Below are 72,089 nucleotides of genomic sequence, written 5' to 3' on the forward strand. Positions count from 1 at the left end.
GTAATGTAACGTAATAACATTATATGAATAATAAACTTGTTGAAGGACTGAACGACTAAATGTTTCAATTCTTGGATTGTAATATGGCGGTAGCCTATTGTACCTACTGTTGATGAAGAGCAATATGAGGTGACGAGGTAATGATTAAATGATGAGGCTCTATAAGGAGGACGACATTAGTGGCTGTCGAACCACAACGTACAGTGCCAGACTTGTTTTAAATATCGTGTACCCAAAGACTTTCTTCACCCTTAACAGAATATGGTAGAATCAATGAGGATGCTGCTTTACAACTGTACGTGGAACACGAAAACTGCACTGTGCAGAAGTGCGGCTTATTCATTAATAGGAGGGACGGATTTCTAGCAGCCTTCCCTGATTGACTACTTGGAACAAATGGCCTTGTTGACGTAAAGTGTCCCCGTTCCAAACGATTCCTGAAGCATACTTAAACCGCAAAGGAGTATGAGGCGAAAAATAAGAAAAAGGAGCCTGGTTTGGAAGGTCCAAATCACCACCATAGCTTCTACCATCAAATACAAGGGCAGTTACACAATACACAAAAAGAGTTTTGTGATTTAGTTATATTTACACTCAGGGGCATTGATATCCAACGTATTCAGAAAGATGACACCTTCTGGTCAACCAACATAGAGCCTTTTCTACTCAAGTTTTACATGGAAGGCCCGACTTCCGCCGAAAATCCTTACGTAGACGAGTTGTCCGACCGAATAAACTGAAATTACTCCCGATCTGGGTATCTCTCGATTTTCGTTTGTAAGCCATAGTATCATGAGACCGAGGAGTGTGGCTCTTCATCCGCCGAATATTGCTTCGACGGGTGTTTTTACCGTGCAAGATGAGACCGTTGGCGTGCTGCTGGAACAACAACCTGGCGATTCTTCACTGAACTGCTTCTTCCGTAAGCTTCAAAAGGGCGTTTTCTTTTTTGTTTCGCACACCATCTGTTCTGCATGCCCGTTAGTTGCAGGATGGTATGGTGCACTAATGTGGTGCCTGATGCCGGTTTTTTTTTTTTTCTTCACAAACTTGTTTATTTTGTTTGAAGCAAGATTTGGCGCGTTATCAGAGAAAAGTATTTTCGGTGGGGCAAAAGTAGGTAAAAGAGACCCTAGAACGTCAATGACGTGTTTGGACATCGTGGCAGGCACCGTGTAAACTTCCAGCCACTTAGAGTACGCATCGCCCGTGACTCCGCAGATGCGGATACGTTTCGCCACACACCGATTGAATAGTGGATCGTTTTCAGTTACTGTTTATAATGGCGTTGGACTCAAGGAATACTTGGAGTCTTTCCAGAAAGTTAGCCTAGGTGCCAGGACTTTTGTCGAAAGCGGTAAGTGTTCGAAACTTAGACAACGTCGGTAGCCACGTGTTGTGCTTGACACTGGACACTTACCATTCGCCGAGAAGAAACTTGCTTGTTCGCGAGCAAAGCCACGAGGGGAACGTGATGGTGCTCGAGCCATCCCACTGTGAACCAATGTTTCGGCCACCCCATGGGTGCGTGTCGCCATCTATTAGTTGAACTAACGCCTTGTTCAAGATGGCTGCCGTGGGACCGCAGCCTTAACATCTCCGCTGTAAAACAATCTCGTTCTTCCCTTCTAGTGTCCGCTTGGGGACGCGTCAGTAGGAGGGAGGTCAACGCGCCGTTGCTACCTTTTTTCCTGCTTTATTTTTTTTGCGTGACTAGTATGCATAAGTAAGCCTACAATAAAACCGATTCACGTGATGTGTCTGCGTTACACTACGATTATTTGCGCAGCCATCTTGATACCGTGAATTCAATGAAGCTTCGTAAGACGTGCATCGTGGGGCGTTCATCGTTTTCGTATGTTTGCCCCCAACGGCTCGACAAATTACACACAGAAGAATGATAACGCAAGAACGCAGAGTAGTAAAGGCAGAGTAGTAGGGGACCATTGGACAGTGGAATTTCAAAAACTAATAACTCTTTCTTGTTTAGATCACACATCTCAGAATATTTTTTTGTTTATGAAACTCCATTGGAATAGTATAAATGTATTGGCTCTAATTTACGCCGGAAAGCATAGCTTCGAGTGTAATCGAGTTTGAAATTGAGTTGGTCTGTGCACATTGGTAAAAGGATAATAGAGCGCAGAAAATACACAGGGAAAGAACACAAAGTACACAAGTATAGAGCGCCGACTCAGGGCTCTATTTTTTTTCTTCTTTAATGCCGTTATGTCTCGATGAAGAAAAAAAAAAGACGAAATCGTAAATTAGGGCAGTGTTTGTGTATTTTGAGTTATTGTCCCGCGTCTTTTTTGTGTTCTTTTCTCCCGTTTCGAGTGTTTATGGCTTAACGGCGAAACTGATTATTTGAGAGTTATACTTCGTCTCGCCCTACGATGGACTAAATGCAAAAGCTACGGACCGCCAGATCCAATCACGCTCCGCTTAGAAATTGTGCGGTATTTCGCTTCGATGCACGTATTGGTGCCCGTGTCTCGCTTCACTGATGAGGGGACGGGCGGACAGTATTTCAAAATGAAGAGAACTGAATGACTCAAATATTTTTAATCGCAGAGAAAGCCACGACAAATAGGCACTCTGCAGAGGGTCGGAGTTATAGAAATGATGCGGCGCTCTTGGATTTAAGCATTATTCGTCCACCCGTGATCAATGTTACGCGTGCAGCGTGGAACATGATTGGACCTGGCGGCCCGTGGCTTTAGCCTTTAGTCCATCGTAGGATGAGACAAAGTATAGAAAAACAGCAAAAACAAGAACAACAAAAACAAGACTTCAAGTCCTTCGAGCAGCCTGAAGCGTCGTCACCACGCAAGCGTAGAAGTTCGGCGCATGTGCAGTCCGACGTCCCAAGTTGCTCGGGCGACCCAAAGCGACGGAATCCCTTATTCTAAAACTCTTTGTTGAAGCTGCAACTGTATATACCATGACCCTCGCCATGTCCAATCGGAGCCGGCTGTATATACCTATGCCACAGTCGCCTTCTGAGCGCTGCCATCTTTGTCTGCTCGGCTGTGCAAAGTCTTCTGAGCGCGCGCTGTTGCTCTGTATTACAGTTTACCAGACCCTGCGCGTGCGTCCACACCTCAGTGACTCGACATTTTTTACCCGAAGGATGAGCGATGCAAAGGTCTATACGCACCGCTGGAGCGAATCAATTTGGGCCAAAAAGTGCATGCACCGTCTGCTTTTATTTAATCAGATGGTTGCAATCGGACCTCGGCGTTCTGAATTCACTTCAACAGTGACGTCAGAACTCCAACCTCCCATTAGCTCCGATTAAAAAGAGAGTGGGTAGACTTCGACGCCATCGCTAGCTCGAGGTCTACTCTACCCATATTCTACCCAATCGGAGCGGCAATGGGAGTCCGACGTTCTCACCTCACCGCTTCCCCTCCGCAATCATAGCGGGTGAACTTACTTTACGGATACGTTTATGTTCCAGGGGATAAAGATGCCCGCTGCGCGCAATTGATGACAAGGATGACATGCCACGAACCTAAACGCCACTACTGGCGCTTCGACGGAAAAGGATGCATACCAATGTGGGACAACAACATGTGTAATACAAAAAACGTTCACGATTCCAAGGCTGAATGCGAGAGAATCTGTATAACCGAACTTGGTGAACTCTGATTCAGGCGCACTTTGGAGTCCCATGACAACGAGGGAACGAAAGAGTACTGGGAATAAAAAAAACTTCGAATGATGTATCTGACTTTGCTTCATTTTTTTTTTTCAGCAGATATATTACGAACGATCCGCTCTGACCTCACGCCGAAGCGGTGGCGCTGTTATTCGTGTTCTGCGCATGCGTATAATTTTCGTGTCAATCTTGTTTCTGTGCACACGGGGCGCCCGTGCACGCCTGGTGGGGGAAAATGGCGTGAGCTTGCCAGTAAAATAAACAGCGTTTTTCGAACTTCACAGCGTTCCTGCCAAGTATAGCCCGTGCTGCGCTTATTGAGAATTCTCGATTACCTGGGCATAATTAAACCGCGCATGAATCAAAACATCAGTTGTCATCGTAATAAGTTTCGGCATCTCTCGCTAAAAATAACATGCTTGCTGAGAGCGTTCGGGTCGCCATTTCCAGAGCCTTGCGCGGATAAGAGTTTGATTATCCGCAGCCAATCGGCTTCCGCAGTCTTTGTGTCCGCACCCAAAACGTAGGCGCAAAATATAATAATAATAATAATAATGCCTTTATTTCCCATCCGGGCGATGTGGGAGGTAGGGGAAAAAAAGCTGAATAAATCAGCTTGACGAGCTCCCTCCTCCCCAGACATTTATACATGTAGAAGACAAACACGATAAGGCAGACAGTACAGCACACCACGCAGAAACTCTCTGTATCAACCATACCAGCGAGCTATTTTTTATGAGATTCTTTTTAAACATTTTACAACCATAACACTGCGATACTCATAAATTCATACTCGTGTTAAAAAAGAAAAACTTCAAATCTTTTTATGATGCAGATTCTAGTTGTATGTCGCAATTATTACAGAAATTAAGCAACTCTGGGAGTTTGCGTTGCACCATTTGCTCCCCATAACTCGTTTTACACCCATAAATGTTCCAAATGTCAATGCTACGTGTGGGATATGTAATTGTTCTTTTGCATAAACAAGCTAACTGAATAAGAAAATTCATGTTCTTTTTTGCATTTTGTTTATAGGTTATACACAAACGAAATGCATACATGTAATGAATGTTCATTATGCCATGCTTTTTGAAAAAACGGTGCAAAAGGGTGATCATAAGGAACGTTATCGATATTTCTTAGCATTTTATTCTGCAGTAAATAAACCTTCTGCAAATTTTGGAGGGTTGTGTTTCCCCATACTAGATGACAGTAATTTATGTGCCAATAAAATAATGTGTTATGTACGAGAACTTTAACTCTAGTAGGTAAAATTTGGCGATGAATATAAGTTAAACCTATGATACTCGATAATTTTGATACGACGTAATTTGTGTGTTCTTCCCAAGGCAAGCGTTCCGTGAAGACTACGCCAAGGGTTTTGAAGGTGTTGAATAATTCTATTTTTGAATCAAACAAAATAATATCTTCATAAACGCGTATATTTTTGTTTTTGGGCGAAATAGGACAGCTTTAGTTTTACTTGTATTTATTTTTAGCGCGTTACTCCGAGTCCATCTTTCCAATTTTACAAGGGCAGCATTTGCTCGGGAAATTAGTTCAGAGGGACTTTTTTCGGAGAACAACAATGTCCTATCATCTGCAAACATAACAAATTTTTCCACGTTATCAATGTTTACTAGATCGTTCAAGTATATGTTAAATAAAAATGGACCCAAGGTGCTCCATTCTGGTACACCTGATAAAATTGGTTTTATATCGGAGGAGTGACCATCAAGTTGTACAAATTGCTTTCGACTACCTAGATACGATGTTAAGAGCGCTAAAGCGTTTCCACAAAAACCATAGATTTCCAGCTTTTTTAATAGCAAGTCATGATTCAAATAATCAAAGGCTTTTGTAAAATCGACAAAACTTGCAAGTGATGTTTTCTTTTCAAGACAATGTAGGATGAATTATTTCCGCTCTAAAAGAGCGAGTTCTGTTGACCGATGTTTTCTGAAACCGAATTGCGCGTCATTCAGTATAGAATGCTTATCGCAGAAATGAGACATTCTAGATAAAATAATCTTTTCTAGTCCTTTCGAAAAAACAGGCAATATTGATATAGGCCGATAGTTCCCCATGTAGTTTTTGTTCCCTTTTTTATACAAGCGGTGCTCTTGCTATTTACATTCGTTTAAGAAAGACGCCTCAAGTAGGCAAAGGTTAAAAATATAAGCTAGATATCGCGACACCAAATCTAAAGCATACTTTACGGGCTTAATTTTGATACCATCTGCATCGCAGCTTCCACTGTTATTTAATCCTAGAAATACAGATGTCACTTCAGTTTCTATTACCGGGCTTAGAAATAAAGACTTATTATTTGGTCATGTCATATAATTTAAAGCATCACTGTCAAAATTGCCTCTCTCGAGGTTGACCAAGAAATTATTAAATTCATTAGCTAAGCAGCTTCCACTCAATTCTTGATTCTTCAGACGAATTTTCGAGATTGGTTTTGGTTTAGAAGAGCGATTCAGTAGTGTGTTCAATTTTCTCCACGTTGCATCTGCCTTATTGGCGCACTTGGAAAAAATGTTACCAAAATAGTTTGATTTTGCACTTCTAATCTCTTTTGTTAGTTTGTTGCGATATTGTTTGAGCGTTTTAAGCACATCACGATCACGCGTTTTCAAGAACTTTTCATATAATCTATATTTTACTTGAATTTTGTCCAGTCACTCTGGAGGGATCCAAGGTTTCCGGAGTTTTTTTGACAACTGGAAAAGCCTATAGGGAAAACGTTCGCTATACAATTTTTGAAACTTGTCTAAAAATATATTATAGACACGATCTGCGTCTGTTTCTGGAGCCGAATCCGTCTCATAACACAGGCATTCACGGCATATCCTAAAATCAAGCGTGAATAAAATAAAAAAGACAAAGAGCACTTTCTAAGCTGTTCGCTTATCTTTGTACAACCATATCTTCGGGTGACAATACGCGGTGGATGTCATTTTAATGTTATCTGCTTCAACCTGTTAATAATAAAGCGATCAGCCTTCCCGAGACACTCCGCGTCGCTGGAAAAATGATCCCAGTTACGTGATCGTCCTAGGAATCCGCGACACTCTGCCCAAAAGAGCACACAAAAAATTGTATATAGGGTGGTTCAAGTCACCAGGCTCGATCTAAAATGTACCGTAAAAATCAATGCCTGCACGTAACAATCTTAACTTTTCGTCAAAGTTGCAATTCACAGGTCGGTTTTTTTCTTGTAAAATTACAAAGCGCAGCTCCCGTTCTCTAAAAAATAAGGCCGGAAACTTGAATCACCCTGTATATATATAAAAAGTCTAAAACAATTATACGTTTTTATTTACCGCAAAAATAAACTAGGCATCGCCGAACGCTCATTCTCCGCCCAAAGGTAGCGCGAGAGGTCACAACCAGATGCCAAAGTTTTAGCCTGGTCCGATACATTAACCAAAAGTTATAAGTGATTTTTGAAAATGTCAATGGGAAAATGGTGGCCCAGGGAGTTTTCGAATGCATCGGGTTCTATGGCGCCAGAAACCGAAAACGGGTGAAAATGGTCTTCATTTTCCTATTTTAATTATCAGAAAATCACTTACTACTTTTGACCGGAACGGAAGGACCGGAAAGTACCGGAACGGGCTGAAACTTTAGCATCTGGTTGTGACCTCTAGCGCTAACTTTGGGTGGAAAATGAGCATTCGGCGATGCCTAGTTTATTTTTACGGTAAAATAAATCCTATAATTTTTTGTGAAACAATATATATATATATATATATATATATATATATATATATATATATATATATATATATATTCGTTCAAATGGCCCCTTATCGACATCCGAAATTAGCGCCCTATCTGAATTTGATAAAAAGAAACACCATGACCTCGCAACAATCAAGCTACGTAAGCTACAGCGCGATAAGGTTCCTAACCCTGTTTTACCTCAGCTCACGACATCATTTAACTATAACGAACATACTCAACCGGCCATTAGCATAACAGACGATAGGTCAAGCACTAGTGCCCCTTGTGGCACTGCAATTGTTAATCTATCTGGCGTGACTATATCAACAGAAGAGGAAAGACTCCTTTCGAGGGGATTAAATTTCTGTCCCGCCACAGGTTTTGTTGACGAATTTCAATTACTACGCGACCTCGACAACTTTGCTCGAAATTTAAGATTGCGGGAATACTTCTTGGACAAAACTTCTAGCTCCAACACCTCTCAGCAGCGTGCAACGAGCGACTGGACGCCAAAAGCTAACCGTGATGATTGTCTTGACTTATATATAGCCGCAGTGCAAAAAGACATTATGCCGAATATCGCAGGCAGGCGGGAAGACGGGATAACCTCACTAAATCCGAACGGGCTAGCTTAAAAACCCTGAGCAATAGGACAGACATAACAATAAAACCAGCCGATAAAGGAGGAGCAATTGTGATTCTTAGCACTTCTGAATACATCCGAGAAGGAAACCATCAACTAAATGACTCAAAGTTTTATGAACCTCTCGCGGATGACCCTACGGTGCACCACACTCAGATTGTGACCTCGGTTCTTAAGGATCTCCTAGATGAGGGCAGAATAACTGCTAACGAACATAAATTAATGAAACCGGTACAGCCTTCTCCGGGCCGCTTCTACATGCTCCCTAAGATTCACAAACCTGGTAACCCAGGGCGTCCAATCATATCCGGAATAGGTACAGTAACCGAACCCATATCAGGATATGTAGACAGTTTAATTAAACATATACCTACAATTCTTGATTCGTACATTAAAGACACAACTCACTTCTTAAGAGAAATATCAAATTTATGCATACCAAAAGAATCGTATCTCGTTACACTCGATGTGTCATCGCTGTATACGAATATTCCACATGATGATGGAATACTCTCTTTAATTGACATGTACGAACTCCACAAACAACCGGATACCCCAGATGGACACGTCGTCGCTACTCTAGCGAGGCTTGTCTTAGAACTAAACACGTTCGAATTTAACAATAAATACTTTAGGCAGGTTAGCGGAACCGCGATGGGCACCAAAATGGCCCCGAACTATGCCAACATATTCATGGGAAAATTAGAATCTCAGTTCCTTTCTGAATGTCCCGTAAAGCCGCTAATATACAAAAGGTTTATAGATGATATATTTATTGTATGGTCGCACACTGAGGAGGAGCTGGTGGACTTCATAGGTCGATACAATGCTGCTCATCCGAGCATCCGCTTTACACATTCGTACTCTCAAACCGAAATAAACTTCCTAGACGTCAACGTTAAGGTAGACGAAAGTAAACTCGCCACGAGCCTGTACCGTAAGCCAACAGATCGGCAGCAATACCTTCATTATCAAAGCGACCACCCACACCATTGCAAGAACGGCATTCCCTATAGCCAAGCTCATCGTTTCAAACGAATTTGTTCAAAAGAGACAGATTTTGATGCGAGCAGTCAAAATTTAAAGTCAGTGCTAGAGAAACAAAAGTATCCACCCCGTATAATCGACGATGCAATCAGAAAAGCCAAACAACTGAACCGCGCAGACCTCATCAGCCCGCGCCCCACGCAAAGCGCCACACAACGCACAAATCTATGTCTAACGTATAGCATAAACCATCCTAATGTAAATAATGTCTTGAGACGACATTATAACATTCTCGAACAAAGCGAGCGCCTTAAACGCGCGTTTCCATCCGCCCCGGGGGTAGTCCACAGACGATCGCGTAACCTCAAAGACGCGCTAGTAAACTCTCGGATAAATTCATCGCCACCACCTAACGAATGTAGGCCTTGCAGGCACCCAGGATGTCTAATCTGTAAACAGATGCAGCACACAAACACGGCCAGCAGCACGCACTCGCAGTTCTCGATCAAAATTAAAGGGAACTTAACATGTGCCTCGTCGAATGTCATTTACTTATTCGAGTGTACGGTATGCAAAATGCAATACATAGGGCAGACTAGAACGGCATTTAGACTGCGCTTTAATAATCACAAATCTCACGCCAGAAATCTTCCGGCACTGCCTTTATCCAAACATCTCGCTTTCCCAAAACATTCTTTTGATAAATTGTCAGCGACGCTCCTAGAATCTGGATTTAAATCAAATCGCGAACGTGAACAGCGTGAATCCTACCTAATTTACCGATTTAACACTATTAAACAAGGAATAAATGAAAGCCCCGGTACTCTGGCATCGATTAAAATGCTAACAGACGGATAGCAACAACAATCCAAAAACATTTTTTTTTTGTAGATTTTGTTGTTAACAGTGGTACTGTGTTTGGGGCCGGAACTGGACCATCAACTTCTCTTTTATTTCCAGGTTCTGATATCCATTGTATTTCTTTTTACTTCTAGGTTTAACATTGTTCCCTTCCAGGTTTGACTCATGCATGCCTGCATGCACACAAGTGACCGTGCCGCCCTTTTTTTTTTTTTTTTTTTTTTTGAGACAGCACTTTAGTTTGCGCGTGTAACTTTCGTCTATTGTACGCTATCGTCTATATAGGTCACCGCTGCCGGCCCGGACACAGTCACCCTGCGCCCCCTCTCAAGAAGCTACAACCGTCATCCCGCCGTCCTTGAAACTTGGCACCGACCGTCAAGCTTCTTCACCCGGATAAGAACTGCCCTACGCTTCCCTCTCTCGAAAGCTTCAACCGTCACCCCTCCGAAATTTGAACTCGACCGTAGCATTGTATAAATACCACCCGCGTTCACCTGTAAAAGTTCTTCCTGACGAAGGCCGGACTCCGGCCGAAACGTCGAAGATTAAATCGTCCGTTGTTGCTGTTTTTCACTAAGGGTTTTTTTCTTCTCAGTTTTATATATATATATATATATATATATATATATCGGCATTTTTTTAAACACTCATTATAAGCAGACGCGTACTTTCCAAACATTAAAGTTAACAAAAGGGCATACCACGTTATGGCATTTTAGTTCGGTCAAACAATTTAGAAGTGAGAGAGTAAAGGCGATCACTCACCGCAACGCACCGCACACCCCGTTTCACTTGACGAGGTTCATCTGTAGGAACAGAAAACCGTCAACGATACACGGACTCAGGCTTCTTCGCCCCTCTTAAATTAAAATACCCGCCAATGTGAGGCTTATTTCGACTGGTGCACTCGTTGGCGGAATGACGTGCACGAACTGCGCCGCCAGAGTGAAGCAAGGAAATTCTCGTTGGCGCAGGTTCTTTCACTTCAGCAGATCGAATTAAGTCTCCTGGATCCACTAGAAGGTGATGAATCTGTCGACTTCGTCACTTGCCGTGTCTGCCACTTCGTCGTCGGTGTCCTCCGAATCAGACTGAGTGCCCCGTCGTCCGGATGTCTTCTTGTCTTCGAAGGGTGTCCTTAAGCCGAGACAGCCTCGGACAGCTTCGACTCGATCTTTCTTCATCACTCGACGATCTTTGGCAGCTGGGAACATCTTCTTTGCGTCATTTGTACGAAATGCCTTTCTGAGTCGCCGAGCACGGGAGAGATTTTTTAGTTTCGCGTGTAGAAACACGGCAACATTGTGCAAGCTGTGCAGTTCGGGGGGATTGGTGGCCGAGTGGGCTAGCGTGCACCAGCTCGAAGCACGTGGAGCAAAAGCTCGCGCTGCAGAACCCAGGGATCCTGGGTTCAATCCCCACCCCTGCCCATTTTGACCTGGACGAGCATCGCTTCCGGCGTGCGGTCGTGTACCACTACTGCGTGGTGCACATTAAAGACCCCAGGCTAGCGGCTGTACTGCACTGGCTACATTTATCATCCACAATTGGGAGACTCGTCGTCCATTGAGGCACAGCAAGTTCTAAACTTGAAATATACAGAAAAAGCATTATTTTTTGTTTTTGTTTTTTGCTGTGCAGTTTTAGTTTTTCTTGACGGAGCTGGGACCGCCTGCAGACGCTCAGAATCGTTACTTTCTCTTTCTAGGTACTTCATAAGTTTCGTTCGCCACTGAACCACAAAATAGAGGGTTTGCCTACATCATCACTCTAGGGCATCACTCGCTGACTTGAAGAGCCGAAAGAAATTTTACGAGACAGTGCAAAGTGCCCGACTATAATTCGTCAACGCGGCTTGTTTCGCCTTTCTCTGTCAGAACTTCAACAATTTGAGTCCATTGTTGAAAAATAGATGAGAACATCATAGCTTGCTTCTCCACCTAGTCTCGACGTCTCCTTTGAGCGGTAACTCTTAACGGCACTGCAGGCCAGGTCCGTTGAAAAACGTAGCGAAGGATCGACAGGCTCGGAGAAAATATAAAAGAACAATATCATCATCTCGTTGGCCAGAAACCAGTGTCGACTCAAGAAGAGTGTTGAGAATGTTGCATAATTAAGGCGCCACAGTGATCTCAGTGCCGAGATTACATTCGCGCCTCTGTTAGTAACAAGTACAACGTTTGTAAAACAGTCTTGAAGGTCAAACTTCCGCAGCGCTTGGAGTACTTCAGATCGCATGTTTTAGAGCACAGCTCTTAAGGCCCGTTCACACTCTTGCGACAGACTTCGAGCGAGTGCGCTAAAACATCTTGAAACCTCTCACAACCACTAGGACGACAGTTGCCATGGCAACCACTGTGTTTTGCTAAGACCAGCTAAGACATGCTGTTCACATCGTACGTAGTCGCGTCGTACGTAGTCACGTCAACAACCAATAGCAGAACGCTAAGAGGGCTCGGTTTCAGCCACCAGCAATCGACATAGTCAGCCAGCACTGGATGATGCGAAAGCGGCGGTGCTCGCTTCTCGTCCCAAGATGGCTGCTCCGGCAAGAACCTCACCCCTGGCCCCGATCCCGCCGGACTGGCCTGATTCCGGCAGCAATGATGTGCGGCTGACACTGTTCTAGCACTGTGTTGATGGATGCATAGCAGAAGCAGGGAACGACGTGGACTGGGCACTTGTGGCACGAGTGTCCGCAGCGATGCTCGTGCGTTCCCGACGGAGGGAGCCACGCGAGTGGATTCGGTCTCTGCTCCGGTTCCGGGCAACGCACGTGGAATTTCACCAGCTTGTCCGGGACATGCGCCTCGACGACGGAAGCGACTTCTTCCGATACTTCCGCATGACGCCGCAAAGGTGGGTACTTAACTCTCCTTAAACATAAACAGTCACAAAAAAATACTTTTGTATGTTCGATCGTCTCGGTGGCTCTGAGGCAAAGGACCGCCCTTTGCCTATGATTCGCCAGTTGGCGGGTTCGAATCCCGCCCGCGGTGCCCGCTGTGTAATCGAGATTTCGCTCGCATGTCAACAAAGTGGTCGAAATTGTCCGAGGACTGGGGCGTGCCATGTAATCTAATTCGTTGATCTGGTTCGCAAAACACTCAGAGTTTTTGCCTTTTCCGACCATGTGCAATTACTTCAGTATGGCTCGGTTGCGTTCATATAACCAGTTTTTCTTCGATCACTTGTGAAGAAAAGATTGAGAAAAAAAAACAAAAAACATTGGCAGGCAATTTTTGGTCACTTTCAGTAGACTCCTGTCAGCTGTGTTTGACAAATTCTAAAGTACAAAGTTTTAATGCACAAGTTTGCTCTGATTTCATTGTACCGAAGACAAGACCAGAATACAAAATAGTGTTTTACAGGTTGTTCCTGCGATTGTTAATTTCAGTGGCTCACTTCTTAGCAATAGCTACCCACAGTATTGAACGAATTGCTCTTGAGTACGAACATTAATAACAACTTTGTCTACAGATTTGACCACCTGCTCTCCTTGATTGGGTCTCTACTGCAGAAAGAGGCGACTCTCTCCAGGGAGCCCATAAGCCCTCCAGAAGGTTTGTCGTTTACAATCCAGTAAGGTGAAGAAATTCTCAAATAACCTTGCTATCCAACTTAAAAAAAATGAAAGCCGTTTACAACTCCCTGTAACGCCGAATTAGAGCGCAGCTCTTGAGGAGGAGGAGGGAAGGGTACTGGGGGGTGGGTCAAGTGACCTCGGGGGGCGGGGGGTCACGTGACCTTGGGGGTCACGTGACCTTGTGGGTCACGTGACCTTGTGGGAGTCACGTGACCTTGGGGCGTCACGTGACGTCGGGGGGTCACGTGACCTGGGGCCACGTGACGATACCGATGACGTCATCAGTAGCGTCACTGATGACGCCATCAGTGATGATGATGACGATGCGGATGCCGGTGACGTCATCAGTGACGTCACTAATGACGTCATCAGTGATTATGACGATGACGATGTGGATGCCGGTGACGTCATCAGTGACGTCACTGACGACGTCATCAGTGACGTCACTGACGACGTCATCAGTGCCTATGACGTCAACGGGGGGTCACGTGACCTCGGGGGGTATCCCCAGGTCACGTGACCCCAGGGGGGGTCACGACCTGGGTAACCATCGTGACCCTCGTGAGGGTAACCCTAGTAACCCTTGTGAGGGCAACTCTCGTGACCCTCGTGAGGGTAACTCTCGTGACCCTCGTAAGGGTAACTCTCATAACCCTCGTGACCCTCGTGAGGGTAACTAACCCTCGTAACCCTCGTGAGGGTTACGAGGGTGAGTAACCCTCGTGAGGGTAACTCTCATAACCCTCGTGACCCTCGTGAGGGTAACCCTCGTGAAGGTTACCCTCACGAGGGTTACTAACCCTCGTAACCCTCAAAAGGGTTACCTTCACGAGGGTTACCCTCACGAGGGTTACTAACCCTCCTAACCCTCGTGAGGGTTACAAGGGTAAGTAACCCTCGCGAGGGTTAGTTACCCTTGTAACCCTCACAAGGGTTACAAGGGTAACTAACCCTTGTAACCCTCGTAACCCTCGTAACCCTCGTGAGGGTTACGAGGGTTACGAGGGTTACGAGGGTTACCCTCGTAACCCTCGTAACCCTCACGAGGGTTACGAGGGTTAGTTACCCTCGTGGCCCTCGTGATCCTCGTGAGGGTAACCCTCATGAGATTAACCCTCGTAACCCTCGTAACCCTCACGAGGGTTACGAGGGTTGCGGTTACGCCGACGGCGACGGCGACGGCGACGGCGACGCCGACGCCGACGGCGACGCCGCTCAAGCCGGGAACGGGCCCCTAAGAGCTGCGCTCTAAAAAGTGTGCATATATGGGAATTCCGAGGCAGTCCCATTGAATTAGCCAAAGTAAAGCAGCTATAAAACATCATATATCTTTCCCAGCAATCCAGTCCATATAAGCGCTCTGGGTAGGCCTTCACGACATTCAGTTATCCACGGCCTGTGTACAGAAGTGACTAATCGCCGCCTCGCTGACTCCGAGGCAAAGCACCGGTCTACGGATACCCAGGTGACGGGTTCGTATCTTAGCTGAGGTGCCCGTAATCTGACAGAGGCTTATTGCGGAGAGGGCGCCGTGTAATTGAGCTTTCGGTTGCACGTCAAAAGATCGCTAGGCGGTTCAAATTAATCCTCGGTGCTCTGCTGGGGCGTGCCAGGTGCCCATCGTTGGTGTGGCACGCAAAAACCCCCAGACTGTTTTTTCTAAGTGACCAATGCCATGCAAAATGCCTGACAGAGAGAGCAAAGACAGTGCGCCAAGGAAGTGAGGGAGGGGAGAAGGCGAGGGCGCGCAGCGACTTAAAAACGCAGAGCTCTCATTGAAACGATTAGTGGGGAGACCGAAAGCTAGCAACCTTTGTCTGGACTGCACTCGTCGAACACGTTCGAACGCCGGCGTCTGGTGTTTGGCTTTTGCGTTCGAACGTGTTCGACGAGTGCAGTGGAGATGAAGGCGGCCTTTGAATCCGCTGCAGTCATCGAACGCGTGAAACCTTGGAATGCAGGCATCTGTTGTTTGGTTCTTGCATTCGAAGGCGCAGAGACAAGGGCAGCCTTTTTCCCCACTGCACTCGCCGAGCGCGTAAAAACACGGAACGAAGGCGTCTGGCATTTTTCTCTCGCATTCGAGCGGGTTCGATGAGTGCATTAAGACAAGGGCTGCTGGCTCTCGGCTACCCACTAATCCTTCCAATCGGAGCTCGGCGTTTTTACGTCCCCGCACTCTCTCGTCTCCTTCTCTTCCTCACTTTCTTTGCAACATTTTCTGTCGCAGATTATGAATATCACTACAAGCTCCTCCCATAAAGGCCTTCACTTTTTCCACTTTATTGGATCAAGGACTGCATAGGAAGGAAAGAACTGGACAATTGGTATCAGCAATCCTGGCAAGCGAAGAGCTTTGCAGGAAGGTTTTTTGTTTTGTTTTTTGCATTGTGGTGTTGCAACATAGTATAGGTTCAGCAACCCTAGACGCTTTACAAGGGGCCATTCAATGATATTGGGTAGGAATACTTCTCAATTTACAGAAGCTTACTGGCACTATCAGGACCTAAGTATACTTGCATAGAATGCTGGTTCTTCATTCCTACATAATTTCAAAGATATTAGTTGTTTTTTTTGCAGTTTTTTTTTGCAAAACTTGCGAATGAAGTTGTGGCAATTGCTTGACTTTACATGCAATGCCGAGGATTTTGTCATTACGCTATACGATCCCTGCGGTGAAAATATTTTAATGCGCTTCATACAGTTGACACAAGCCCTACGTGACCATTAAATTAAGGCTCGTGATTATCTATGCCTCGACATGTATTTGGGTAGTAGCTTGTACCCACCAATCGCTATGATTATGGGAAAAGCACAACACTAACAATGTATGGAACTCATTGCAAGCCCTCTGCTTCGGAAATATCAGCATGTGGCTATGATAAACGTTGGCCATGTATAATCTGTTCCAGATCATGTGGCCTCTCTCTAGCTGCAAGTTGAGGGATTGAACGCTGCTCATTTCTTCCAAATTTGTTTCTGCAACTGCTGTCGGGTGGAGAAAAAAACTAACTCATGTTTCACGAATGTCAAGGAATAAATCTATGCGGCATTTACTGAAAGTACAAATGTTTTAGCATTTCCTCTTTAATGTGCACTGGAAAGTTCCCAAATGTGAGGTCATCTTGACACTTTTTCATAGGGAGACTCCTAACGTGGGGGACCAGTGGCCGAATGCGTAAATGCTTTATGACTCCGAGCAGGTAGAGGAAAAGGTCCATGCTCAGGGATCCCAGGAGCCTGGCTAAAATCCCCACTCGTACCCGTTTTGATCTGAATGAGCATCGTATTGGTGTTTGCTCGTGTCATCACTGCACGGTGTACGTTACGGCTAGCATCCATACTACACTGGCTTAATTTATTTGCATTATAAAAAAGGTTCCATGTTTTCAGAGTTCTTTTTAAAATTGGGGGTGCATTTTTGGGGTTTATTTTTCCCACGGATCGGTTGTTTTTCAACGACAATGTTGAATAAATATGCACGCAACTCGAACACTTGAAAACTTCCAAGGACCAAAATAGAAGGAAATGGAATAAGGTCTGTGATTCCTAAGAGAGAAGCAGGCAGTTTTCTAATAGCCCTGTTCTGCATCAGCTCGAAATAAAGCTTCACAAAACAAGTTTGTTCCCGTGAAGCTTGGGCTTTTGTAATTCAAGGACAGCTCGAAATAAGTTTTTAAGTTTTTTTCCCGGTTTTGACAAAACTGACTCGGGTTTATTTTTCTAGGTTTTATTGTTATCTACTGAAAACATGGAACCCTGATTGTAACCTACTGTGATCAGAATTCAAAGGTAGAAATCGTTTAATTGTCTACATACAAGCATCTCATTTACATTATTTTGAGCCCCACTCATCTATTATGTCACTCTTTTTGTTCTCTGTTGCTCCAAGCATTTACTGTTTCTGTTGGTTGTTTATTAGCACATGTATCATTGTGACCCACAACTTTAACATTTTAGGTGCCTGGCTCATGCGTCTTCGCAGCAGCTCGCACCCAGGTGCTGCGGGATCGGGCGATCCACAGCCTGCGGTATCCTACGGGAGACGTGCTCGGCACTGCACCATGTACTAGACCCTTTCTACCGCCCGGCGACTATGTCCGTGTTGCTGTTATGTCCGGACCTAACGTCGCACAACGTTGGCTCATTCAGTTCAGTTTCCAGCCGAGGCGGGATGCTCGTCTATGTAGAACATAACCGCGCTTTGCTGATGAGTGTGCAGGCTGCTCCGAAGTGAACTTTCAAGTTCAAGAATCTGTTGTCAACTGATACGTCCACTGTAAATTTCCCCTATTGAAAAAGGCCAATATGAACTCGGCTTATTGGAAATATTGTATTCCAGTGAAGAGGATGGAAACCAATAAAAACTTATTGTTATCCGATTAACCCAATACGCACGATGGGAATTCATATCGGAGCACAATATCCCGATATAGTATGCGGTTATTGGTATACAACAGGATATTGGAGCACAATATCCTGATATAACTTGCGGTTATTGGTATACAACACGATATCGGACCACAATACCCCGATATAATACACGGTTATTGGTATAGAATACGACATCGCGTGCATATTGGTGACCGACATGGACATACTGTACGGCCACACGATATACAAATATTGGTCGTCGATCATGGGACCAAAGGAGAATACAATATGATATCGCGTGCATATATCTCAGAACGCGGGTACCAAGTTACCAACATGAATTACGTTGGCATATCCACACAGCAATACGCGAGACATATATTGGGTGTGGATACACACATAACATAAACGTTCTGCGTTGCGAACAGATTAACGTTGATCGACAGTGCAAGTATGCACAGCTGTTAGTACGGCACACAGTACACACAGCCTCGCGCGCTTGAAACTAGACAACCACCAAACCATTCAGAATAACTAGCCGGAGCACCCACCGCGACCTACCTTTTAGTGAGAAAGCCCAATAACGACGTGCTCATTGGAGTGATCGTTTTCCAACATATGTTTATTGCAGTTGTAAGGCAACAAAAGTTGATCGCCAAACGATAAACGCAACGTACCGGGATAAAATTCGATGTTGCAACACAACATCGCAATACAACAAGAAACTATCGACGGTGAGAAATACATGAAACACAATATACTATTCGAAGTTACCGGTGTTCTGTCCGAAATCGAAAGCGGTACGTGACAATGTCGGTTCGCACGATAAAATAATGAGGGTGAGTAGGTTTGACAGGTCACGTGCATGTAGTTGCTTCTTACGCGCACATTTATCGATATTGACCCACCTTTCTGGGTAATCCTACGTGGTACACAAAATCCACTACGACATGCCAGCACATTTCACCCAGCACTTTTCGTCGCCTGTTTCGCGAGATTCACACACTGTACAAAAAACGACGTGAAAAATACGTGCATTTGCGCCATCAAACGATACGTTACAGCCTCGTTCTTCGAGAAGATAATTTCCATCGCCAACCCGCGCGCGCGCGCGCAAGCTCGCGCTCCGGTAGCAGTTCGAACTTCGAACTGCACGAACGTGGTACGAACTTCGAAAAGAGCGAGCCCGGCCCGGCTGGCGCGGCGCGATGCCCGCGAGCGGCCGAGAGAGCCGCCAAGCTGAGCATGCGCAGTGCGCAGCGGGCGGGCGTCGGTTGCGCGACCCGGCCAGCCTGGCTGGCCTGGCCATCCAGCGTGGTTGGCGTTCGTTGCACTCTGTGCTCGTGGGCATCGAGCGAAACCTACGCACTTTCAATTGCTTCGAAAGGTACGTATACACGACTCTATTACTTGCAGCATTGAGTGCTTTGGTGTACGCGGATCAAAGTAAACACCGAAGGACAGAAAGGAGACGTGTTTTTAAATCGCGGCCTTTTTGAACGCCTGTGTCTCCTGTTGCAGGCGCCATTTCATAGCTGTGCTCATTTGCAGGCGTAATCTTCGACTGCGTGTGCTCCAATGTAACGTCAGTCACTGTTCACACTCGGCTAGCTTTGCCAGTTTGTTATCTCATGTGCGAAATAGACGTAGAAACCAGCGCCGCGTCTCTTTCGGATACTCAGCGACTCAGCCTCAAACCCCTTCCTTCCGGCGAGCTTTCTGCCGCGCCCGTTCGGCGCATTGGATTCGCGGGCTCGTCAGGCTCGTTCGAAGAGGCGTTGTTTGAAGCTGACGAGTCGCCGAAGTGTTACCGGAGCTTCTCTTTAGGAAAGTCGCAATCGGCGCTCGGCGGCTCGGCTCTGCGCTCGTACTTTTTTCTTCCCGGGTAGACCATGAGTGCCGATGAACGAATTTGAAAAAGCGCTAGCGAGTGACTTTGTGACGCCGCCCAACTGTCCTTCTATCAACGGCGCAGAGCAAATGATGTACAGAAAAAAAAAAAACGTTTTTTTTAATATTTTGTTGGCCATGTTTCACTTCAACGCAAAGTGAATCGCGGCTGTACGTCGGTTGACTCATTACTGTGCCTAGATTGTAATTGAACCTTTTTGGTGTGATCCTATTCTGATATCGTTATATCTCGCCTTTTCATCTTGGCTGCACACCTCTAGACGACATTCTACACATTGCACTCTTTGTCGACATGTCGCTGCTGCTTGAGACTAATTGGAAGTCACTGTTTGCTCACTCCTTGGTGCACACATTTTATGTTCCACATCGGGAGGCCCTCACTTGATCGAATGACGTTTTAGTGAACGCCCACGTTTCACCGAATGACACTTTAGCGAATACTCGGACGCCGCGAAGCGGCGTTTTCGGGTGGGCCAAATGGGTTCACATTTTTGTAATGAGCCGCCGCAGACTGTCGCCGCGAAGCGGCGTAAAACGCAGCACGGCGGATGGGTTAACGCGTGCCCCCGTTATTCGCTAAAACGACGATTCGCCCAAATGTCGCAGTTCGCTAAAATGTCATTCGCTCATGTGATATGGACCCCTCCATGGGTCATTTTGGATGTTGACAAATTTTCTTGTGAATAATGAGCGTTATGCACATATGTTTCTTCTACTTCTCAGACAGGTACTTCAGTTAGATAAACCCCAGCAAAGGCAGCAAGAGAGTCTCATAGGGTCACACCAAGGATAACGGCATTCCAGCTGGAGTCCCGGGCCTTCTCACCGAACTTCATTGAACATAATGGTACATTCCCTTTCCTTAACTTTGTGGGAGCCAAGGGTGAAAGACGAGGCAGAGGGCGCGTGACAGGCAGTTGGCGGAGAAGTCACGAGCTGGCACAAGGCAGTGCGTGCTGAGCGAGGCTGGAGCTGGGCAGGAACATCGGAGCCGGGCTGCCTGGCCTGGCCCATGCCAAACCCCGGAGCGGTCCACTAGCGAGGTTCGAAGTCCGGACCGGTAGAAACGGTGAGTCCTGGCCATCTAGCCTAGGCCACGACGATCCCCGTGGTGGTTCCCCAGCGAGACTCGGGCAGTGATAGCCCGGGACAGCCAGCCTGCGCAGCGCTGACATGGGAAGGAGGATCCGCAGGCCTGGACAATGACTCCGACTGTGAGCTCTGATGATGGGCGACAACAAGGGTCGGCGTGCCTGGACTGCCGGCTCTGAACGACGGGCAACCGTGAGCTAGTCAACTTATTCGCTGTCTTCTCGTTGCTGTATGTCACTCCCTGGGTGACGGGCGGAGCGCATACCGATTGGGCGGTGATTATTAGTAGCTAAGCGAACTCCATAAAGAAACCAACATTAAAATGGCACATCCAACAAGGGGCTCGTTCGGTATGCCTCTTCTTCTAGTCATCCCCAGGGAGTCTCACGGATTCGTTGAGCGGGTTGTTCACTAACGCTAACGATGCCCGTTGAGACAAATATGTTGGAATTTTGGCGACTTGTCTCACGGCAGAGCTCAGCAGGTGTCTTCTCGAATCGAGTACCTAAAGGGCTCGAAGAACGAGGTTGCAGACACGCTTTCTCGGGTACCCCAGATTAGGGGTTGGCAAGAGATGGGGAGCGCGTTTAAGATGTAAGAAAGTCGTCTTCAGAGGCAGAGGAGAGTCACAGCATGTTCGCTGGAAGGCAGGATAACGAGTGGCAGAAGGGGAAACGGCCAGGACTCATTGCAGATTTAGGATTTAGGCTTGGGGTGATGCGGTAGGCAAGTAAGCGCTTGTCGAGGCCTGGAGTGCAGATGGGTTTTTGTCAATGGGTGTTGGAAAGATTGCGGAAATGGCAGTTGACATCGGGAACACTGGCAGACGAGATTTTCAGCGAGTGTCGGGTAAACTGGCGGAAATCGCGGTTGGCACCGGGAACGCTGGCAGGCGAGTTAACGAGCACTATGATTTGTAACTGCTGGGCCAAGACGACTAGTTGCTTCGCGTCAGTCCAACCATCGACGAAGGGCGGAGGGACGACTCTCCCTTGAGGGGGGTCGTTCCAAGAAAGCTACGAATTGATTTATATGATTCTTTCTCGACTTCACTCTGGCCGGTCGTGGCAGTGACAGCAATACTTTTAATAAGTTATGTCGCGTCACGACCTGGCCGAGATGCGGCGGTAGACATTTAGGTGGCTTGTAGCTGTCCAGCTTACCTTGAGGTGTGAACGGTTGAAGCGGGCTTGCTCGCTGAGCGTGAACGGTGGAAGCGAGCCTAAGGCCCACTTCAGACGGGGAAATTTCCCCCAGCAACTTAACGTCACAACACCAGCAGCACGGGCCACCTGCGTTCACATGCTGCAAGCGAATTGCTACGACTTGCCATCATCATCATGAAATTTGATTTTTCTTGCACTATATAGACGCACAACTACGTGCTAAAAACGTGTTTTTATATCTTTGAGCGGCGTTGAGAATACTCACTCATGTTTCTGAAAAAGTTTATTTCCAAAAACGATCCATTTCAAACCTGGACCAAGTCTTCAGCTGTCATCCTCACCATCACAGGGATGTCACGTGAAAATATTGCGTTCCTGATTGGCTGCTGCCGCTTCAAACTTCTCCAGTTTGTTCGAGTTGCTTGTCTGTTTGGAGCCGAACCTGATATCAGAAATTCGTGCTGATCTGGGAAAAATTAGGGAACAACCCGCCAGCAACCTCAGAATTTCTAGAAAAGTTGCCCCGTCTGAAGCGGGCCTTAGGGAACTGAAATCAAGGGCAGTGGAGCTCTGGGTTCAAACCCACTTGGAGACGTTTTTTTTTCTTTTTGCCTTTTTTTAGTATACAGTATACTAACGCTGTTCTAAAAAAACGCTTCACTCGAATTAACCAAAATTATCGTTGGCCACTGCGAAAAATCAGCAGGAACCTTAAAGTCACGCGAAATTCAATTGGAAAATAATCAACCACTAACTTTTCATGAAAAGCAGCAGTTAGAGTCATTCGGAGCTAAAAAACGCGACGAATTAGAGAGAGTAAAACTAAGAAAACGAGCAAGAGATAACGTGCCTCTCCCGCCTCCGACATCGTTTGAACGGAGCATGGTACTCGGGCCGAACAACTCGACAGAAGATCCCACAGACGCCCTAGAGGGCTGCGAGATCGATGAGCAGTTGGGGGATGGTGGGACTCCAGGGGACCGCACGTTGAAGAATGTAGTAAATTTATCAGATATCGCTCTTACATGAGACGAGCAGATGCTACTTTCGAAGGGGCTACAATTCTGCCCCACAACCGGCCAGTTTAGCGAGTTCTCTCTCCTACAATACCTGGACAACTTTGCACGCAACCTTCGGTTGCGAGAATATTTTCACGGTAGACCTGAAAATTTCCTTGATCCTTTATTAGTGAACACAGAGAAAAGCTGGACTTCCAGTGCCAATCGCGATAAACATTTGGATCTATACATAAAAGCAGTCCAAAAAGACGTAGTGGCAAAATACAGAGAACGCAAACCGCACACCTACAACTTAAGCTCTTCCGAGCGGGATTCTCTTAAATCCCTGAGCAGTAGACGTGACATAATTATTAGGGAGGGGCCAGTGTAATAATGAACACCGATGATTACATGGATGAACGCCATTGCCAATTGCGAAACACGTCATTTTATCAGGCACTCGAACATGATCCAAATGTTCGAGTGCCTGATTCCGCCATTGTTCTGCACGCACTCGTGGACCTGAAACACGGGCAAAATATCAACGGCAATTTTTGATTCTCTCAAACCAAAATATCCTAAGGTAGGACGTTTCTATATGCTTCCAAAAATACATAAAGCGGGGAACCCTGGGTGACCCATTATATCTGGCACTGATACATTAACTATACCTATATCATGTTTCATAGACCGCCTTATTAGCGAAATTCCACCAACATTTCTTTTGTAAAGGACGCTAACCATTTTCTCTCACAAATCTCAACGGTCGTAGTTCCAATTGGCTCCTTCCTGGTAACATTAGACGTCTCCTCACTTTACACAAATATCCCCCACGACGACAGAATTGCCTCGCTGATTGATGCGTACGAGAGCGTAAGGCGCCAAGACCTCCCCGACTGTGGCACTGTGGCAATACTTGCCCGCCTTGTATTAAAACTAAATAGCTTTGAATTTAACGACAACTTTTTCCTTCAAGTCAGCGGAACCGCAATGGGCACTAGAATGGCTCCCAACTACGCAAACATCTTTATGAATAGACTAGAAAAAACATTTCTTTCGGACAGACCTCTGCGACCCTCATTTCACAGACGATGCATTGATGACATTTTTTTAATATGCGAACACACGGAGGACCAACTTTGGAGTTCATCAGGTATTTTAATTCGGCACAACCATATATTAAATTTACGCATACGTACTCCCGAACCGAGGTTAACTTTCTTGACGTCACAGTCGTGGTGGTATGAGAGAGTTTAAAAACGAAACTCTACAGGAAACCTACGGACAGCTTGAAATACTTGCATTACAACAGCTGCCACCCCCCCCCCCCCCCCCCCCCCCCACTATAAAACTAGTATTCCGTATGGTCAGGCGCAAAGATTCCGACGGATATGCTCGGACGAGGGTGACTTTAATGCCAATGCAGCCCACCTTCGGAGCGCCCTCATCGAGCAAAATTATCCGCCACCCGTCGTTGACTGCGCAATCGAGAGAGCCAGGGCACTAGGCCACGATAAACTGCTAACTGGCACGCCGCCGGACCGAAGGGAGAATCGTAAAACTAACTTAGTCTTAATGTATTCAAACAACACGCCCAACACTAACAACATTCTAAAAAGACATTTTAATATTATCCAACAAAGCGAAAGGCTGAGAAATATAATTCCTTCCCCACCACGCGTTGTATTCAGACGTCCTAGAAACCTAAAAGACATGATTCTGAGGGCCAGGACCACGCCGGTGGAGAGCATTGGGAGCCACCCATGCCTGCGTCCGCGATGTGAGGTTTGCTCGCACGCCTCCCCCGCCCAGACAGCTAGGAGCACGGGATCAAACTTCACCTTTCGAATTCGGGGTGATCTACACTGCTCTACCGCCAACGTTGTATATTTACTGGAGTGTGGGGAATGTCACATGCAGTACGTGGGCCAAACAAAATCTCCATTTCGGGCGAGGTTCAATAATCATAGATCTGACTCCGAAAGAAAGCCCATTCTGGCACTCTCAAAACACCTAAAACTAAAAGATCACTCGTTTGAGAAATTAACTGTCACAATTTTAGAATCCGGATTTGGTACACATCGCGAGCGGGAACAGAAGGAATCATTCCTAATTCGTGAGTTCAACACACTGCGAAGAGGGATTAACGAAGACACCGGCATACTAACGCCACTTCAAGTCATTGACATCTAAATCTTAAAGCGAACCCAAGAATTAAATTGGGGTGGCCAGACGGCGAGGCTGTACGTGCCCACCGGTCGACGGGCCGCCTGCCGGCGCCGATGGAATTTGTAGTGAGAGAGAGAGAGAGAGTGAAGGGAGACCTTTGTTCGCATGCCGCGGGGAGCGTGCTCTCCCCCACCCGGAAGGTATTATCTTACGCCGTGCCCTTGCCCAACTAAGAACTTCTTTTTTTTTTTTTTGGCGGGATTAGAGAAAAATTGTACCGATCTCCCCTGCCCGTCATTCTGAAAAAGACAGGCCTCCTCACGAAACGTCAATAAACCTTTCCTTGTTTTTGTTCAGTCCATGGATCTTTCTTGTGTATTTCAATATTCACCGGCCCACAAGCTTCAATCATCATATATATTTATATTTATAAATAATACTTTTTTTTAAGTTTTAACGTATAGACACATAATTTACACACTAATTCACATTAAGAAGTGCTTTTATTCACACACTGTGGCTCCCTAGTGCTTGCAATAGCTTCTTGCTGAGCTATTGCAAGCTCTGCAAAGGGAGGGGCATCTTCCCACCCTTTGCAGGCTGTAAAGCTGTGGGTTGCACAGCTCTAGCAGGTCGCACCTCGCACACTGGCTCCATCATCAAGCATAGGGGCTGCATGAGTCGCGCCGCACCGTAAGGCTATATACAGTCGGGTCACAGCACCTGGGACCATTCATCGCTGCACTCAGCTATGGTATGGTGGAATGGTCAGGGCATGAAGCAGGGGTACAACTTGGAAATGCTCATCTTCATCACATTTGAAGCACATTTTTTTATTACTTTTGTGTCGAGTTGTCAGCATTTTAAGGGTGAGGAAGCAAGCAGCAGCAAGAGCAAGAAAAAAAATTTAAAACCGCTCTAATTGAGAATTTATTACGAGCACTAGGAAGCCATGGAGTATTCTTAAAATGCTTCTAAAAGTGAATTAGTATATAAATTATGTGCTAGTGCCTCAAAAATAAAAAAAAAACAATTTAAATATAATTACCAAGGATAAAAATATACACCAGGAGGACTTAAACCAGAACTACACAGTCTGTAAATTTGAAATTTGACACCATAAACCACTTGGCCTCCACCCAATTTTATTTTTAGGTCGTTTATCGACGTATATGAATTTCGTTTGCAGCTGTCGGCTTCAAGAGAGATAGCCTTATTTTCATTTACTTTACTTTTCCCACCAAATATGACAAGTGACCAAGAATAGAACCTCATTTGTCGGCCAAGGCACTGTACTTGCATCAAGGCAAACTAGCCTGGCTTGGTAGGCTTATATTTTGTTTCATCACCCCGTTTAGGATTCTGTTGTCGCTCATCAAAAGAAAAAAAAAACTGGCTAAGTCTGACTTATTCTGGTGTGCAGGTACCCTTGGCAGTAAACTCTGCTAAATGGGGCAAAATATATATTTACATTTTTTAGCAAATATGCATTGTTTTAGCAAAATGAGCTACACTATTTGACTAAGGTGAAACAGAACGAGCCTCTCCACCTGGTTCTGTTTTCATCTCTCGCAGACACTATTTCCTGCTTTTTGTGGTTTGTATCAGACTTTTGTGTCTCTGTCCGGCCAAAGCATCTGTGTTAGACTAAGACTGGTTTCTTTAGGATATGTGCAGGTATTCTTCGCAGCAAATGGCTGCCAATCAGGAACACAAGTTTGTTCTCGGCCACCAACAGCAAGTATTTTCAAGGTGAGCTATTGCCCGCCTATATCAGTGATGTGATGGCTGCGCCAATTGCACCAAACTACGCCGAGGGGCTAACCGTGCTACATCCTGCTACATTTTGCCAAAATATGGGTAATCTGCGCCAAGCCTGAGCCAAAGGGCCAATTTTGGTCGCCTTTCAAAACTGAAACTAAACAAAGTACCGTAACTGAGCATGCCTGAGCTAGATGGTGCAAACGGCCGCCCGACACAAAATACCCTGCATCAATCGTCCATGGTTTTTTTCATGGTTTTTTTCCTCCATGCCGTCTTTTCTTTCATGCTCTCGTCGTCTCGTAAGCGTTAGTCTCGTCTCTCGTTTTTTTTAACGATAAATGGCGGTATGTGTGTGTGCTGCGACGCTAGCGTGCTGGGTACCAGACATGACGTGACGCTGTGAAACGAAACTATGTTTCGGCGCGGCGGGAGTTGCTTTTTGAGTTGAAGCTCTCGCTCCTGAAATCAATGGCCACACAACATTGCAGATATGGTGCTTCCTAAACTGAAACATAAGGACCGCCGCATGTTCATCAACATTCATGTTCTTGTTTAAAACATACGCTGCTACAAAAAATCCTTCTCTAACTCAAAGACTGCTGTGTCGAAGTATTGATTACTTAGGTTTCTCTTGGTGGGCTTTCTTTCGAGAGGGACCCCGGTACGTGAAAAATGTGTCGTGAAGAAAAGTTGAAGTGAGCTAAAGCAAAGAAGGGAATGTCTGCACGCTGAACTCTCAGAGCACGCTTGTTTGTCTCGAGTTCAGTCGTTGCACAAAGCATCCCTGGCTCGCAATGTCTCGCATCAATGCGCTCAGGTTCTTTTTTTCTGTGTTTAGCTCGTACCTTGCCTGCCGGCCTTGCAAGCATGCGGCGCTGGACTCTGTTTTGTCACATGCTGGGCAGTTACAATTTGCATAGACTTTTTGCAACGAGTTGGCGACGGAGCGGAGAGGCATGGTTTTGGTTTCGATCGAACAGCCGTTTCGCTCGCGCGATGAAGCACGTGCACCTGCAAGCCTGCCGGAGTTGCCCTCACATGCATGCGAACCAACGATGCAAACATAATTGCATGACAGAGGCACCAGCCGGGATGCTTGCAATTCATTGTTTTACATTTAATTACTTTTGACGAAAATCTGGCACGTCGTTAATCAGTAAAACGGTAGCAAGCGGTTTTTCGGAATTGCTTGGCAACGCCTACAGCACTGTACACTTGTGGGATGTCGCAATGTCTCTTTGGAGACATTGAAATTGGACATTCATTACTACCCTAAGCTAAAGCAAAGCTTGCTCCAGCCTTGCAGAATGTTTTGAAAAGCAAAAAGAAATGTGTCATGTCATTGGCAGTTCAGTTACACATTGAAAGACTCCCAGGGGCCCTAAACTCGTGAAACACAAAGTTGGAGCCGAAAGTTGGCGGAGCGCGCCGATTGGATGTTGGCGACAAAAACGCCGAGTCATCGTCGTGATAGTCCAATCGGTGCGCTCCCTCAACTTCGGCCCCAACTTCGTGTTTCACGAGTTTAGGGCCCCAGGTGGCCAAACTTGACCATAATTGGTTTATTTCGGCGAGTAAGATTCCCTTCGCGTGTCCAGCATTTAAAACAAATATTTTTATTTTTGTCAGAATATCTACTTTAAAAGCTACTTTTGCTGCTCCAAAACACTGTTTCGGCTGCTCCAAAGGCCACTTTTTCTACTCCAAAACACTGTTTTGGCTGCTCCGAAAGGTGCTCCAAAACGGCTTAGGCCAATCACATCACTGCTACGTGAGTTTCAGCATTTGTCAAGGAGCGCAAAAATCAAAGCAAAGGAGTTAGCCATTGCAAAAATGTTGACTCGGAAGCGCATAGGGAGGAAGCTTTACAAAAGTATTCACCTGCCTCTACAAGTGAAACCGAAACTAAGAATGTGGGTTCCATTTGAAAAAAAAAAAAAAAAAACATTGTCAGCCCGAATTAACTCGGGGGCGCCACGGAGCAAACAAGCCACAGTACGAGTAGGCTTGGTTCAGGCTTTTGTAGGGGTGGTCATTGACTGGGTGCTTTTCTAAAAAGTTATCTTTTCTAAAAGTGTGGTGGTGAAATATTCGGGGATGGGCATTGAGTCGGGATGTTAAGGTAAAAATTTCATCCACATGCCGGGATTCATGTGCCTTGTCCCTTTAGCGAGGGGGACAAGGCCTTCAAAATTTTAGGTTCGCAAAAGGGGTGCGTCAGTATTGACGTCTCATTTTACATCAGACCTCTCATTTTAAAACTCGCTATAAATGACATGTCTAAAATTCGTTTGGGTGTACTTCCTCCCAGCAAGTATATGGTTCTGTCTCAAAAGGTCTAATCTGATGTTGACTGCACCTCAGGTCTCCACCGATGATTCATCAGGACGAGACCCAACCGGGACACTAGGAAGGAGCGGCTTAAGCAAGGGAGGCTACATATACGACAGCTTCTTGCGGACAAGAAATGAAAATAGATAGATGGTGAGTGTTTCATTTGCTATGCCTTTTGGCATGCACATTCTGTTTGTTATGATTGAAGATTCCTGCAGAGTTCAATTTCAACTATTGTAAAAAACCGAGCATGCGTTCAGATCGCCGAAGCGCCTGCCCTCCGATTCGAAACGATGTGCAAATAACCAAAGGGCATACCAGACACCCATCCACCTGTTTTGAGCCATGCTCAAAATATTAAAAAAGCACGTCAAGCGCCAGGTGCTTTGGCGTCTTTGCCACAATGGCGCCGGTTGCAGAGCTGACAGACCCGTGACTGGCACAACCCATTGCATGGCCTTTGGGAACCAGGGAATCGAGATTAAAGAAGTAGTGCAGAAATTGGAGGCGGGTGGTGAAGGTGAGCAGAGTTAACAGAAAACAAGGATAAAGGAAGTTCGTCGCATGAGGCATCTATGTCCCGTGCGTATAATTTTGAGTGTGCTGTAGTTGGCTACTCAAAAAATTGTTACTTGGACGTTGCTAATCGCAAATCTCTTTCAGTTTCCAGGGCCCACAAGCCAGCAGGCGCCAGTTCATTCTTGTTCAAAGGTGAGGATTCTAGATTTTCTAGATTGCTCTGAAGCAGCATTATTGAAGCCAGAAAAGCGGTACGGCATATTTAATTGACAGAACTCATAACGACTGGGGGCACTTTCACTGAAGCTTGTTTTGCTGCAATACAGGTCTGTATTGCAGCAAAACAAGCTTCAGTGAAAGCGTCCCCTGTTGTTCTGAGCTCAGTCAATTAAATATGCCGTATCGCTTGTCTGTCTGGCTTCAGTGTTGCTGTAGGCGACAAAACATGCGCCCAGTTTTGTCACAAGAGTCATATTATGTCACGCACATGTAATTTTGATTTTATCCAGCTTACTGTGCTGTAGGTGGCCGGTCGAAGAAATTGGTACTTGGACGCAACTAATTGCAAATCTTTCTGGCAGTTGTCAAGGCCTAAGAGCCAGCAGGTCCCAGTTTGCTTTTCCTCAGAGGTGAAAATTCCAAATTCCCGAAGCAGGTATACTGAAGCCAGACAACCGGTACAGCATTTTTAATTGACGAAGCTTAGAACGACTCGGGGCTCCTGCATTGAGGCTTATTTTTCTGTAATACACGCGAGCGACATTGACATATGTCCAGTTACGTCGCAAGAGGTTATCTATGTCCGGCGCATGTAATTTTTTTAATCTTTCGAACTTAGTGTACTTGACTGTGACAGTGCAGGAAAAATCAATCTCACACCAGACACTCAGGAAGACAAGCACACGCCCTGAACTGACAACTCTTGTGTATTCGAGTGCTTCATTTTTCTCTTCAACGTCTGGGTTGACTTTTCAGAACGTGATAAGTAGAAGAAGTAGCACGAAATACAAAGGAAAATTCTAAAGAGAAGGCAAAAGAACAGTAAAAGAGAAGGCAAATGAAGAAACGGAAAAAATATCTAAACAAAACACTTTTACAAATCGTCCCTCTCCCTCATCGCTATCATTTAGATATAAATTGGAGCTCTTTGGTCGACAGCGCTATAGAAGTACTACTTACACACTTGTCCTTCAGCTGTGCTATCCTTTCCGCTTCTATTATTTCTCTAGTCAATGTGTTTCTACTCCTACCTATTACAGAACAATTTTCAAAATGTGCTATACAGCCACAATCGCGACAATGGATTCCCAAGTGTCCAGGTACGACTCGGTGGGTGTTATAAAAATGCTCTCTTAAACGATCATTCAAACACCTTCTAGTCTGGCCTACATACTCTCTACCACATGAGAGTGGGACAGAATATACGACTCCTTCAGTACAATTTACAAAGCTCCTTTGGTGCTTTTTCGAACAACCAACTTCTTGGTGTGCCGATCGGTTTACCTTCCTGCACAGGCTTAGACGCTTATTTGGTGCTGAAAAAGCAACTTTAATGTTAATGCAGTTACCTATCTTTTTTAGACCGTGCGAAACTTTATGTTTATATGGAACAACGGCCGTCCTTTTCTTTTCTGTGTTGCGTTTAGGTCGTTCACCCCATCTTATTCTCTTTAATAAATCCTCTTCCATGGCTGTAAGTAATGCACTAGGATATCCTGTTGACTTTAACCTGGCGATTTGTGCATCAAAGCTAACCTTAAGTGAATGAATACAAGACTTATTGCTTTTCAGACCGTGTCAGGAATTTCCCAAGGTGGTTTCCTTGAATTGCTCACCCCATATTTAAAAGCTATGTTTGCATGTTGGGAGGGTAGCACCTTTCTCCATAAAGCAGGGGTATGCATTGGTTCATGCATAGTACCAGTTTTCAGTACCCTTTACCTCGAGCATCGGGGCTGGATCCTTTCACGTAGCTTGGATGCTTCTACTGTTGTGAAGGTGTTTCGCTTTGTTGATGATTTTTTGATTGTGCTAGATTGTGCAGCAAATGACTTTCAAATATTGGTCTCGTTCTTTCTTGTTTTAAATCCTGTATAGATCCACTAGAAATCACTCATGAGCTCCCCACAGAAGGTTCCTTGCGGGTCTTGGACCTCAGATTAATTTTTTCGGAGCATCATGTATGTTGGTCATACGAACCGAGAGGGAAGAAACCTCTTCTTAATTTTCAGTCAGCACACTCATAGCTTGTTAAGCGAGGCATTGTTAAATTATGTCTCACCAGTGCGCTTAATAAGTCTTGTATTCATTCACTTAAGGTTAGCTTTGATGCTCAAATCGCCAGGTTAAAGTCAACAGGATATCCTAGTGCATTACTTACAGCCGTGGCAGAGGATTTATTAAAGAGAATAAGATGGGGTGAATGACCTAAAGGCAATACAGAGAAGGAAAGGACGCCGTTGTTCCATATATACATAAAGTTTCGCACGGTCTAAAAAAGATAAGTAACTGCATTAACATTAATGTTGCTTTTTTCAGTACCAAATAAGCTTCTAAGCCTGTGCAGGAAGGTAAACAGATCGGCACACCGGGAAGTTGGTTGTTCGAAAAAGCACCAAAAGAGCTTTGTAAATTGTACTGAAGGAGTCATATGTTCTATCCCACTCTCATGTCGTAAAGAGTATGTAGGCCAGACTGGAAGGTGTTTGAATGATCGTTTAAGAGAGCATTTTTATAACGCCCACTGAGTCGTAGCTGGACACTTGGGAATCCATTGTCGCGATTGTGGCTGTATAGCACATTTTGAAAATTGTTCTGTAATAGGTAGGAGTAGAGACACATTGACTAGCGAAATAATGGAAGCAAAAGGGATAGCACAGCTGAAGGACAAGTGTGTAAGTAGTCCTTTTATAGCGCTGTCGACCAAAGAGCTCCAATTTATATCTAAATGATAGGGATGAGAAAGAGGGACGATTTGTAAAAGTGTTTCATTTAGATATTTTTTCCGTTTCTTCATTTGTCTTCTCTTTTACTGTTCTTTTGCCTTCTCTTTAGAATTTCGTTTGTATTTTGTGCTACTTCTTCTACTTCTCACGTTCTGAAAAGTCAACTCAGACGTTAAAGAGAGAAATGAAGCACTCGAATACACAAGAGTTGTCAATTCAGCGCGTGTTCTTGTCTTCCTGAGTGTCTGGTGTGAGATTGATCTTTCCTGCGCTGTCGCCGTCAAGTATGGTTCACCAACTCGCCCAAGCTTCCATCCTTTCGACTTAGTGTACTTTACGGGGCTACTCAATGTAACTGCTACTTGAACGCAACTAATCGCAAATCTCTCTCCCAGTTTGTCCCAGTTTCCACGGCCAACAAGCAAGCAAGCACCAGTTCGTTTTTCCTCAAAGGTGAGCATTCCAGATAGTACTTTAGTTAGGTGCAAAGCAGGAACTGTGAAGCCAGGCGAGCGGATAGGTATATTTAATTGACCGAGCTCAGAATGACCCGTGGCAGTGGAATGAAAGCGTATTTTTTCGCAATCAAACGCAGGCATAATTTTGAATCTATCCGGCTTAGTGAAGGATTGCTACTTGTTGCAAACTAATCCCAAATTTTTATTTTGCAGTTTCTATATGGCTACAGCTAGCAGGTGCTCTTTTCATTAAAAGGTAAGGATTTCACATTCTGTTTTCAAACAGCAAGTTTTTGAATGAGGGTCCTAAACAATTAACTTTCTTTTGCAGTAAATGCCAAATCCTCCAGTTCAGGAATAGGTTAAATATATTTGGTATGGATAAGCCCAGTGTTTTGCTTCTTTATTCATAATTTGACAACAGCAACATTTTTTAATTTATCACTCAGGAATACACACAAGAAGAGACTGCGTTGCGGAGAGATGTCGCTCTGAACGTGATTTTCCAACTTGTATATAGTTTTCTTGGTAGCCTATATAATATATTGGATTCCAATATCCATAATACGCTAAGTACACTGAAATCATAAACCCTTATTGGATCCCCAGAGACACATGGGGATCCAATAAGGGTTTATACGGTATTGGATTCCAATGTTTTCAGCGTATTATGGATATTGGAATCCCATAACAAACCCTTATTGTAATACAATACAATAAATGTAATGTTTTCCAATACACTGTCCATATCGTATTGTATACAATAAAAATATTGTTTACCAATATCCATAATACGCTGTTTATATTGGGGTTTTCCAATAGGGTCGGCACATTGGTAGTATTTGTCACGGTGTTCACCTTGTACACTGTTGACGTAGCCAGTGAGGGACGGTGCATGACTATTGTGTCACACCTGTCTGCAGCTGGTGCTGTTATAGATAGATGCTGTAATTCGTGTGCGGATGTTTCGTATCCTTCCGCTTCTTACTGCATGCCTTGGCAATGTGTCCGTATTTCTTCCGATAATTGCAACATGCTGCCTGTAATTTGTGAATGTCTGGAGTGTGCTGCGCATTCCATCGCCAGCACTGCTGAGCGTTCCAATATAGTTCTGGTGGTTGTTTGAGCGACCCTGGTTCTGTATTTTGTAGCCACTTGTACTTCGTTGTGCACTTCCCTGAATTCAGCTTGCATCTTTTTCTAGCCTTCCCGCGGTATTCTCTGCTCGCAGAGCAAAGGTGTAGTCAACTACAAAGTACAAACTGCCATTACTGCACTATTTTCTTTTCCCAGAAATGCTGACCACTGGGACTGTTGATGACAAGGAGCAAACCCACAAAAAGCCTTCATTAGTGGCAGAAGCAAAATGGTGTTTATGCTCCATCATATATGTGCTGCACTACACTTCCTCCACCCCTAAGCTGGCAGTATGGTGGGAGCTACATGCTTGCCAGAAAAATCAACCGCCGCCCTTTCGTCTCCCGACCGCTATCTCTGCTCGTGGGCACAGAAGGGAGCATGATCGTGCGACGAAAGGTAGACACACGACTAGTCTATTGAGCAGGTAGCGTCTAGTGCCTTGTCGCCTTAGGAGCTAAAAAAGTAAATCAAAGACACATGCTAGGTCTTGCAAGTTAGCCATTTATCCAGAAACATAATTTCCCTGTGCAGCAAAAGCCTTATCTTGAGCCAATATGTCATGGCTATGATCTTAAAGGGGCCCTGCAATCGTATTTAAGCGTCTACCTTTTTTTTCGGTTTCCACGTCTCTTGGGGTTCGGGCAAGCTAGCAGGCACGAAGAGAGTAACTAAATATCAGTGCGTCATATTTTAACCGGACGACGCGAAAACCTCCTTCACCGACGAGGGCGACCCGCGGTACCGAAAGCGCGCGAATTGTGACGTCTATGGTCCTGGGCTTACTACTGGTCAGAGCCGCTAAAAGCTTCTTTTTAGTCGAAATGCAAAATATAAGTGGCGTGAACCGTTTCAATTATTTATAAACGAAAGTTTTTGTTCAGTATTTTAGATCAGAAAAGAAACGAATGCAGTTTATAAAGTACGGAAACAAGAAATGACTCGTGGAGATACTCGCCACCAAGTGGTGGAAAAGGCGGCGCACACTAGAAAGGGGTAGTGGGATCAGGCGCCGACACGGAAAGGTTCAGGATGTACGTGGCGGCGCTGCGGTCGTATGGACAGGAGGATCCGACCGGCTCCGAACGTTCCCAAAGCCTTCGGCGAGAAGCTTTGTCTTGCGGTTTGGCTGTTTCGCGGTAAGGCAGCTCGAAGTGGCTCCCATTCTGAACTGATCTTTACCCCGTGTTTGCTGTCGTTTGTGGCCCATGAAGTGTCATGCCGAATTAGTGTTTAATCGCGCAGCAAATGCAATGAAAGCCGCTCTGGCCGCCCGCTGCATACGACCTATCCAGAACATGCTCTAGTGGCGCCCTCTCGCGCCGTCGACATGGACTGCGGCAGCCGTGAGCTCTCGATGAGCTCACTACCCCTCCTCTAGTTCACGGCCACCGAAGCAACCAAGGGCGTCACGAGGGCGGTTATTTTTTGCTTGTTTTTGTAATTTTAATTTGCCTATAACTTCTAAAATAAAGTGAATTTCGAGAAAAGAAAAGTTTCACTAAGTTGCTACTTCCAGTGCGCTCAAGTTCGGTGCAAATTAAAAACCAGTAAAAACGTCTTTGCATGGCCCTTTATTGCTTCACAAAACTCTTGAAGATACAATAAAAGCAGAAAGCAACCTAGTGTGCAAACCACAGTGGTGAAGTGAAGTGAATAAAATCAAGAAGGTAAAGTGAAAGACAGTTATGGTTGCATCTCTTTACCAGAAATTAAGGACCTGGCTTGTGCTATTTATGAATACTTTGGATTTAACGTTCACTGTGTAAAGCGTAGAATCTCTGTGAACTATCAGCTGCAAATAATTGCGACCAATGCAGTATTACGGCTGTTTCCCAAATCTAACTCGAATGGATACGAGTTAATGCAGCAGATCATGTGACGGGACAAGACAGATAAAGAATCGCTGGGCGCGCTTGGGTTTTCCAACACTAGGTACAGAACCTTTACACTAGAGTGAGATTGAGTCAATTTGGGAACACGGACTATGAGTGCTGTGCTAGGATCACTTGAAAAACATCTTAGTAATCATGGAACTTATGCCTTCCTACGAAAAAAATGTGTAAATGGTGTAACACCTGACACTTCTGGATTTGAGGAGTTTGGTTTGTCTAGGTGGTGTTTGTGTGATTCTGACTAAGGCTTGGTCAACTGTTGTTCTAGGCCCCCAACACTGCCCAGTGGGAGCGGATCGCAGCAGAGTTTGGCAGGCTGTGGAGCTTCCCGAACTGTGTCGGAGCCCTGGATGGCAAGCACGTGGCCATCCAGGCCCTATCTGGTGCTGGCTCCGACACCTTCAACTACAAGGGTTCTGCAGCACTGCCCTCACGGCCAGCTGCGATGCCACTTACAAGTTCCCTCTCGTAGATGTTGGGCAGCCGGGGCGGTCTAGTGACGGGGGGTGTTCAGAGAGTCTGAAATGGGGCGGTCTATGCTGTTGGGGGAACTTGGTCTCCTGCCAGCTGGGCTCCCACCCCAAGCAAAAACCAGGCTGCCTTTTGAAGGGTGGGCGATGAGGCGTTCCCCCTGCTCCCTAACCCCATGCGCCCTTTTTCCAGGAGAGAACTATAGTTTCTCTTTCGAATGTTTAACTAGAGACTCTCCAGGGCAAGGGCAGACCGAGGAGGACCATTGAGAATGCCTCTGGCATCTTGGTGGCGAGGTGACGCATTTTCAGACAACCGATTCAGGCTTCTGAGGAAACCCTGGAGGCCGTTGTCTGGGCATGCATCAACTTGCACAACTACTTGAGGGTGTGTGATGAGAGTGAGCAGGGACATCGCCGCTACTGCCCTCAAAACTACGCTAGACAACGAGACCCATTTGGGTGGCGTGGTGAGCGGTGGCTGGAGAGCTGATGTAGGTGATGGCACTGCCCTATGAGACGTAGGTTGCATCTGCGGGGCTCTGCCTGGCGACAGGGCTAACGCAGTGAGGGAGGTCTTCAGCAGGTGCCTCTGCTCTCTCACTGGTGAAGTACCCTGGCAGTACAGTGTAGTGCTCAGGGGCTCAGCACCCAACGCTTAAAAGGACAATGCTACAATATTAGGTCCGAAAGAATTTGTAGTTCTTTAAAATTTTTACGTTACCTTACAACGAGGTTTATCGAAACTTTCTCATCCTTGTGAAATATTACAATTCCATTGTGTATAAGCAAAGAAAAAACAAGAAGGATTTTGATATTTACAGCTGCACGTGGCGGCCATGACATGATAACAGATACCAACCTCGGTATATAGTAATAAGTTGGCAAGATGAGCTACTATGTGCACAATATCTAGTGCTATCTTTCATAAATATAATCGTTTCAACGCGTGTAAATGTCTAAAAAGCCTCACATCATTAAAAAAGACGGCACTATATTCAGTTCTATGTCAGTTTTTTTAATTTTTTTTAAAACAAACCTACGTGCAGAAGCAAAATTGTTTTTCAGCTACTTTGCTCCAGACAGGGCAGGAAACAGCTACCACAATTATTTGACCATAGTCCAAAAATTGTTGCACGGCCCCTTTCACGCTTTCGTTAACTTTCCTCCGTCTTTTAAACAGTGTAAATTGAATACATATGGGGTCCTTGCACTTGATACCATTATAGTTGGAAATCCTAGCGGCGTATTAAAGGGCAACTCCGCTTCATGTTTGTTTATGAAAATCCAACGCAGTCCTCTTCAGTATAGCCTAGGAAAACCACACGTCAAATATTATGACCTAGTTCTCTCTAAAGGTTTCTTAAAGAGACCGGCAAACTTTGCAGCTCGCCAAATTGCCGAAATTGGCTGACTTGAGCGGACGAATTAAGGCGGAAACCAACAGCGCAGTCAAGGCTACGACGTAGGCGTAGCCAACACTGAACTAAACGTCATCACCATTGCCCCGTTTTTACTTCTCCGGCCAAGTGCAATGTGTAACGTCAGCAACATTTCCTCTCGGCGCTAAGCAGTGTCCGCGTGATTGGCGTAACACGCCTGCGCAACACGTTTCTTGGGAGCCGTCCGGCCGCCCCGCCGTTACCGCCGTCTCCCACGTCGCAACCGCCGTCGTCGGCTTCCTGTTTGTGATTATTGTCTCTCGAAATTTAGTCCACGCTAGATCCACTATGTGCGCAGACTTATGCCATACTTGGGCAGACGTCGTCAAATGTTGTAGACACCAAAACTTGGTGAAGATTGTGGTGCAGGCAACTCTTGCACCTGGCACACGCCCGCCACAATTCCAATCCCGCCCGTTGTCGTGTAGAGGATCACGTGACATCTTGTACCCCGTGATAGCCATGTTCTTGGCGGCCCGAGGCCAATGTTGCCAGACGTAGCCGGAGTTTCGGTTTCAATTTTTACTCGTGTTTAAAATGGGACTTAAAAATATATATCCCATTTTTCGCGAAGCAAATGATGTAGTGGTTTTACTAGTGCTTTTTAATGCGAAATCACTCATCATCTGAAAGTATTTGTAATTGAGCAGAGTTGCCCTTAAAAAAAAACAAAAACAACAACGATGAAGTCTAATTTTAATAAGCCGTCTGCGGTATTGCTGGTCACACATTGTGCCATTTTTCTTATTTGTTTTTAATGTAAGCGATTCTTTGCTAACGTCATCCTAGATCTCAGACTAACTTTTTTTTTCTGAGCCGCCTTAGTGGGCTTGACGGTGACTGCAGAAGCCATTCCAGTGAGCAAAATCAAATCCTTGAGGCTTGTCCTAGGTTTGAGTGAAGACCGGTATGTACAAAAATTGAGCACCAGCGACTTGTGCGGCTGGCACACTTAATTGTGACGCAAAGATCTAGCGTTCTGGAAAACACTGCCTTTGCACATAAAAATGCATAAAACAAAAGTAAATGAAAGTGAACATGAATTCCAACAAGATTTCAACCCAGGAATGTTCTTGCATCATGGTCTCCTGCAAGGACCCTAAGGAAAATCGTCGTCTTGCCGCATCTTCTTCTTCGTCACAAGATATATATATATATATATATATATATATATATATATTCATTTTTTAGTTTTGCTTTGTAACACTTATTTTACGCAGACGCATACTTTGTAAACATAAAAATTAACAGAAATAAATACTACATTATGAAAATTTAGTTCGGTCACGCAATTCAAAAGCAAAAGAGGAAAGGCGATCACTCACCACAACGTACCACACGTCCCGTTTCACTTGACAAGGTTCCCCTGCAGGAACAAGATATTGTCAATGATAGAGGAACTCAGGCTTTCTTTAATTAAAAGACCCGCCAATGATAAGTTTTTCTTTGTTGGTGCACTTATTGCTGGAATGACATGCGCGAGATGCGCTGCGAAAATGAGGTAAGGAATTTCCTGCTGGCGCAAGTTCGTCTTCTTCGGCAGGTCGAATTAGGTCTCCCAGATGCACTTGAAGCAGATATATTTGTCGAATTCGTCACCTGACGTGTCTGCCACTTCGTCGTCGATGTCCTCTAAATTAGATTGAGTCACCCCTCGTTCAAATGTCTTCTACTCTTCGAAGGGTGTTCTGAAGCGTAGATAACCACGACATCTTCGACTTGATCTTCCTTTGTCTTTCAACCCTCTTTGGCAGCTGCGATTATCTTCCTGACGTAATTGTGACGGTACGCCTTTCTGACTCCTCGAGCAGACGCAGTTTTTTTTTTCTTTAATGTTTAGTGTGGCGTGTAGAAACGCCGCCACCGGGAGCAGGCATCTTTAAGTGCTTGCAGAAGCGCAGATTTGTTACATTCTATCTCCATGTGCATCAGAATTGCGTGTGTCGGACGACCACAGAATAGAGGGTTTGACTACATCATCACTCAAGTTAATCACTGTCTTGAGGGCTTACGGAAGTTTACGACACACTGAAAAGTACCTTACTGTATTTCGTCGACGCGGCTTATTTCGCATTTCTCTTTCAAAAAATTTCGCATTTCTCTCGAAAAAAAAATAAAGAGACGAGAACATGACTAATTTGCTCATCCACCAGGTCTCGACGTCTTCTTGGAGTGCGAAGTCTTAACGGCACTGCAGGCCAGGTAGCTTGAAGAACGTGACCAGGGCTCGACAGGCTCGGAGAAAATATAGAAGAGCAATGGCATCATCCCATCGGACATCACGCATGGTTTTCTCAAGAGCAGTGTTTAGAATGCCGCACACTTTAGGCGCACCAATGATTGCATTGCCGAGATTCCATTCGTGTCTCTGCACGTAACAAATGCAAAGTTTGTAATACAGTCTCTAACGTCAAACCTCTGCAGCGCTTGGAGTACTGCAGATCGGATGTCTTCACCTTTTCTCTTGCTCTCCTTGTCAAATTCTGTAGTGCAAAGTACGCGCTGCACCACCTTGAAGTTCTCCATGTAGTGCAGCGTTATACCAAGGTAACAGTTGTTTCGCTAATTATCTTTCCACAAATCAAAGATTTCCGCTGCGCTTTGCAACTCAATGATGAAGCGTATTACCTCTTTCACAAGCTTTCTTGTTTCGTCGGCGATACGTGCCGCATTCCAAGACACCGTGGTGGGGTGCTGCAGCAGTAATGCCGCGTCGAGACTTGCCCCACTCAGATCCAATATCAAGGAAGCACTATGCCAGTGTCCTCCAAACCTGGTCGGGCAATCGCTTTAAACGGTCTCAGATCCCTCGCAATAAACTCCTCGGCGCTCTTGACGACACGCTCCTTCATTTCACTTGTCACGGAGGAAGAAGGCTTCGGTTTCTCAAGGTATCCCCAAAGCGTTGGAACTGCCACTTGACATTTGTGCTCCAACAGGTTACATGTGCCTCCCTTGTGGCTCGAAAACTGAAACACTTTCTTGCAAGTGATGCGTTTAAAAAGTTCTTGATAAATTCGTCTTTGTCATTGATTTATCTAAACTGTTTCAAGATCTCCAACTCGTCCGTCTTCCACTTCACAACGAAATCACGGCTTCAACATTTACCGCTAATGACGTCGTAGTCTATGTAGACGTTCCGGCTAACCACCAAAACTTACGAATACATTTACACTTGCAAAATCTGCGGAAATCACGCTGACCGCTCTCTTCTGCGCCACACATGAAATTCGATACTTTCACCATTGTTCCCTTTACTCTCCCCTAAAGTCTGAGCCCCGGGGAAAGGAGGTCATATAAAACAAAAGTATATGGAAAGACATAAGGGGAAGCATTGGTAGGAAGACAAAAGCCTTTATTTCTCTTTCTTTCCCCTATAATAAGATGTAAACCCCACAAGTAAAAAGAAAGACTTTTTTTGTTCGACTTGCTTGGGGCAGCCATAGAGGCAGCATACGGCTCTCGCCGTCATTGCTGGCGCCGTGGACGACGAATATGAACTACCTTGCTTTCTTGGCTAGAACACTAAGCATACAAAAGAGGAACACAAGGGCAGTTTACGGGCTGCCTACCTGCGGGCGCTGTTGATTTCTAAACTTGCAAACGTTGACGCCACAGTGTCGCCTAAGGTGTCGAAGCGCTTTTGTTTTTCGTATCATGACCACACTGCTCTTCATGGAGAAGGGGAGAGTTGTTTTACTTTCATGTGACATGTACGTTGGAGGTTTTGTCGCCCGAACAAAGTTTTTTGCTTTTTTCCCGTCAAAGTACAAGCAAGTCAAAGTGCCGATTTTCCTCAAACATTGGTAAAAATAAGACCTTTCTTTGGATTCCTATCGTTTCTTCGAAACGCGTTTTGTGAAAACAAGTTTCGTGGACAACGTTTAAAGGACATACATGTCATGGACACACGATTCGTCGACGCTGTGCGCTGTGTGGAAGTTCGTTTTGTAGGCGGATTCCCCTGTGACGTTTCGTCGACAACGTATTTCTTCACTAAGCTGTTAAAAGCTACAGCGTTGTGCCCTAAAACGTACTTAACCATACCATGCCTCCTCTATCTCCACCCCGTATTCCAGGCGAGACGCAAGAAATAAAACGTCGCAGGTTAAAAAAAAAAAGCGAACACAGGAAGCTTTTTGTTTAAACGAACTATCGATAAACGTCGCATGTCGATGCAACAATCTGTAGGTGAAACGTCAGTCTACAAACTGAATGTCAACGGGCAAAACGTTAGATCCGGACCCGCGGATATCCGCATCCGCAGCTCATGACATCCGCATCCGATCTGCAATCCACCAAATCTGACTGATTTTTATCGGCATCCTCCAGTTTACTGCGGATATACGAAGATAATTCGCGGATAATCCTCGGATCTGCAGGGCTCTAGCCATTTCTATGGGGCGAGAAGTGTGTGATTGAATTTGAGTCGGGTCGCCAGACGCAGACGGAGCCCTCGTGTCCAATCATATGCTCGGAGTATTCGCGACTCCAGCAAAATGGATGCCACCCGACGTGAAAACTGAGAACCAGCTAGAACAGGTCGCTTTGCGCCTCTCCGCGTCTCTAGCGGCTCTTGCGGACACGTGTTGTCGGTGCGGTGGCGAACGATGAAAATTGACAAAGTCTGAATATTCTTTAATTGTGCCCGAGTTCGTCGTTGAAGGGTAACCGTTACTCTCCATAGAGAGTGTGGTTTGCGACAACCCGGATACTCTCCAAAAAGAGTCGAGTCGACAATTGTCGACTCCTTTTTTTTTAGAGTGTATGCTTTACGCCGCACGGCTTGAAGCCACTGCTGGCGCAGGACGGATTCCTTCGGGAAGCTATGAAACGAATTGTTTGGGGAATTTTAGCTGCTGTTCGTGCAGTCGGCAGCACAACACCAGCTGCCGCCACCCATTGTATAGTACGGTAACTGAGTCCCGATATTGCCTACTATGCTGTCTCGGTAGCGCCTCGAGATCGGTGCGGGTGGGTGCGGGAGCAATGGCGGGGGTACTCAACATCGACGTCATTTCCTGAATGACTAGCATCGTTGCAAGCTGAGGGCTACTGCTTGGAACTGACTCCAAACACATAAATTGGAAATTTAATAACTTCACGGAAACATTTCATTGCTTGGAAACATTTCGCCACGTTGTTGACCCGTGTCTACATGTACGATTGGGGGGGGGGGAGGAGACAATTTTAAGGCTAATTGATGGACATCAAAAAAACCCGGCGAGGTTAAGCGTACGGTTGCTAACATAGATTAAAACGAATAGGCTGCAAGAACCTCTAGAGATCTACTGGTTCTCTGACGGAAGGCCTTGCATAGAACAGTACGCCAATTATTGTGACGATAACCGCAGCGATTATGGATCCTAAAAAGCTATGTGTGAGAAACTGTATACGCAAATGTAGTTGCGGAGGCTAAGTTTTATGGTTGTACATTATACCAAGCGGGGAAGAATCAAGGCACATTAAAGCCGGTTTATAACAGTATTTGACTTTGTGGCGCGTTCATCATAGAATATGTAAATGGCCTGGACACGTTGCTTTCCTCCTAGTATAAACTGACACATCAAAAACTTCTGGGTAGGACTAAGCCTTGTATGCCTGGATATTAGTTGCCTGTAGGATTCCAACCTCTAAACACACATACCGGGTGTTCCAAAATTCAATTTAAGGGGTTTTCTTTTTCCTGCAAAAACACACTGTGCATGGCCGAACGCTTATTCATCGCCGAAAGGCAGCGCCAGAGCCGCAAATCCAGAGAGGTTGGCCATTCATTGGGAAGTATATAAGACAAATCAGGAGTCCTCATTGATCGAAAGCGTGCTGCGCGTGTTCCAGGGCGTCTTCACAAATTCGAATTTTGCCAACCACAAACCGGAAATAATACCGTGGCGCTGGTCGTGTGAAACAAACACAATCATTCCGTCGGAGTTACTATCGGTGATTGAAAATATGGTGCACGGGATGTTTCAGTCCCGGTCATTCTAAATCATGGTGGAAGAGTGAGACTAACGGAACGATCGACATAAGGGGAGTTTTCGTAAACCGCTCTCCTCTATCCGCTTAGCTATCCGACACGAAGGGACCGCTACTGCACCTGCGCGCCGCCCGCCGTGACCGAAGAAACCCGAATCTTGTAGCGGGTTGCGGAAAGCGTAGCGGGACGGCGGAAACGATCTTCGAAAACTCTCTATAATCCGTAAGCCATGTGCCGAGATCCAAGAACCTTCCGTCCGAGTGGTCACACTCTGTCTAAGCACAACAGAGTTCGTGCGGCACATTCTTTTTTTACGTCATTCTGCATGATCATGATGTAAACATCACGTGCAACTTATTTTTGCCCATGAAGAGTTACTACATTTAACTCTTACGCGCTTATCGAAACCATATACCGATGATTGAAACTCTTTCTCGCTACTACGGCTAGCGGATTCTTTTCGGCTTCTGGTCGGTCAAGAGAGCATGCCAAGCCCTCTTTCTGCGTCTGGTGCACACCCTGGCTCTGCCCGCGCTTCCCATTGACCACACCCTCTCTATACACGGCTCTGGGTAGCGCTACAGTTCCAAACCAGACGCCAAAGTTTCAGCACAAACCGATGTTTATTCAAAAGTTAGAGTGATTTTATAAAACTTTCAATGGAAAAATGGGGCCCATTTTCGCTCGTTTTCGGTTTGTGGCGCCGTAGAGCACCATGTATTCGAAACCTCCCGTCGGCCACCATTTTTCCTAAAATTTCAATTAAATATCGATTCGTGCTGAAAATTTGTAAACTGGTTCGGACCTCTCGCGTTACCTTCGGGAGAAAAATGAGCCTTCAGCGATGCGTAGTTAAAAGCCAAAAAAGGTGAAAAAATGTAAAAACAAATTAACCCGGCAAAACACAAATTTTTAGAACTTCTTGCATCAGTTAAGACTAAATTTGAACAAAACACTGTCCTCCCCCTATTGGAAAGACCAGTTTGAAAATCTAACTGGTCAGACTGGTATTTGGACTGGTCAAACTGGTATTTGGACTGGTCAGACTGGTCTAACAGGAAATCAAACTGGTGCAACTGGTAGCCAGACTGGTCTAACTGGTAACCATATTGATCTAACTGGTCACCAGATCGCCTGCTAACTGGTCACCAGATTGGCCTGACTGGTCACCATATTGGCCTAACTGGTCACCAGATTGGCCGAACTGGTCACAGATTGGCCGAACTGGTCACCAGACTGGCCGAACTGGTCCAACTGGTAACCTGATTGACCAAACTGGTCACCAGATTGGCCTACCTGATAAAACTGGTTACCAGTTTGACCACTCTTTCTCTTTTTATTTATTGGCTTCCTCACTTCGATTCATTGAGTTTAAATATTTACGGCATGATCGAGCGTTTACTTTTTACTAAGAGATTTATCCCCTGAGGCATTCAAAATACTTTCAGAGGTATGAAATTGCTGGGAAAAAATCAACATCCTGGGAATATTTTTTATTGCTTAGGCGGTCACCAAAAAATTTCGTACGTTGAAAGCTACCAGTATAGAAGACGGGCACGCAGAGCTCGGAAGTAGTGATCGGGTTAGTGTGCCATTGAATTGATGTTTGTGTGTGCTGTGTATGTGTATGCGCTCAATGTGTGTTCAGCCGATGCTAGTAGGCGTGTTATGTCTACATTTGTGTATAACAAAGATCTCCGAAGCAGGGTGGTGGCGTAAACAAATTAAAATATTTTTTGCCGAACCAGTGTGACCATTTCAAACACCATTACCAGTTCAACCATTATGACCAGTCAACCGGTATGACCAGTTCAACCGCCATGACCAGTCAACCAGTGTGACCAGTTAGAACCACCTTGACCAGTTCAACCATCATGAAACTGGTCAAACTGGAGCAATAACCAAGTTTGAAGCTGTTACCAGTTTGAACTGGTCTTTCCAATAGGGCCTAGGCCTGCTTTTAGTTAGTGGGAGTTTTTCATAGATAATCCCCTTGTTTAGCGTCCTTCCGGAACGTGTCACCGAAATGCACCAACATTTGTAAAGAAAACACACAAACACACATTAACACACACGCACACACTCAAAGACGCACAGGCGCGCGTGCACACACGCGCGCTCGCACACACGTGCACACACGCGCAGATACACACACGCGCGCGCACACACACACGTACACACGAGAACATACACAGCGTTTCTTTTTAACGCGATTGCTTTACTGGCGACGCAGCAGATATTTCGACCTCCTCTCCCGTCGTCGCCGGTACGGAAAAAACAGTTCTTACCGCTCTTGGTGAGAGGCAAGGGAGGTCGGGATTCCCCATCGGCCACCCCGCGATCTCTTCAGTAATGACCCGAAGAAAAGGGACGTCTTCCGTGTCGTCTGCTTGAAAGACTTGTTTTTTTTTAACTTTACTCGCGTTATGGGTAGCCCCAAATCGGCACTATCTAGTTGCTAGGTGTAATGTTGGATGGTTTTAGAAACTTTGGCCGCGCTTACACACTTACTTCATTGATTACCGAGCTCAGGTGGCGGTCGCCCGTGGCATTCACAACGCCAACTACGACGGTTATGAGAATTAACCACGCCGTCCCAGGTAAGTGACGGTACCATTCCATCCCGCACAGCACGATCGTGCAACAGGGTCCCAAGGTATATGGTATTAATTGAAATAACTTAAGGTTACTTGAAGAAGTATCTAAAATATTTTTTTAAAGCTTACGGTGACAGTATTTAGGCTGGGGGACGGAGGGTGTCGAAGAATATGCGCAGAGATCGTGACGGGGTGACTAAAATAAGGCCGGTAGTTAATTTGTCCGACCTGCGGTTACGATTGAAAGAAAAACACATGCACACCTATTAAACCCACATTTCGGAGTGCAGTACGAAAGAGCGCTATGACGGACATTATACGCCATTTTCTTAATGTGCAACGTACAGTTGCATTTGGACTCTGCTTGTCTACCATACTTCTCTTGTCAGATTGCACGCAAATTGCACGGTTCTCTTCCCCCTGATTAGTAATTATTTTAGTAGTAACACCTTAATTAAGTAGCTGTCGCGCACAGCCCTAAATTATTTTGTGTGTTTCGTGAGCATAAGCGTAAATGTTCAAACTGATTCTCTTGAACCACTCAAGATTCGGTAGTCCGTTGAAAGAAGTACCTATTTTTCAGATCTTTCTTTTATATAAGTATTTCGAGTGGTAATAAGGACGATTGCCCGTAGCGGTGCATATGTTTTTTTTTTTTTGCTAAGATCTTCAAATAATTTTGGAAGAAAAAGTATACTACAAAGAGCCTAAAAGAAAACTGATTAATGTCCTCTGACTGAGTTAGTCATCAAAAAGCGTGCTCAACATAATACAGCCTTTATTACCTGAACATTTGAAAATAATCTCGAGGAAAACATTTTTATGCTCACACAGATTCGACGAATTCATCAGGCCGCGCGCAGCAGTTGATGCGCTTGATATCAGCACTCGAAGTTTTCTTACCAACGTAGAAGCGTACCTAGAATGCTCCTAAGTATCAGCAGTGACTTTTGTTTGGAAGTCAGCTATAAAAGCGTTCTTACGATTTGTTCTCATTTTGATGACCCTCGTTTTTGTTTTTGGCGAAGAACCAAGACGCTATGAGCTATTTTTTCCTGTACCATTTGTTTTTAGATTTTAATCACAATACTTTCTGTTTCTAAATGGCAGATATTACAAATTATTTATTCATCTATTTATTTTCTTGGCATATAGCAAACGCAGTTCACGGTGCTGAGAATGTATCTCTGGATGAATTTCTGCCATTTTAGAATTCGTATGGGTGATAATAGTGTGTGCTGCATTTTGCGTGGAGGGTATACAGGTGATGGTCTTACAGTTATGCCCGAGTACCACTAAAGCGACAAACAGAAACAAACGACAGCGACAAGCCTAAAAACACACGCAGTATGCTCGCAATGATACTTGTGGCAGGCGTTTAATCGTTCAGTACTCGTGAAGCACTAGCGATTACAAACGTGCCGAAGATACACTCGCGTGAATGATGCTCGTGTCTGAGCATAGCCTCCTTTATTCTACAAAGCCCATTCAATCTCTAAATACTCTGGTTTGAGGCTCGTCGCTGTCATTTGTTTCTGTTTATCGCTCTAGTTGGACTAGGGCATTAGTGGTACAGCTGAACATTTATACTGTAACTACCAGCCAATGTTTGTAGCCTCATGTTGAGGGATAGAAATTAATTGGCTACCTCATTGGATAGGACTCGTTTTCAACAGCTGATATTAAATGAAGGATCGAGAAATAACACGACTGTAAATCTACCTGTAACGGAGGCATCGAATTTCCAGTGTGGTGCTCAAGCGATATACGACGTTAATGATCCGAGCCTCGAATTATCTATTGGAACTATTTAAGGAAATGCAGGTTGTAGTTGCTTTCATAAGAAAAGTACCCTATTTTTTTGTACTATAGGGCACGGACCATAGGAGCTTGAAGGTTAAAATATTACGCGTGCGTACAATGTACAGGTTGCGCTAAATTCAGGAATCTTGTTTCTTTTTAATTTTTATCTTGACGAGGCGTGACAAATTCAGTGAAGAAATGATTATGTTATTGATGACTTATGCATAAAACAGGATCCTTTGTGAGCTAAGAAAGCAGATATTTGTCAAGGTGCGTTTTGCAATAATGTTTGCTTTCGGATTATAGGCACCAAGTGCGGGACATGCATGGCGTGCACGGCTATTGAATAAGCTAAAACTTTAATCCTTGACCCCAAATTTGGTCACCTTTCTTCCTTTCCGCAGAAACCTACTGCGGACTCTAATTTGAAGATAAAAACACGGTATTTTAGCGTAATGCCTGAAACTGCTTTAAGCCCTATTTAACTCCTCAGCCGAGGAGTGAACAGCCTATTTAACTCGTCAGCCGAGGGTGGATGGTTCCGTCTCCGAGGCACTCCAGCAGGCTGTGTCGCATCTTGTGTTCGGAGTGGTGGCAGCAGGTCCGCTTTTTTAAGGACTGCCTCCGTATCGCTTGTCCCCGGGGGCTTACTCATCCTCAAGCATCCCGCCTTTTTCAAGAATGGTCAAGGACCACTGCCCAGGTTACTGAGTTTCTTTGGACCCAGGTGCGTCTTACACTGCCTCCCAAGAAGAGGACTAAGGCCAAAGAAGGTAACGTTGTCATCCTCGGGGATCTTCAAGTCCCAGACAGTCACCTAAAGATTTTGAAAAAAGGACCTAAGTTCTGCCTCGAGCCCATGCTCAGAAGAGTAGACAAGTTGGTCATGTCGAGATCCATCTCACGAGCAACACCGGAAGAGGACAGACCAAGGTGCGTTGCTGATTGTGTGGACGTCCTGTGGAGATCCGAAGGAGGGTGCCGAAGAACCAAAGGCCTCGAGCCCGTGATTGACTTTCTCGCGTCCAACAGCATGAACATAATGTTGTCCGACAAAGAAGTGTGCTTTGTCATCATGCCCGACGGCACGTTCTCCGAAAAAGCGACAACAGCCGTACTAAAAAACTTTAGAGCGGTCTCCGATCGTCCCGCCAAGGTGAAGGAATGCACCATCAAATTTCTTCACCAACTGAACCTGACCAGTGTTGCTGCAGGAGCAAAGAAAGGAAAAAACCTCACGTTAGACGTATTTTTCGCGGCAAAAACCCATAAGCCAGGCGTCCCGTTTCGCACCATAGTCTCCGAGCGGAATTCTTGGTTACACGCAATTTCGGGCTTTTTGCAAAGGCACCTCGACTCCCTACATATTGTAGACCCAATGTGCGTCCCCAATTCCAAGGCGGTTGTTGACTTTCTAAATGTCAGTAACCCACACGGATGTAGCGCGTTCAGCATCGACGTTGAAGAATTATATTATTCCATGCCACACGACGACCTCATGGTTAGTGTCAAGGAGTGCATCACAGAACACAACGACGAAAGCGCCTTCAGGACGCGATGCGGGATTACGATAGAAGACTTTCTCGGACTCCTGTCCGTTTATTTAAAGTCCACACTCATCGGATGGCAGGACAAGGTGTACATACAGAAGTCTGGCGTATGCATAGGCTCTAGAGTAGCTCCTGTGCTCAGTAACATCTTCCTGGGCAAGATCGATCGGGATCTTGAACCCTGCTTGGAGAAAAACACCAAAAAAGTGTTTAGGTACGTAGACAATTATTTGGTGTTCGTTGAGAGGGCTAATTTCCAGCAGAAGCTTGACGATGTGCTGAAGATCTTCACGGAAAAGGGGCTAGGACTTCACTTCACCTATGAAGCCCCAAAACAGAACCTCATTCAGTTCCTGGATCTCCGCATCGAAGTGGGGGACGATCATGTTTGCTGGTGTGACAGTCCCAGAACAGCGAAGGCTCTTCTTAACTTTCAATCAGCCCACTCCAAACTCGTCAAACAAGGCATCGCATTTGCCTGTCTGAGGACTGCTCTAACAAGCACATGCATCCACAATTTGAATTCCAGCTTCATGTCCCAAATTCAACGGCTCAAGGATTCGGGATATCCTAATTCGGTCATTTCTTCAGCTTGCGAAAAAATCGTGAAACACCTTAAAACAGAACCCGCGATCGAGCAACGTGACCTCGAGCAGAAAGAGAAAAAGAAAACCTCAGTCATACCGTACATCCACCGCCTTTCCCACGGACTCAAGAAAGTCGCCTCAAGATACAACGTGAATGTTGTTTTTTCCGCCCGCCACAAGCTCAGCTCTGTGTGTTCCGCAGTCAACAAACGCGCGAGAAATAACGATCCCAAGTCTCACAGCGGCTGCAGCATCAAACACGGAATGCAGTTTGTCGCCTGCATAGAAGGCGTGGTCTACAAGATTCCGTTTTCCTGCGGGCGTGCCTACATAAGACAGACTGGGCGTTGCCTCAACATAAGACTACGAGAACACCACAGTTCTATGAAAGGAACCGCTCACACGCATCTCGCGATGCATTGCCGGGATTGCGGATGCCAACCCCTGTTCAACAAGACTACAGTGATGTTCCGACACAACCACAAACTACCCCGAGAAATGATGGAGACGTACCACATAACAAAAACCGGATCCTTGTGTGTGAGCCAGCCCACAGTGACTTTGATGAAGAGCGAGATCGGCTTTTTGGATCTCGGATAACTTGGCCGGTTTCGCATCGAGTGAAAGAAGAAGCGCCAGGGCCACGGAGGGGCATGCCTGCACGAGCAGCAGCAGCATCACATGTCTTTTCTTTTCAATAGAATCAGTTGCTAGTTCAGCGCTTGTCCTGTGTTTCTGTGTTTCTCCTCTGTCTGTCCTTGTCCCAGTCGCGCTGTAAGTAATTATGAGGAGTGAACATTTGAAAGAATAATTTTTTTAACCTTCCAGAAGCAAAAAGGCAAAAAAACAAAAAAAAATCTACCTGGTCAGTTCTTGCTGTTCTAAAAAAAAAATATATGACAAGAACAAAAGTTACATCAGCAAAGCATAACATGCGTTAAATAAAAAAAAAAAAGAGACAGCGTTAAAACAAAGCCGACAACAATAAAACGATTATAGTCATGTGCACCTAAAGAAAGATAGGGGCATGATCTGTGATCGTAATTCGCGTTACTCGCTCTCTGCTTGGTCCTTGGGCGTTCCTATGGGCTCATGCCGCACACTGATTGGCTGCAGAGGGATTATGAGATGTTCGAGCATATATCGGCCAATCAGAGCCACTAAATGAGCTGCGCTTAGAGTATCGGCACTCCGATCCCCGGCATTGTTGTGGGCGCCGCCATTTTGGCTCGTATGCAGAGCAGACGCAACTGCCGATCGTCATGATTCAAAAGTGCGACTTCCTCAGCATTAGATTCGGTGTTAGGGAGCTCATGTGATATTGCTCTGCTTTGTCGCGAACTGTTTAAACATTTGTGGAGGGCGGAAAAGCGTTTCCTGCTATTTCAGATAAAGCTTCCTCCACACCCCCACCAGTTCTTCAACGGACTGCACTGCGTTCCAAGGTGGGACAACATCTGCGATCGTGCAGAGAACAATCAAGCATCCTAGAAGCTCTGCGAGGATCCATATCCGAGCACACGTCGACCTCGTAAGCACGATTGTTCGCCGTATACTCTAAAAAGTAGCCGTGCGTCCACGTTCCCGCACAACACTCGGAGAACCAATCACCGTTACTTATGGAGGCATCTCTGCGAATTACAATGCCGAAACATATATTTAGACCAAAAAACGCTGTCTGAGTTGTGACATTAAGCAATGCAAGCGTGACGTTTTGCATTGCTTAGTGTCACAACTCAAATTGCGTTTCTTGGTCCAAACTTGCTTTGGCATCGCCATTCGCTGAGCTGCGTCTGTAAGTTGCGGTGATTGGCTCTTCGAGTGTTGTGCGGGAACGTAGACGCTCGTGCTTTTTTTAGCGTGTACCGGAAACCAATCACCTGCGATTCCGACGGTCCGGGCAACGCTAACTGGTTCTTCAACGAAAGGCGCTGCATACCTACATTTCAGAATGCTTGCTTTAATCTACGTAAATATTATACAACCAAGAATGCGAGCAAGACGACCTGCATACACAACATTGGGAAAGGTTGATGATGATATTTATCTATGCCTTGGAAAAACAATACAACAGAGAACAAATCGCGGAAACAAGAGAAATGAAATAACTCTTTGAAACTGTTTCGGATTCGGTGTGGACGAGCTGTGCCGCCACCACCACGGTGGGGTATCCGCTAAGAAGACCGCCATGAAAGATGTTTAGAACGCCAGTGCGTGAGAGCGGACTAGACAACCGTAGGCATTGATGTCTCGTTAATATGGACTTCTCCGTTCCCCCCAAAATTCTCCATATTGTGATTTGTCCATATTAACAAGACAGAAATGCGTGTATTTTTCCAGTTTTTTCTCGAAAATATTCTCTATATTACGGATTATCGCCTCGTCAATTGTAACGGATGATAAGTGGCGAGGCGGCGAATGACAGAGTAAACTGAACGTTTAGTGGGGCGAACTTGTGCCCAAAAATAAAAGGGAAAAGAAAGATTACAACAGAGCGTCGCGGGCGTCGAAGGCGGCGAAGTAGCAGGTCGAACGCTGAGGCGAAACTTACTCGACAAGGTCGCGGGCAGCCTCTTATCTAAAGTGAATCGCTAGACACTTTTAGTTGGGCGTACGCAACGAGCTTGCGTACGCAGGAACGTTGCGGGCCGCGAGTGCGCCTGCGCAGAACGTAACGTAACGTTGTGCTGCCGGCGTGCGTACGCACGCAGTCAGACGCTGCGTGCGGGTCCCGCGGGCCACTGCGGGACGGTCTCGCGAGATCTCGGCCGAACGAGAGCGCATTTCAAGATGGCCGCTGCCACAGGAAACGGCTGTGGAAACGACGCCGCTCCTAATGGAAATCGCGTGTTTTATACGCTGAAAGCGGATATAGCGTTACTGCTGGAAGTGCAAGCCAGTGATCCGTTCAGGAACCCAGACCAATGGGAAGAAAAAGCCGTAAGGCTCAAGGCAGTTCTCGCCAAGCCGTTCAGCTCCCGCAGTGTGCGCGGGCGGTTCGACCTGAGGACTCCGGACTCTCTGCTGCACCTCATCTTGTATTCCAACCAGTGTTGTACACGTTCCTCAAAAAAAGGAACGAAAGCTCGTTCCTTCTGATTTTTGGAACGCGTTCCCGTTACAAGTTACATCTGTGAAAAAGGAACTCGTTCCCGTTACAGCTTAAAAATGGAACATATCGTTACATATACGTTATATTTTTATTTTGCTAATTAATATATTTAGTTCAATCAAACAGAGTTTTTGTTTTCTTTGTTTTATCTATTCCAATATTAGTCAACATACGTGTTTGTATGTCGTTATGGAAGTGCAACAGGAGAAGAAAACAAGCGGAAGCAGGGTTTCATCTGTTGATATACTCAAGCTCAAAATCTCAGCTTTTAACCAGATTCATGTTTGTAGTGGACGATTCAGACCAGCCGAATGTACTCTTCAGAACATTGTATGAGTGTTTTACAGCAACCTCACTCGTTTCAATTGAGCAAAGTTCCTTGTTCGAACAACTTAACAACAGTTGCTTCTCGATGTTGCCGTCCGCAAGATGAACAAGTCCAGGAGAGGGTAAGGCTTTTGGAAGGTCAGTCTTAAAAACTACGAATACTTCTTTGTAAGGTTGGCTTTGTTGTTTATTTCGAAGGGGGGGAGGAAGAGAAGAAATAATTTTTTTTTGTATCTTTTAAGTGGCTAATGTTCGGGATACGAGGGTGCGTTTGATGTCTGGCAGCCTGTGATCTTGTTGTAACTGTAGGTCCCGTTATGGAAGTTCACAAGTGGCTGTAGTCGGCCTTAGGTTTTTGGGTGTATGAGGATTCGTGGAACCAAAGAAAGTAGCTGAGCTTCAAACAACCCTCTTTCTTTGTCTTTTCCTACGACTAAAAGCCTCGCTTTTTGTACCGCGTTTTCGGGCACTCAAGAAAGAATCAATGTCCACCAGCTCTCCTGCTCCTGAAACTGTTAGCAAGCGAGGACCACACAAAATAATCCACAAGGTTAGTAGCCAAAAAGGTAACGAGATCCTGCACTTCGTAAAGATATTGTTTTTGTACTTTCAAAATTTCCCTGTTCGAAACAAAATAAAAATTACCCCACTGGACGAAAAAAAGGAACGCCGGTACTCTTTCCGTTCCAGTAACAATGTAACGCGTGCCCGTTCCAGTTCCAGCGATGCAAAATGGAACGGCGGCGTTCCTTCGTTCCTCCTAAAAGAAACGCATTCCAGGAACGCCGTTCCTTGGAACGCCGTTTCGTACAACACTGATTCCAACTCGTCCAGCGAGAAATAGCTGCGTAACTGCGGTCGCACGTTTAGCGTCACAAGATCGTCGATCTACGCCCACGTCAGCTTGGAGGCAACTTGGGGGTTTGACAAGATACTTCTTGGAGGCATTGCAATAAATCACCGTACAACAGAACGAAGGAACCGGCTAAGCCTACGGCTTGGCTTGGCTACTTTCGGTCAATACTTGAAAGATTGAAAAAACAGTTCTTTCCTCTAGCGCTGGATGGCGCTAAAATACACTATAAAGCATCTGCGGGTCTGTTTTATATATCCAGTTGGAAGAACGCTAACGCACGTCAAACGCGTCGAACTAAAAGTGTCGTGGACGCGCCACTTGCTGCATACGCAACGCACCGAAGGTTGCTTACGCAAGCTTCCTGCGTACGCCCAACTAAAAGTGTCTACTATCTCAAAGATTCGGCGGGGAAGGTTCCAGCGTAGCGCGCTCGAAGCGAGAATGAACAAGCACTTTCTAGAACAACAAAAGCAGGGATAAACGATAGAAATTATGTCCGCAGCAGGAATAAACAAGAACCTTCTGCTAGTTCGTGGCCCCTGCGCGCGGCATTATTCCCCCCTTAAAAAGCGCATCGTCCCAACGCAGCCCAAACCGAAAACAAAGCAAACAGAAATAACGGTAAACTAAAGAGTCATTTGGAACATATAAGGTCCACAGTCCTATCGAGCGTAGTACAACTTCATGCGCACGACGTGGACGACTCTGGTCGTGGAGGGCGGCGTGATGAAGTCCGTGTTCCATCGGGCAGCACCTCGTAGTTCAGATCCCCGAGTCGACAAAGCACTTTGTAGTTTTTTTTTAAAGTGGCGCTTCACTAGTTTCTCGCTGAGACCACGGCCGCGGATCGGTGTCCACACCCACACCCGGTCTCCGAGTTAAAATTGGACGGCCCGGCGACGAAGGTTACACCGGCGTGCGTGGACTCGCTGTTGCTCTTGAATCTTGATTCTTGCCAGTTGACGAGCTTTTTCCGCACGTTGAGAGATCAGTTGAGCGTCGAAGTTGCCATCATCGGTTGGCACGTGAGGCAGCATGGCGTACAGCATCGTGGTAACCGTCCGGCCGTGTACCAGTTGGAACGGCGTCATTCCTGTGGTTTTTTGTACCGCTGTGTTGTAGGCAAATCTAACGTACGGCAACAACCTCGTCCCACGTCTATTTTTTTATGTGTGTGTGTGTGTTAACGAAGGGGGGATGGGGGCTTACGCTTTCCAGTGTGTTTGGCGGTCGGGTAGAGAGGGGTCAAAGATAAGAGAGGTGCATGACGCAGAATCCGTTGTCCTTGTATTTAGTCAAAGGTTACATTAGTGGAAAGTGGCATCTTTGGGGTTCTCACCTTCTCCCCTTTTTTGTCTTTTGTATCGAAGTGCCTATATAACCAGATTTCGGAAGATAAAAATTTCAGCTGTGTTAGAGACGTTTTAGTGTTGTGTCGTTTTACCCGCAGTCTCGGTTTTTTTTTCAACCATGAACCTTGTGCTCCACATCGACGTACGTGGAGATCATGTCGGCGATGGTCTCGTTCAGCCGCTCTGTTAGCCCGTTGGTCTGCGGGGGATAAGCGGTGGTTCGTCAATGGCTGGTGTGACTGAGCCCAAGTACCTCTTGAGTCAGCTGTGCCAGGAACAACCTCGATCTGTGATCAGCACTTCAGGTGCGCCGTGTCGAATAAGAATGGACTCGACGAAAAACCTAGCGACTTCCACCGCTGTTTCCGATGGGAAAGCATTCGTCTCGGCGTATCGTGTAGGATAATCGGTCGCGACAATAATCCACCGGTTTCCTTGCGTCGATGTTGGGAACGGCCCAAGCAAATTCATTCCGACCTACTGGAAGGGCGTAGACGGGGCAGATGCCGGATACAGGAGTCCTGCTGGCTTTGTCGGAGGCTTCTTTTCGTTGTTGGCACTCATGGCACAACCGTGTGTAAGGATGGACGGTTTTCAGGAGTCTCGACCAGTAGTACTTGTCACGAATCCGGGCGGGTGTCCTGCTGTAGCCAAGGTGTCCAGCCGTTGGGTCGTCGTGGCATACTTAAAGATTTCTTCCCACAGACTGGCAGGCACAACCAGCAGCCAGGCAGGGTTGCTGGCTCCGAAGCACTTCTTGAAAAGCACGCCTCGCCGCAAAACGAAGCTTGACAAGTCTCGGGCCAAGACTCGCGGAACGGAACTTCCTTGACCTTTGAGGTGGTCGATCACGTGCGAAGTTCCGGATCGTCTCGTTGAAGAGCTAATATGTCTGTATCCGTAACTGCTCAACGGAAACGATCGTCATCGTCGTCGTCGGTGCTGTCGGGAGGAGATTCGACTGGGGCCCTTGACAAGCAGTCGGCGTCATTATGCTTGCGGCCAGACTTGTGCGCAATGGTTACGTCGAATTCTTGCTGTCGAAGACTCCAGCGAGCGAGGCGTCCTGACGGGTCCTTGAGGATTGCCAGCCAACAAAGGCCGCGGTGGTCCGTCACAACGCGCAACGGGAGCCCGTACAGGTACGGTCGGAACTTTGTTAACGCCCAGATGACAGCGAGACATTCCTTGTCGGTCGTTGAGTAATTTTTCTCTGCCTTGGACAGTGCCTGGCTTGCGTAAGCGATCACCCTCTCCGCTTCCTCTTGGCTTTGGACGAGTACCACGCCGAGACCGGCGTTGTTGGCGTCCGTGTGAATTTCCGTTTCCGCTGATGAATCGAAGTGTCCGAGAATAGGGGGCGACTGGAGTCTTCCCTTCAGTTCTTTGAACGCTTGTTCTTGCTCCTCCCCCCCCCCCCCCCCCCCCCCCGGAAGTTCACGTCGTCCATCATCAGATGCGTGAGCGGTGCAGAAATCTCGGCGAAATCGCGAACGAAACGTCTGTAGTAAGCGCACAGTCCAAGAAATCTTCTTCCGGCTTTCTTGTCTGATGGCTTGGGAAATTCGGCAACAGCGGATGGCTTTGCAGGATCAGTGCATACACCCTGAGCGCTCACCACATCGCCCAGGAATTAGAGCTCGCCGTAAGAGAACCGGCATTTTGACGGCTTTAGTGTCAGTCCGGCGTTCTGGATAGCCTGTAGCACGGCTAGCAAACGTCTTAGGTGCTCGTCGAAATCGCTTGCGAATACTACGACGTTGTTGAGATAAACGAATCAGCTCTGTCATTTCAAGCCGGAAAGAACAGTGTCCATTAGGCGCTGGAACGTCACCGGTGCGGTGCAAAGTCCAAACGGCATCACCTTAAATTCGTCCAGTCCATCCGGCGTGACGAAGGCAGTCTTCTCACGATCCCTCTCGTCGACCTCGGTCTGCCAGTACCCACTCTTCAGGTCCATGGACGAAACGTACCGGGCATGGCGCAGCCGGTCCAGAGTGTTGTCGATGCGTGGCAGCTGGCAAACGTCCTTTTTTGTTACGGCGTTTAGTCGACAATAATCCACGCAGAACCGAAGAGTCCCGTCTTTCTTTTTCACCAGGACTATTGGTGAAGCCCACGGACTCTTTGAGGGCTGGAGGATGTCGTCGGCGAGCATTTCTTGGACCTGCTTCTGGATGACCTCTTTCTCCTTTAAAAGATACACGATACGGCAACCAATGAACAGGAACCGCGTCGTCTTCGGTAACCATTCGGTGTTTCGCAACGGTCGTTTGGCGCACCTTTGACGACGTGGAGAAGAACTCACTGAACTCGGTTAGAAGGTCATTGAATTGTCGTCGTTGTCGGGTAGGCAAGGTTGGGTCGATGTCGAACTGTGAAGGCGGCGTTAATTGTCTTCGGTGGCAATGAAGAGAGGTCTTCTAATATTCCGGCGATTACGGCTGAGTCTTGGAGTTCTTCGGCGTGGCCCACGCCGCTGTCTTTCGTAAGGTGCTGAGCCTCTTGTCGAAAGTTTGTTACGAGTGCAACAGTGTGTCCATCTTGGAGCTCCGCGATGCCTCTTGCGACGTCGAAACCTCTTCCTAGAAGCAACTGGAGGCTTCCCTCGAGCAGAACATCGCCGCAAAAAGCCTAATTGATCCCGACGGGTACGAAAACACTCGACCGCGGCGGTAAATTCACGTGGTTTGCGCGGACTCGTACCGCGGATGACGTCGCTCTGGGTTCCTCCGGTAGTGGAGCAGGTTTTCGTAGCTTCAGCCGATTTGCTCCGACGTCGATGACGGTGCCATACTCGAAGAGAAAGTCTATTTCTAGGATAACGTCCCTCGCACAGTCTTGCAGAACGACGAACTTGACAGGGCACGTCTCACCGTGGATCCCGACGCGAGCAGTGCAGATCCCGACTGCTGTGACGAGATGTTTGCCGGCGGTTCGTATCTGCGGTCCGTCCCACGACGTCATAACTTTCCGAAGGCGACGAGAGAGTTTCCCACTCAAAACGGAGTAGTCTGCTCCGGTGTCGACGAGCGCCGTCGCGTCGTGGCCATGGATTACAACGTTTAGGTTATTCGACACTGTTGCAGAAACGTCGTTTCGGGGCGTTGCAGCGTTAGAGTGGGAGAGCTCCGACGATTTTGGATGATCTTGGCATCGTTCGTCTTCGGCAACACCACCTCCCGGCATTGTCGCGCCTAGTTTTCCCGACGGGAAGTGATGGGTGACAGGCTGTCTCGACGAGACCGGCGGAAGGGCACTGGCGAGCGGCGCGGAGACGGTGAACAGAATCCTCGGCGGGGAAACGACTCAGGAGATGACGAGCGCCGGAAGTAGTTCTCGATGTCCCGTGGTCGCTCTCCATGACGTGGTTGAGGGTCGTTGGGCGCAAACCCTTGTAGGCCCAGCTGGCTTTAGGGACATCGACGGTAGATGTGGTCCTCTTCACCGCAGTGGTAGCACAGCGGGCGTCGATCGGCCGTGCGCCACACATTCGTCTTTTTAGGCGTCAGTTGTTCAGTACGGACGTGCTGGGGCTGCCCTTTCCGACGTCGGAATGTCTGCGGCTCTGGCTCACGTCGCGGCGGCGTGGAATGCTTCCGGGCAGCTGGTGCCGTCTCCGAGCTACTGCCGCGTAGGTAAGGGAGGGCTCCTCGGGTGCTACTACACAGGTAAGAGCCTCCGGTTGAATTGCGCGCTGAACTTCTTCGCGTACCACTTCGGCTGTCGACAGCGAAGCCGGCTGGTTAACAGCAGGCAGCAGCTTCCTGAGCTCTTCCCGGACGACGTCTCGCATTACCTTTCGAATGTCTCGGATACTGGAGCCGAGGTCGAAGCTAGACGGCGCGAAGGCAGCGAGGCTTTTCGTGGCGACGTTCTGCTCGAGGGAAGCCTCCAGTTGCTTCTAGCAAGAGCGATCGGCGTCGCAAGAGGCATCGCGGAGCTCCAAAACGGATACACTGTTGCACTTGTAACAAACTTCCGACAAGAAGCTCAGCAACTTACGAAAGGCACCGCCATGGGTCACGCCGAAGAACTCCCGGACTCAGGCGCAATCGCCGGAATATTTGAAGACCTCTCTTCGTTGCCACCCAAGACAACGCCGCCTTCACAGTTCGACATCGACCCAACTCTGCTTGCCCGACAACGACGACAACTCAGTGACCTTCTAGCCGAGTTCAATGAGTGCTTCTCCACGTCGTCAAAGGTGCGCGAAACGACCGTTGCGAAACACCGAATTGCTATTGAAGACGACGCGCTTCCTGTTCATCGGTCGCCGTATCGTGTATCTGTAAAAGACAGAGAAGTTATCCAGAAGCAGGTCCAAGAAATGCTTGACGACGACATCGTCCAGCCCTCAAAGAGTCCGTTGGCTTCACCGGTAGTCCTGGGGAAAAAGAAAGACGGGACTCTTTGGTCCTGCGTGGACTGTCGTCGACTAAACACTGTAACAAAGAAGGACGTCTGCCCGCTGCCACGAATCAACGACACTCTCGACCGGCTGCGCCATGCCTGAGACTCTTCGTCGATGGACCTGAAGAGTGGGTATTAGCTGATTGAGGTCGACGAATGGGATCGTAAAAAGAAGACTGCCTTCGTCACGCCGGACGGATTGTACAAATTTAAAGTGATGCCGTTCGGACTTTGCACAGCACCGGTGACGTTCCGCCGCGTAATGGACACCGTTATTTCCGGCTTGAAATTGCAAAGCTGCCTCGTATATATCGACGACATCGTAGTATTCGCAAGCGAATTCGACGAGCACCTCAGACGTTTGCGAGCCGTGCTACAGGCTATCCAGAATGCCGGACTGACACTAAAGCCGGTAAAATGCCGATTCGTTTACGGCGAGCTCAAATTCCTGGACCATGTCGTGAACGCTCAGGGTGTAAGCCCTGATCCTGCAAAGACAACCGCTGTTGCCGAATTTCCCAAGCCATCAGACAAGAAAGCCGTAAAACAATTTCTTGGACTGTGCGCTTACTACAGACGTTTCGTTCGCGATTTCGTCAAAATTGCTGCACCGTTCACGAATCTGACGAAGGAGGACGTGAACTTCCAGTGGGGGGAGGAGCAAGAACAAGCGTTCAAAGAACTGAAGGAAAGACTCCAGTCGCCCCTGTTCTCGGACACTTCGATCCAGCAGCGGAAACGGAAGTTCACACGGACGCCAGCAACTCCGAATTCTGCGCGGTACTCGTCCAAAGACAAGACGGAGCAGAGATGGTGATTGCTTACGCAAGTCGGGCACTGCCCAAAGCAGAGACAAATTACTCAACGACCGACAAGGAATGTTACGCTGTCATCTGGGCGTTAACAAAGTTCCGACCGTACCTGTACGGGCTCCCGTTCCGCGTTGTGACGGACCACCACGCCCTCTGTTGGCTCGCAAACCTCAAGGACCCGTCAGGACGCCTCGCCTGGAGTCTTCGACTGCAAGAATTTGACGTAACCATTGTGCACAAGTCTGGCCGCAAGCATAGATTTTTTTTGTGGTCGCGAATAAATGGCCTATATATTAATGATACAAAAACAAAGGCAATTTTATTTAAACCGTCCAATAAACAGGTAAATATAAATGAAACTCTCCATTTTCAATCCACGCCGATTGAATTAGTGAAAGAACATAAAACATTAGGTATTATATTTTCAGATAACTTACAGTGGGATAAACACATAAACCAGGTCGTCAGCAAATTATGCAAAATTGTAGGTGTGCTTGCACGTTGTCGAGCCATTCTCCCCGAAAAAATAAAACTACAAATATATCATGCATTATTTAAATCCCAAATATCCTATTGCCATCTCGTTTGGGGCACGACCACAAGGACAAATCTGAACAGAATATTATTACTACAAAAAAAAGTTTTGCGCTTTGTTGGAAACGTTCATTTCTTAGCCCACACAGAGGCTCTATTTTCACAATACAAAATTATAAATATACATCGTTTTTATGAGTACCTTTTGACTCGATCATTTCTTTTTTCTTCCCCTGAATCTATTAATTTTCTGAAACAGACATCGGGATTAATCAAAAACATACCCACCATCTGCACCCGCTACTCCGAGGAATGGAAAGTGTTTCCGTTTCGCACGAACTACAGTTACCAGTCTTTAAAACATAATCTACCCTCATTGCTAAACAAATATTGCGTAGATGACGTGGACATCTACAATATAAACCCTAAGTCATTGTACTTACTTTTTGTATAGAGCTGTTTTCGTTAACCTGTGAAACCTAGGTCTCTTTTATATATGTATTTTACGTATTGCTGTAATCTCTGCAGTTATTTTTGTATCGCCATAGCTGTCTGCCAAGTGCACGGGGCCCGGACCCCGTCAAGTCAACATTTGTTGACTTTTTGTCCGTGGCTCCGGCGTCTGTAACCCATACGGATGCAAAAAAAAAAAAAAAAAATTATTATTATTATAATGACGCCGACTGCTTGTCTAGGGCCCCAGTCGAATCTCCTCCCGACAGCACCGACGACGACGATGATGCCCGTTTCCTCGGAGCAGTTACAGATACCGACATGGGAGCACTTCAGGAAGTTCCCTTCAGCGAGTCTTGTCTCGAGACTGGTCAAGCTTCGCTCTGCGGCGAGGCGTGCTCTTAAAGAAGAACTTCAGAACCAGCAACCCTGCCTAGCTGCTAGTTGTGCCTGCCAGCCTGCAAGAAGAAATCTTTCAAGCACGCCACGACGACCCGACGGCTGGACACCTTGGCTACAGCTTGACGCTCGCCCGGATTCTTGACAAGTACTACTGGCCGAGACTACCGAAAACCGTCCATCTTTACACACGGTCGTGCCATGAGTGCCAACGACGTAAGAAGCCTCCGACAAAGCCAGCAGGACTCCTGTATCCAATATCTGCCCCGACTACGCCCTCCCAGCAGGTCGGAATGGATTTGGTTGGGCCGTTCCCAACATCGACGCAAGGAAACCGGTGGATTATCCTCGCGACCGATTATCTTACAGGATATGCCGAGACGAAAGTCCTTCCGTCGGGAACAGCGGTGGAAGTCGCCAAGTTTTTCGTCGAGTCCATTCTCCTTCGTCACGGCGCACCTGAAGTGCTGATCACAGATCTAGGGTCATCTTCCCTGGCACAGCTGACTCAAGAAGTACTTCGGCTCTGTCAAACCAGCCATCAATGAACCACCGCTTATCACCCGCAGACCAACGGGCTAACAGAGCGGCTGAACAAGACCATCGCCGACGTGGTCTCCATGTACGTCGACGTAGAGCACAAGACGTGGGACGAGGTGTTGCCGTACATTACATTTGCGTACAACACAGCGATACGAAAAACCACAGGAATGACGCCGTTCCAACTGGTACACGGCCGGACGGTTACAACGATGCGGGACGCCATGCTGCCTCACGTGCCAACCGACGATGGCAACAATGACGCTCAACTGATATCTCAACGCGCGGAGGAAGCTCGTCAACTGGCAAGGATCAAGATTCAAGAGCAACAGCCAGTGGATGCACGCCGTTATAACCTTCGTTGCAGAGACGTCCAGTTCCAACCCGGAGACCGAGTATGGGTATGGACACCGATACGGCGCCGCGGTCTCAGCGAGAAGCTTCTCAAACGCTATTTCGGGCCCTACAAAATCATCCGACGCCTCGGCGATCTTAAGCACGAAATTCTACCCGACGGAACGCGCCCATCTGCAAGACGCCAGCGACGACCCGAGGTGGTGCACGTCGTCCGGCTCAAGCCATATTACGAGCGATAGAACTTTGGACTCTCTTTGGACTCTCGTCAAAGAGTGCACTGTGTGCTGTGAACCGTGGTTTTCGCTTTGTGCTGCATCTGGACGACGCACTTTTTTAAAGGGGGGATAATGCCGTGAGCGCAGCTGCCTGAGCAGGCAGCGCGCTCGTGGCCTAACGGTTATCGCGGGTGCCTTCCTCGCCAAAAGCCAGGGTTCGATTCCTGGTCGCAAGTACGCATTTTTTTTACTCTCATGTAGTGTTCTGGTAAATTTGAGAATCGCGTTGCTAAATCGAGGTTAAAATGTTGTCCACGCCGAACCTTCCACGACGATTGTTCCAGAAGCCCACGCGTGTACAAAAAGGGGGCTCCCTCCGCGTGGGCAGTCGGACTGAGTTTCGCCTCAGCGTTCGATCCTGCTGCTTTGCCGCCTCGACGCCCACGACGCTCTGTTGTTATCTTTTTTTTTTCTTTTTTTTTTGGGCACAAGTTCGCCCCATTAAACGTTTAGTTTATTCAGTCATTCGCCGCCCCGTCAGTTGTCAATCGTGACAATATTAGCGAGGCATGAATGTACCGAAGCGTACAAGGGGGCTGCTTCTTTACATGCGACGTGGGTGAGAGCTCGGGTGAGTGGACCGCCCGAAACATGGTGAAACCCTTAAAACGAAAAGGGTGTAGTATCTATATATGCCGACCATCGGTCGGCGCACCAAACTATAAGTGCTCGATCGTGTGTTTAGTCACGAGAGCATGAGCGGTGTGACGTTAGAGAATAATACTGACCGAGCCAGAAGTTCGCGATTCCTGTCAAATGTTTTGCTTCAGACACTATAAAATTTATAAAACGCATAAAGAAAACTTCAGATAAAAAAACGCAGTACAAAAAATTTATAGTCGACAGAAAAACTCCGAATGATCACGGCAAACACGGTTGTCACAAAAAGCCAATTGATATTTTCTAGGTGGAAACTCCCATGAAGGCTCGTTTTATTCCACAAATGTTTTAAAACATCGCGTCGTGTACAGCCATAAAAGTATCTGAAAGGCGTTCAAAGATTTTATATTTTTACAGTATATGAATCATAAATGATTCTAGCTAGAAGAAGTTCGTCTTATGCGGACAGCAAGTCGTCTGCTTCTTGTACAGGTTTGGCTTTTATGAAAGATATAGTGGGTCGACCTCAATGCTAGATGCCTTGAGGTGTACCCACATTTTATTTTTAATCCGCCAATAAGAGCTTGGAATTCTAATATAATCGTAACCCCTATGCAAGAAGGAGACGAAATTGTGCTCCGCACTGCAATCCGAGGTCTCATGAGTACACAAGGTTCATAAACGGGCGAGTTGGATAACATTATACATGATTCTAACCGGAAACAACGGACGACAAAGGGGACAAAGGCCGAACACAAATCTTAATTTAGTTTAAAATAATGGGCCAGAAGAACTGCTAGGGTGAGCGAGAAGTCAAGGAGCAAAGGCGTGCTTCGCCCACGAAGGTAATGCGCCCGCGCGGCTCCGAAGAAAATAGAGCGCTGGCCACTGCCACACATGGCGAAATCGCTAACATCGGTTCCAGACGGGACTAGGAAGCTCGCGGCTTTTCGAGCTGAGTGACATCATCGCGAAGCGATCTACGGCTATCGATAAGTGGACTGGAAAATTTTCCATTTCGTATTGTAGAGGGTGGAGGAAATGCACGATTGCAACTGCGCTCCACACATGACAATGTCCAGAAGAGACAATCATTGCTTTCCTGCATCAAAGTGGAAGCGATCTCAACGACGAGACTTGGAAGGGCAGCGCATTTTACAAATGAATGAATTGCGTTTTGATGGCCTCCATTTGGGGCATTTGCTATTTATTAAAGCTAACGGTGAACAGACGGAGTCTCGCGAGTCAGCACGGCGAGGCGTCACTCGATGGTTTCACGAAGCGTGCAGTGGCGACCAAAACATTTCCACGTTGCTCGCCGAAAACCACCGCAAAGACTGAAAACCTGTGAGTGGTTTGAAAAACAGAAAATCGTGAAGTAGAAAGAATAAGAGACAAACAATGCCTCAAACTCAGCTAAAAACTTTATTGCTTCTACGTCTCATATACACCTCCACCGGACGTCGAACGTTGCCACCACCACAACGGTTGATCACTGAACTACGAAAAATACACCGGGATGACAATACACCGAACCGCAACCAATACAAAAAAAAATGTCCGCGTCGAAGTTGTTCCGGCTGCGGTGGTGACGACCTTGTGTTTCTGTTTGTATAACGCTTTTTTTATGTATTGAAATGATTTATGTAAATAGATCTGGGGCTATGTTTCGGCTGTAACGTCAAATCTCAGTAAATCCACCCCCCCCCTCCCGCTAGCGGTATGCCTACCGCCCCTCCAAGGCCTAGCCCATAACTCCGCCCCCGCGCTGATGGAAGGGGTGCTATCTTCTCTTTGCAGCGAGGTATAACGAACGCCTCAAGAATCGCGAGTCGTTTCAAAGCTGAGAACACTTAGCCGCAGTTCCCTGTCTTTGACGCATTTGGAAGTTTGCACTATTCTTAAAGAAAGAGGCCACTTTGGTTACTGTGTCTCGTTAGACATCGATCATCGCGATGCTCGTAGGATCCAATAGCGCCAATTTCCACCTTTCACTCCGATCTGGCTCTTGTAGGACCGTGGAGCTCGTCGATATAACCACAAGATGGGAACATACGTACTTTTGCGGCTGCGTCGTTTCTCGTACGAAAATGTCATATATGGTCCTGGTATATTTGATATATGGCCAAATATGAAAATATAAGGTGTCAAATATGATCATATAGCGCAAGATATGGGAGCAAATAAGGCCAGATAATGCCATATGAGTGTGCAGACTGCCATATATGGCCCTATAAGTGCGTAAATACGGACTTATATCAACATATATGCGTGCAATTGCAGCCACATATCGGCGTATACAAGTTCAAATACTGCATATACGACATGTATTGGTAAAATATATCCCCTGGTAATGATACATGGGCCGGTTTCGGACGTGCAAGCAAAACGTCATATGTAGTCGCCCAGACACTAGTTGATTGATCTATATTGCATGAGTCTCATGTAGTCGGTTAGCTATTGTTACCATCCTTAAAGTGAAGTTATTCTAGATATTCAGACCAATTAATCAATTGCGCATTTTAAAGATAGAAAGACAAATGAACATTGTATGTTTGACATGTGATAATATGAGGAAGTGCATAAGATCGGAAAGCGAGTTAATCAAATATTGGATTTTAGATCGCAGCTCGTATGTGCCCGTTTCCACATTAAGCGGTGTCGGCTTTGCCATCGGTGTAATCACCCCGTTAAATTTAGCGGGAAATTGAATTGGTGCTTATGTCATGTGACGTCAATTTTCCCACTAAATCTAGCAGTGAAACTAATTTTGTTCAGGTTTCCCCGCTAAATTTAGTGGGGAAACACAAACCGTTAGCTGACTGAAGATGTAAGACGCTACTTCGTGGTCGTAAATCCTTTTCTTTTTGAACGTCTGCGAAGCCGTTGCACCCAGGGTACCCTACGCAGCATCTTTCAAAAACCGCTCGCGCAGCATCGCAACCTTGCGTTTGCAAGCGTCGGCGATTCATCCTGTGTTTAAAGTTTTTTTTAACGCGAACCTAACAGTCTACACTTATTTTAAATTTATCGGTAAAAATATACTATATATATTTATTTGTGGACATCGTGTGCAAAAATGGTCGCGCTTGTTAAATTATAATGTGGGTTATGCGGCGTAGAACATAGTATCTTCAAGCTTGCATCGTTTTGGATCACTTTTGTGCTTTGGAAGTTCAAATGCTGGAGTTCATAGAGCTGTCCTCTTCACTCGGTGTTGACAGCAGCTAGGGTAGATATTATGCGTGTTTTAGGCCAATCGTGTCTCCGGTTAGGGTCCCGTGACTAGAGTCTAGAAGCTGGTGATGAGGCAGAACTCGGCACCTGCACTATCAATTTTAGATGCAAGTCACAAATCCTCTCGCAGTGGTCATTGTTGCGACGCCCCAGAAGACAAGTCTTTTGCGCGTGCACTCCCGTTTCGGCCTTTTCTTCTCTTTTTTTCTCTCTCTCCCTCAGCTGAAAGCGTGGTAGAAGGTTAGCACATGCCGAACCAATCAGACGTAGACTTTTATCGCTTGACTCCGCTCTGTGTGCGCAGGAAATGGCAGAAGTGTGGTCGCGTGGTGTGACGGATGACGCATTAGCCGTTCGCAATCTCGGATTGCCTGCTTCCGGACCTAGTTTGGCGTGTGGTGTGCCCTGCGTGGCTGCTGTGGATTCTGCTTCTGTAGTGAATGGTATCTCGTTCGAACTGTCCTGCCCGTATATCTGCTACAAGCGATTTCTTTAAAGAAGCCCAAGAATTCGTTTTGCGATTCGTTACTGTTCGGTTTACATCGCGTTGAATATTCACGGACACCTTCCATCTCGCTTTTTTGTTCGAGTGGTTGTTCTGCCATGCCCGTGTCTGCATATATCTCGGATTACACCTTTCAAGTCCGGTATCGTCAACGTAAGTGCGCTGCAACCTGCTTCGCGAGAATTGATCGTTTTCCAACAGGTACTTTTCCAGATTACCTCTAGAATTAGGCCGTGTCTATCTTCTGGCAGCCAGGAAAATAATTTCTCCGCAATTCTATCAGCTGTCATTTACCATTGGCCGTCTGAAATCATGTCACACCTGAAGGTAGAATACTGGATTTTTTATTCTCCCTGCATTTCGTGATAACACGTTCCACGGCCACCAGTTCGTGGATACACGTTTTATGGACGCACGTTTTGTCGACATTCGTTACGCGAATATGGATAATCCTGCGTTCCCTGAGAACCAAGTTGAGCGAAATAAGGAGTGGCGGAAAGCATCTCATGTAAAAATTAATAAAAGTTGGTACATGCTCAATATCCAATTGATATTTTTCTTATACCGATGAAAAGCCACTTTTGGTAGATGTTTGTAGAAAACAACAATATGCATAATGGTTGCCTTATTTAATTGGGACGTATCTGGCCTTATATGGGAGGCAGATATACCTCTATTTGGAAGACCTAGTATGGATATATAAAAATCGGTCATATCTGGCCATGTATGATTTATTAAACTGGTATGTTTTATATGGCCAGATATTCCCACTTTTTATATAACCATGTCTCTTTTTTATATAAGTCAAGATATGCAATTTTTGTAAGGGTTCATTTAAAAATGCTCCAAGGTTATGTTTAGACGCATTTTGTGAAATTTGCATGAGTTTAAGCATGAAATAAATATGTCACAACGTTTCACGTGTGGAGACATTCTGCAAGTATCTTTTTCCTCGTACTTAATTCGTTTTTGCGCATTGCGGCTGTTGCAGAACTAAGTTCGACTGCACTGTCGACTTTGAATGTAGGCCCAGATCGAGGGAGAAGTTGAAATCAAGAAAGCATATTTGACACGGTATCAAAATGAGCGTATCATATCGATCAGACATGCGACTTGGAATGTTTCATCTGAACAATACAGTGCACAAAGACTGCAATACGTAATCCGCGCGCGAAACGCTGCCCCACAAACCGCTATCGGAACAACTCTTTTGACCTCAGTGATTCTTGCAAAGCACCGAGTGCACAAAAGATACAACAGTGATGTTCACATATACGAAGCAAGTTACGTAAAAACATCACAGTTCGTGGCCCTTGTCCAACTAAGGCTATCAATAGAGTCGACCATGTCATATGTTGAAACAAATAAAAGTCATCGGCAAAAATGATTAGGCTAAAGTGAGTCTAATGCAAGTATATTATCAACCGACGTTCGCGCACGTTTGGACCAATTCCGATTAAATTGGCAATGCACCATTGGACACACCTCGACGCCAAAAATATTCACGTCGCTGCCCAAAAACTTAAATTCGCGTGTAGTACTGACCATTCTAAATGCCAACCGCAATCTCAATCGCTCGCTGAAAAGAACGTTTCAGAAAAGGCGCTGCCGAACGTCATTTTATTAAAAATAGAAAGCACAGAAATGAACCACTACAAGAAGGATCCGATAATTTTATTTTACTGTACAATAAAGACCATGATGCAGTTACTATCCTACAGATTCAAAGCAGCGAAGCCTACGTCAAAGGCCAGCATTATTTGCAGCCGCCTCGCAGATCGGGTCTGAACAACACACGCGACTCTATCGTGAGTGGCAACATTTTACAGCTCAATAATTTTGTATCTAATAAGAGGCACAAAGCACAAAGAAACGATGGTTCTACTCTAACACCGGCAGAAATCCATTCATCTTTCCTCGCAGAACCTACGAGCGCGACCCGCTACACAACTATATAGGGCAGCGATCGGACAGACACCGCACTAGCGCCAGCAGCAAATGTGCGAGAGGAAGGAGAACGTTCCTCTAACCGACGGCGATCACGTTTTGGGGAGTCTATTTTCTTCATAAACGGCAACGAGGTAGGTTGATAAACGGACACCGCCAGTCTTGTCACCCTCTGCGATGCGGTCGCCATCTAGAAATAGCGCGTTGAACCTTTGTTTTGTTTCCTCTTTCAAAGACCAGATGGCGCCAATGATGGATGTTCGACGCTCCTTCTGGATTCCGAAAAGGGAGAAGATGTGGACCTTCCACGCCCTCTTAAAGGGTAAATGCAAAGAAAAAAAAAGTGTTTTTGTTTTTAAACAGCCTTTTTGGGACAAGCATGTCACAAAACAAATCTTCCGCGAAAAAACAAATTTCTCTTAGCAACTTTACGCCACAGGACGTAATTTAGTCGGAGTCACAACCTGTTCACATTTGAAACTTCTGCTTTTTCGACGCGCACGAAATAGCTGGAATACGTCACTCCGTGACGTATAGCCGCCACTCCGTGACGTATAATACCAACTTCGTGGCGCGCGATTTAGAACGGATGAAATAGCCGCAAACTAAAATCGGTCTCGCGTAGTAAATATTGCTGTAAAAAATTTTGTTTTTGTGGGAAAAATTGTTTTGTGATATGCTTGTCCCAATTAGGCTGTTTAAAAATACACTTTTTTTTCCTTTGCAGTTACCCTTTAAGTAAACATCGGGACATTTGCACCCTACTTATTATTGTCGCAACAATCCATTCTTTCGCAATAAAAAGTTAATAAACAGAACCGGCTAATGATCGTTATATTTTTAATCCGGAATTTCTGGTACTTATTAAAATATTTTAAATGATCCTTCAAGAAGTAGCTTACATAAGGGTTTTTTTAGGCTATAGTGGCGATATCTAGGCTGTGGGCCTGAGGGTAGTAAAACAAAGCGCAGAGATCGGGGAGTTGGGATTAACACCAGGCCGGTGGTTAATTGGGCCGCCCTGCGGTGCCAATTGAAAGAAAAACACATGCACACCCAAACAACCAATATTCGATAGTGCCGTACGAAGAAGCCACATGAGCCATTATATGCCATTTTTTTAATGTACGACGTATGGTTGTATTTAAAGCCTGGCCATGGTTGCCTATTATAGTTCCCCTGTCAGATTGCCCAAACGATTGCATGAGTTTCTTCCCCCGTTTCAATAATTCTTTAGTAAGTAATTTTCTAACTAAGTCGTCGCGCACAGCCCCAAAATATTTTGTGTGGTTCGCTCGTATAAGTATAAAAGGCAAGGTAGATTGGTCTTGAACCACATGAAATTGTGAAGTCTGTTGATAAAACTATAATTCTCCGATTTTCTTTTCTATGAGTGTTTTGAACAGTAATAATGCAGATTGATCGAAGAAATGCACATATTTTTGTTTCCGGTGGGATGCTTGAATAATTTTGCAAAAAAACAAACAAAAAAAAAACAAAGTTCCTAGAATAAAAATAATTAATGTGCCGTGACTGCGTTAGTCGTCAAAAGACGTGCCCAACATGGTATATATTTCATTACCTAAACCTTTGAAATAACATCGCAGAAAACATTTTTATGCTAACGCGGATTCTACGAATTCATCCCACCGCGCGCAACAATTTATGAGCTCGATAATAGCGCTCGAAGTTTTCTTAATAAAGTA

At 46.1% G+C, this 72,089-nt stretch overlaps 2 protein-coding genes across 2 annotated transcripts; both read left to right on the forward strand.

Moving 5' to 3' along the window:
• Positions 1–12,594: 12,594 nt before the first annotated feature.
• LOC115314190 lies at positions 12,595–36,710 on the forward strand. Its single transcript, XM_040219644.1, has 4 exons — positions 12,595–12,749; positions 13,371–13,472; positions 17,437–17,566; positions 36,507–36,710. The coding sequence occupies exons 1-4, from the start codon at positions 12,595–12,597 to the stop codon at positions 36,708–36,710; spliced, it is 591 nt and encodes a 196-aa protein (XP_040075578.1).
• Positions 36,711–37,103: 393 nt separating this feature from the next.
• Positions 37,104–51,048, forward strand: LOC121834877 (the record flags this gene model as incomplete). The annotated part of the gene is made up of 3 exons (XM_042288779.1): positions 37,104–37,178; positions 49,255–49,467; positions 49,780–51,048. Coding segments are annotated over exons 1-3 (1,557 nt in total), but the record flags the coding sequence as incomplete, so codon positions are not given.
• Between the last annotated feature and the right edge of the window lie 21,041 nt (positions 51,049–72,089).

Source organism: Ixodes scapularis, unplaced genomic scaffold (genome assembly GCF_016920785.2).
Source record: "Ixodes scapularis isolate PalLabHiFi unplaced genomic scaffold, ASM1692078v2 PGA_scaffold10__122_contigs__length_95168666, whole genome shotgun sequence".
Lineage (NCBI taxonomy): Eukaryota > Metazoa > Arthropoda > Arachnida > Ixodida > Ixodidae > Ixodes > Ixodes scapularis.

What these genes read in the sequence shown, in the direction of transcription:
- LOC115314190 (XM_040219644.1), top strand. Translation starts at nt 12,595, where the DNA reads ATGCTCGTGCGTTCCCGACGGAGGGAGCCACGCGAGTGGATTCGGTCT. An exon ending in TTCCGCATGACGCCGCAAAG is followed by an intron (nt 12,750 to 13,370) that starts GTGGGTACTTAA and finishes CTTTGTCTACAG; the next exon opens with ATTTGACCACCTGCTCTCCT. An exon ending in TAGACCCTTTCTACCGCCCG is followed by an intron (nt 17,567 to 36,506) that starts GCGACTATGTCC and finishes CTGTTGTTCTAG; the next exon opens with GCCCCCAACACTGCCCAGTG.